Source organism: Chlorocebus sabaeus, chromosome 25 (assembly GCF_047675955.1).
Source record: "Chlorocebus sabaeus isolate Y175 chromosome 25, mChlSab1.0.hap1, whole genome shotgun sequence".
Classification (NCBI taxonomy): domain Eukaryota; kingdom Metazoa; phylum Chordata; class Mammalia; order Primates; family Cercopithecidae; genus Chlorocebus; species Chlorocebus sabaeus.
Genome location: NC_132928.1, coordinates 28,235,818 through 28,306,348, shown reverse-complemented (window position 1 = coordinate 28,306,348; position 70,531 = coordinate 28,235,818). Strand labels below are relative to the sequence as shown.

The window sequence follows — 70,531 nt, the reverse complement described above, 5'->3', positions numbered from 1 at the left end:
CTTACCCAGGAAGCTCAGCCCTGACCCTCTGTTCCCATCCTCTTCTCAATCCATGAGTGTTTCACAGCCCCAGGGACCTGTTCCCCAGTCTTGAGGTCTCCAGGGCACCCTCATAGCTCATGACTGGGCTGTGGAGGAGACAGATCCTAAGGCAGAAGCCCACCCTCCTTGGCTACTTCCCTGTTCTGAGGGCCACTTGTATATTGGCTGAGGAGCAGTTCTACCATCCACAGTGCAGTGGACTTTGGGCGCCTCCACCTGGGGCTGAGTACCCACCACCACTCTGCTGTCCCATTTGTCTCTGATGTTGGCTTCAGCTGGTGCAGTCCACTCGTAGCCCAAAAGCTGGAAAAACGTGTGTGTTGGCCTGGGAGCAGTGGGCACTGGGCAAGATGTGGAGGCAGAGCTGGAGGGAGGCAGGACTGCAGTGGGGGGCAGTGGCGGTGGCAGGGCACTGCACAGCACAAAGATGGCCCTAAGCTCCGGGCCAACCCTCTCCTCTTTCTAGACTTGCCACTCCCTGACACTGGGAAGAGGAAAGGCCCCTAGTTCTGCTGAGCTTACAGTTTTCAAACTCCTTCCTGACAATCGGAGGAGGGGTTTTTTGGTTTTTTTTAATGATTAAAAAAAAAATCAGTGAGTTGGTCTGTGTTGGCTCGACCTGGCAGCATCACAGGCACTGCCGAATCCTGAGCAGCCGCAGGAGCTGGGTACTGCCTTGGGTCACTCTGCTCCTTCTCTGGTGGCTTTCCCCATAGAGGTCAACAGCGTGAGCCTCCCTCCTGCAGCTGGGGGAGGCTGGGCTTGGGAACGTTACCAGGACAGCTCAGCAGGGGAAGATGGCAGGGGCCAGTCATGCCTCCTCGTGGCAGTTACAAGGTTAGAGAGGGGAGAAGGCGAGTTTGGCCAGGGAGGCCTGGGTGGGGGAGCTCTCACCTGTTATAGTAAGAGGGGTGTGGCCTGGTTGTTTGGGGGCTGCGGTGGCGGATCCGCCCCTCCCCCAGGCCTGGCCTCGCCCAGAGAGTCGCCCTCTTCCGGGAACCTCCTGCTCCGGAGCCAGGAAGGGCTGCCCCTTCCCCACCAGGAGGCCAGATACGGGCTCCACCAGGGTGTAGACCCCCAGGGAAAATGCGCCAGGTGCGTGGGATGCTTAATGGGGGACTTGCTGCCGTACTGAAAGACTGGCGGAGTGGGGGCTGCTGTTTCCCTGGAGCAGCACCTGCCCCCCACCCCCACCTCCCGCGTCAGGGGAGCTGTTGGCGCTTGCACCCGGCTTCCCAAGCGATGAGACACGGCTCCCAGTCAGCCACCCCAAGCCGCTGGCGGCTCACACCCTGTCATCTGGGGCAGCTCCGCAGAGTGCTCCCAGAGCCCCTCTGCAAATGGCCTGTGCCTGCCCCAATTTCCCTCTGCAAGAGGGAGGTCCATTGGTGGACTGGAGGGAAATGAAGCTGCAGGCTGACAGATCCTCCTCCTCCAAGTCAGGGGCGAATTCTCCCGGGCTCTTCCCCAAACCCTGAGGGTGTGGCTGAGGACGGGAAAGGGACCAAGAGCTAACTGGCCTGCGCCCAGCCTGGGGGCAGGTCTTGGTGTGTACTCCACACTGAAGAGAGGCCTGTGCGGAGGGAGGGTTCTGGTAAAAATGTGCACACGCAGATGGGCGCGTCTGACCTGGGCTTCCTGACACAGAACCCATCCGGGCACTCCAGGGGCCCCCTGCTGGGGCGCGCAGCCACACCCATCTCTGGGCGGTGTGATGGAGTCCTTTCTTCTCTGGCTTTTGTGCAGGAGGCACATACCTACCTGGTGGCCCCACTCAAATTTTCCTCCTTCCTAGTGTCTCCCTCAGGTGATTTTTTAAGTCATTGACGTACATTTTACATACAATAAAATGCTCAGACTGTAAGTGTATGTCTTGATGAATTTTGATGAATGTATAAAAATCAAAATACAGCACACTCCCCTACCCTGAAAGCCCTTCTCTGTAAATAGTGACTTGTGTTGTGATCACCTTTGCCTCCCGCCAGCACCTGGCACCGGGCACCAGTCTGTGCATGGAGACTTTTTTCTTGATTGGAGGCCAAGAGCCCAAAGAGCAGCTCACACTCTCTTCCTATTAGAGGGGATCTCTGGGTCCCCAGGCTTGTGTCCAGAGACTTCCGTGAGCGTAGGACAACTCCACTACACTTGGAGAGTCCAGGCTGAATCCACTCCCCGTGATCTTGGCGCTCCCTGCCTCTGAGCTCTATACGTACTCACCCTTGACCGAGATGCCTCCCTGTGCCCACAGAATCCGAGAAGGTAAGGAGCCGGGAGCTGAGTGCCCTGCCTGAGCCAGGGGTGTTGATAGCTGAGTCTGAACTCTGCCCAGGGAAGCTGTTGGGCAGTAGTTAGCAGCCCCCTTCCCCCAGCACTGGAGTGAACCTGCTCGTAGCCACAGAGCTCTGGCTCCATTGCTAGGCTCTGCACCTCCTTCTCTCCATGATCTTAGGCAAGGCTTCCATTTCTCCAATCTATAAAATGATGAAGTTAGAAAGAAGTGACCTCAAACTCTCAAGGCATCAGAAATTTCAAACAACGCTATTTGGAACCTGAATACATAAAGCAGACAAAAGTGAAGCCACTCCGAATTAGGCAAGAAGGGTCCAGAACCCCATCCACCAGGAGCAACCTTCTCTCTCTTCCACCAGTAGCTCCAGTGAGATCCTTGGGTTCTACGATGCATACTCTGAAGTTCCTGGTAGTGGAGCCTTGGATGGATCCCAGGCTCTGCCAGGCACCCCAAAAGACCTGTCCCTGTGAGCAAGGGGGTGATGGCGGGTAGGCTCTCCCCAGCATGGAGCGTTCACCGTGTGCCATGAGTCTTTATGACCTAAGTTCATTCTCACAACCATCCCAAAAGCAGGAGTTACTACCCCATTTTACAGATGAGGATGTACACTGAGAGAGGAGAGAGGAACGCACCTGGGATTATGCAACTGGCTAGTAGCAGAAACCCCGCGCCCTCTAAGAATATCAGGTTGTGGTGAGGAGACCAGGAGAGTGGGTGAATCCTGGTCTGGATGGGCGTCTGTGTTGAGTTGGGAGGTTTACATCACCCAACAGTCACTCAGCAAGCATGCCAGGCATGAGGTGAGGAGTCCGTGTCATGGCAGGAAGGGGTAGTCTTTGTCCAGCAGCTGTTGTCACCAGGAAGCCTGACTGTTGTGCTTTGCCACCCTCAGGACAGCAGGAGGGAGCTTATCATCTTTCAGGAACGCTGTGACCAGGCAGGCCAGCTTTCCTGGTGGGGCCTGAGAGTGACCGGGAGAGGGGATAGCGGAGGGGGAGTGGGGATGATGGGCTGTGGTGAAAATCAGGGCATCAGTGGACTGAGGACACCCGGAGTGGCAGGTGGGGAGCAGAGGACTGGGCCCTGAGCAGCTGGGAGCTGCTCTTTGGGCAAGGAGGAGCTCTCCAGGCCTCCCTGAAGGTCTCCAGGTCTCAGGCTCTTTCTAGATGAGTGTGGCGCCTCATGAGCACCAAGGAAGCTTGCTCCACTTTGAAATGGAAGCTCCGTGAGGGCAGGGGCCTGCCTGGTCCACTTGCCACCCCTCCCAAGGCCTGTTGCTGGGCTGCCATCATAAACATGTGTTGAATGAAGTTGTGGGGAGACTTGAAGCTAGATCCCCTGTCCCCAAATCCCCCAGGGCCGGGGACCCAGAGGGACGTTTTCTATTCTATTCTCTGTCCTCTTCCCTCCCTTCCCCTCCCCTGCCCTTCCCTTTCCTTCTTTTTTCCCAAGTAGGGAACCTGCTAAGAGCAGAGTTGGGAATGAAACCCAATTGGGTAGGGGAGTCACACAGCAAGGGGGGGGGGGGGCTCCTGCAAAGGGCCTGGTAGGGGAAGTGGGAGGAGCTCGTGACTGCTGGCTCGATGGATGAATATTTCACCATGCTTCCTTTGTCCACGCCATTCTCCTCGTCATCATACCCTTGGTTTCTGTCTTGAAAATCTTTGCTGTCTAGTATCACATGTGCCTGCAGAGCACAGGTTTCAAACACTTCATAGGAGAAGGATGCAAAATAGCTCAATTTTTATATTAATTACATGTTGAAATGATAATATGTTGGGGTAAATAAAACATTAAAATTCACCACTTCTTTTTACTTTTTAAAATGCAGCTACTAGAAAATTTTAAATTGCACAGGTGGCTCATGTCATGTTTCTATTGGAGAGCTGTGGTTGACAGGTGTCTCTTTCCATTCTCCTTCAGCCCTGGAATCTGAAGGCTCTGTCCAGCATGCAGCCCAGCCGTGCCCTCCTGACTGGCAGAAATCTGACCCAAGGCCAGGACCTATGAACAGGGTCAGGTGATCAGAGGCCAACTAGACCCACAGCCCATCAGCTGGTGGGGAAACTGGTCCCAGAGAGGAAGCCTGACTGTCCAAGGCCACCAGCCAGCACCCAGTTCTAACAGGTCAGGAGCCACCAACCGCACCTAGCTCTAACAGAGATCAGGAGCCACCAGCCAGCACCCAGCTCTAACAGAGGTCAGGAGCCACCAGCCAGCACCCAGCTCTAACAGAGGTCAGGAGTGTGAAGGAAATCCACGACTATGACAGTAAGGAATGGGTTCAGCAGAAAGGAGTCGCCCTCGTTGGGCATCTCCCATTTCTCAGCCACCTTATCTGTGTTGTCCCATTTAAGCTCCATGACAGATAGATGGGGTAGATAATATCTCCATTTTATGTCTGAGGAAACTGGGGCCTGAGAGGTTAACAAATTCAGCCTGGGTCACACACCTAGCAAGTGGCAGAGCCATGATTCAAATAAAATTTATTGGATTTACGAGCTCATACTCTTTGCCTCTAGCTTGTCCTGTGAGATGGTTTCAGTCTCGGGGGTGGGAGTGGGGCTTGGGAAAATTCCATCCATGGAGAGGGAAGGAATGAGCTTCAAAGGGCAAAGCAAGGATGGAGGCAGGACTGATGTTCTCTGAAAACATTCTGGGCCCTTCTATGCATCTGCATTAGAATCATTCCCTGCCATTTATGGTAGGAAGGGCTGAGGGGCTTCACTGAGGTTGCCCAGTGGGTAGGTCATAGGCGTGGACTTCAAGGCCAAGACTGCTGTACCATGACAGTTCTGCCATCCAGGCAATGACCAGTTTCAAGTGGAATATTGAAGCTCAGATACAGCAAGGCAGCTGGCTCAGAACAGAACCCTTGGGTCATGAGTCCCAAGGCTCTGAACTCTGGGGAAGATGAGGAAGACCGAGACTATTTTATTGTCACTTGCTATATAATTAATGACTTAATGACCTTTTGGGAGGCAAAAGGAGCAGGAGAGTCATTTATGATCTCTGAGAGTGTGACCCCATTTGAGATCTGAGTCTCTGTGCCCTGTAGGTTCGGTTGGGTACAGTCACCACCATGACCTTTGCCTGCTGCTTCGGCTTCAGTCTTCCTCTACATCCCCTCTCTTGGGCATGGCATCCCCATGGAGGACCTGCAACCTTAGCCAGTTGCTGCTCACCACTGCTGGGAGCTGGTCTCCAGTGCCCAGGATCCTGTCTGTTGTGGCATGGGGGATGGACACCCATCGCTGCTCCCTCCCCTGTCTGATCTCCTTGCCATCTAGTTCTGAAGACAAGCCTTATTGTTTTCAAACACACAGCTACAAGGTCCCACCTCAGAGCCTTTGTACAGAACCTCCCTCACTCAAACTGGGATATTCTCCTCCCCAGAGTTCTGCTCAACTGCCCTGGGAGGCCAGGTCTGAGCCCTGCCAGTCAGAGTTCCCACTACACTTTCAGTTCCCAGAAGTGCCTGTGCTTTGTGCTTCTGTCTAGCATGTTCTTCCTTACTGTCGCTCTCTGGCCTCAGTTTCCTTATCTTTGAAATGGACTACATACTTCCTACTCTACAGATCTAGGAAGATTAAGTAAGATAATTCACGAAATGCCTGGCAAAGCAGACATTCTCCAGCACTCAGCTCCAACTCCATCTCCTCCAAGCAGCTGTCTTCTATATCTGGCCATCCCTGTCGGAGAGGGTCAACAAGTCTCACAGAGGGAGGCCAAAGCCTTCGCCACATACCAGCTGGTGGTGCCCACCCCTTCTGCTCTAGAACTGATTTTGGACTGCTTTCACTTTAACCTTTCCTTTAATGTTTCTAAGTAGAGATTTTGGTGATTTTTGTTAAGATGATACATACTTATAAAATTCAAGCAGCACAAAAATTTGCAATCTCCCCAAATCCCACCATCCAGAAAAAAAAAACATAAATATTTGCTAAATATCAGTCCTGACATATTTCAAAATATAAATACAGATACAATGGTCAGCAAATAAATGATAGATAAATCATTTTATAAGAATGGGGTCATGTGTTACATTCTCTTATTTATTTTTTATAGAGACAAGAGTCTCACTCTGTCACCCAGGCTGAAGTGCAGTGGTGCAATCATAGCTTATCGCAGACTCAACCTCCTGGGCTCAAGTGATCCTCCTGCCTCAGCCTCCTGAGTAGCTGGGACTAGAGGCGCATGCCACCACATACCACGCGTTTCTAAAATTTTTTTAGAGATGCGTGTCTCGCTAGGTTGCCCAGGCTGATCTCGAACTCCTGGGCTCAAGTAATCTTCCCACCTTGGCCTCCTAAAATGTTTAAATCACAGGAGTAAGCCACCATGCCTGGACCGTACTTTTAAAATATGAAAACATTAAATGTATTTGTCCTTACATATAATAGAAAAAAATGGAAATTAAGCTGAAGGCATTATTCAATCTTGGATAAATGTTTCATAGCTACATGAGACACTTGTACCTATCAGATCCCTCTATGGATAAGAAAAACCATTTTTCAAAATTATTTTAAGAAGCTTTAGTCATTAACTTTTAAAATTATGCTTTCATTTCAGTCTGGCTGACTCCCTGCTATGAAAGATGAAATGGCTAGCACTCTGTACTTCATCTCATCTCCCCTTCCCATCTCCCGATTTTTGTTGTTTACATAATTTTCATTTTGTTGGGAGTTTTACATGTTTTTATTCTGCTCTGCAACAATTCCATATTTAAATGAATACAGTGCTTACCACCAGCCTTTTATTCTCTGGGTTCTCTATTCCCAAGTTGGTTAGCTCAAATAATTCACAGTTTTCTGGCTTGTGTGTCGGATTGCGTGTTCAAGACAGGCTTATCATGTCTGAGATGCCTCTACTGCCTTTAGACCTGATGCAACTTACCTGTTATAGCATTTGTGGGGCATACATTTTCCCACTCAGTATTTTGTGGACATTGCTTTATTTACTTCTGGCGTCCAATGTGATGTCTGAGTCGAACGTGAATTTTCTCTTTTATGATGACTTTTTTTTTCTGCCTGCACTCCAGAAAAATTATGCTTTTAAGTTCAATAACTTAAACAGGATATGTTGGTGTGGACCATTTTCTACTTTTTTTCTGGAATGTCAGGTACCTTTTTTTTTTTGCAAATTCAGTCCCTTATTGAAGAAAATTTTTTTATTATATCCCTGAATATCTTTTCTGTTTCATTTATATGGTTTTCTACTTAGGGATATTAATTATTCTTACTTTGGCTAATCTTCCTTCCCTCCCTCTCTCCCTTCTTTCCTTCTTTCCCTCCTTTCTTCCTTCTTTCTTTCTTTCCTTCCTTCCTCCTTTCTTTCTTTCCTTCCTTCCTTCTTTCCTTCCTTCCTTCCTTGCTTCCTTCCCCCCTTCCTTTCTCTCTTCCTCCCTTCCTTCCTCCCTTCCTTTCTTTTATCCTCCTAACCTCCCATCTTCTAATTGCTTGAATCTCTGCCTCTTTTTTTCTCTGCATTGATTATGATGGTTTCAAACCTTTCCTTTAACCATTCTATTTTTGGACTTGTATGTTGTTGTTTCTAACTAGTTTATTAGCTATGTAATTGTATTTAGTTGCCAATTGTTTTCCTAACCCTGCAATCTCTTCATCTCATTCAGTTTTAGAATTATCTAGTCTTTGGATTTATGTTATTTTATCATACTCTGAAACATGAAACACTGGTGAGGAACTTGTTTCTGTTTTCAGCTCGGGGTTTTCTTCCAGCCTGGACTCTTTGACCTGTTTTCAGGCTATATTCCTTCCTTCCTGTCCCCCTGCCTCCATAGTATATTTTCATAGTTGCTGTGCTATTTCTTTTCATAATGCTTATGCTAACATGAACAGCTCTGTCCACACCCTCTACTTGCTTTGATATAAAGTGGATGAGTCACAGGTGTCTGGTATTGTTCCCTGCATTGCCTCATGCATGTATGTCTTGCCTGAATGCCTGTGGCCTCCTCAGAAACAAGAAGGCTGCTTCATTCTCCTCTAGCCTCGGTGCTATTCCCTGGTACATGGCTGGCTACAGGCACACAGACTTGGGTGCCTGGGTTTTGACTCTAATTGTCAGAGATTGGGGATATATCAGGTTCTTAAATCCTAGAAGGCATTTAGAAAAATAATGACAGGATTCGAAGCAGCAGCTCTAGGAGCTTACTGAGGATAAAACAAGATAAAATATATTTAAATTACTGCAAGAGAAATAGAAATTACTCAGAAAACATCACTTACTGAATTCCAAGAGTTTACCTGCTGCTAACTTATACTAATTTACAGTGGCAGAAACCTTAGGGTTATTTCCGTGAGGAGAGGGGATTTTATTTGTCTCATCTTCTGTGAGTGCGGAGTTTGCTTTGCAAAGTGCTACATCTCATATCTACCCTGTCAGGAAAAGCTTTCTGGAAAAATTCCAACAACCACTACCATTTATTAAATACCTGCTCTGTGCCAGAAGCTTTATACGGACCTTCCCACTGAATCCTCTCAAATGATCTTACAAGCGTGTTTTCATGTCTCCTTTTACAGATAGGAAAACTGAAGTTAGAGCAGTTAGGTACGTAGTCCGAGGACACAGACGGGTAAGTCTCTGAGACAGGTGCACAAACCCACCGGTCCAGCCCCAGAGCCTGTGCCCTTCCACTGTGCTGCCTCCCAAGCTGGCATTAAGGAGGTGAGATTTAGATAGGTTTCAACAAGACAAGGGAAACAGAATGGGGCTTGAAAGATAGAAATCAAGAAGGTATTTTAGGTCACAGGTGTAAAAGGGGTAAAATGGCAGAGGGAGACATGAGAGAAGGGTCTGGGTATATGCCCCGAAAATTGAAAACAGGGACTTGAACAGAGATTTGTCCACCCATGTTCATCTCAGCATTACTCACCATAGCCAAAAGGTGGAAACCACCCACCGTCCATTGACAGGTGAATGGGTGAACAATATGTGGTCTATCCACACAGTAAAAAAGGAAGGAAACTCTGACACGTGCTACAATATGGATGAATCTTGATGGCATTATGCTAAGAGAAATATGCCAGTCACCAGAAGACAAACATTGTATGATTCCACTTATATGAGTTGCCTACAGTGGTCAAATTCATAAAGGATGATGCATCAGGCGCTAGTGGGAGAAGGAAATGAGAGTTCTTTTTTAATGGCTGCAGAGTTTCAGTCTATGATGAGGAAACAATTCTGGAGAAGGATGACGGTGATGGCAACCCAACAACATGAATGTACTAATGCCATTCAATTGTGCACTTAAAAATAGTTAAAATGGTGAATTTCATGTTTTGCATATTTTACCACAATAAAAACATGTATAACTATTTAGCTCGACCTGAGTGGTCCTTAAAAGTTCGTATTCCTGTGCCCCAGCCTAGACCTGGGTGGCTTCCTGAAATGTCCCTTTTAGAAGAAGTACTGCCAGATGATTCTCACGCTCTGTAGTTTGAGAATCATTGACTGGAATGAAGAGGGCTGACTAGTGACAAGAAACTGGTCTGGAGGAGTATGTGGACATGGCCAGTCTTCTCACAGCAGGGGACTGTGTCCAGCAGGCTGCAGGGATCCTGCACCACTCCGCTCTGTCTGCTGGCCTTGGACCCTCGACGTGGCAGCGTGCCCTGTCTGGGATAAGCTCGTCCTTGTCGCAGAATCCTGATCCAGCTGCCTCAGCAGCTGCTGCTGCAGGGAAGGAGGGTGGTGGAGAGCTAATCTCCTCTGCTTTGACCCGACGCCAAGGCAGAGCCATCCCCCAGAACCAGATCCTACGATGGGAAGAGGCTGACAGGCCATCTGGCTCTTCTTCCCATCACTGCCAGACTCCCTCGTACCATGGCACTCCCACATCTGGGTCCAGGATGAGTCATTATTCACAGATGCTTTGTCCATAGGGAAGTGTCCACAGGCAGCATCTGGGAGAGGGTGGACATTGGCTGGCAGCCAGGAGGCCATGTCTGATCTTGAGAGCCAGGCTGCGTGGAATTACCTGGTAAACGGGGTGCTGTCATTGTTTTTACTCCCCAGGGACTAGGCCCCTCCCTTGCTCAAAAAGTCTACTATTAGTTATCATGGGCCCAAACACCAGGATGCTGCAAGGCCACCCGAGTGAGAATCAGGGGCTGGACATCTGCCAAGACTCACTTGTCTCTTCCTTTCTCTCTGTGACTCTGCTTCATTCTCTCTTTCTGAAGCAGGGTTCCCTGTATGCCAGACAACATGGTAGACAAATAGGCTGCCCGCTACCCAGAGAGGCTCATTCCCACACAGTCTCGATTCCGTATTCATGGTTACTGTTCGGAGCAGTTTAGGTGAGCTGGACCCCTAAAGGTCCATGTCACTGTCATGGCTCCTGAATACCAGGGTACACGCTTTCTGAAAAGGTGGAGCTAGGAAAGGAGCAGTGCTGGGAAAGAAACCAGTCCTTCTGGCTCCAAGTCCCAGCTCGTTCCTCTACCCCAGGTTGCTGGGTTTTCTGTACAATGTAGTTGATGATTTTCAAATCTCTCCTGTTGTAATCCAGATTTTTTTCTTCCTTTCCCTGAAGTTTTCTGTGATTAGGCTAAGCCAGGAGGCTTATTGTTAAGAAAGGATATAGAAGAGGGGAAAGAAGCTTCCACCCAGCAGGAAGAAGGAGAAAACCCTTTTGTAACCTGGGAGAGGGGACAGGAGAGGCTGTGGGGTGAGGATAAAGGGATCGGACATGAGTTTCTTGACCTCCTCCCCTACTACCAGGTTCACGGCAAGAGGAGGAAAGTATTGTTAGGGGTAGAAACACCAAAAGAGGTTTGGTGGGAGACTCAGGTGCAGGGACCTTGCTCCTAGGTTCTAAGGATATAGACCTAGAAAATTGCTAGGCTCTCAGAAAAGTCTAGTGGTCCCCATGAAGCCACTAGACTCCAAAAAGGGACAGGGCAACTGATTACAAATGACCAATAGTGGTGCCTAGGGAGATGGTCCTGAGCTCTTGTCCCCTGCTGCCTGTGGCCTTCAGGAGGCATGCAGGACATCTAGAAGGTCCAGCGTGCCCCTGAGGAAGCTGCACAAGAGACTAAAAGTGCTGACTGGCAGATTTGCCAGGGATTCAGTGATGGGGCAGGAAACAACCAGGAGGCTGCAGGGTGGCACACCCAGGCCGGGATGGAGTTCTTGTCACAACAAGGACTCGGGGCATCTTCAGGACCAGCGAGCATGGAGATGGGGTGGGGTCTGGCCCAGACTTCAGACATAGCAGAAGGCTCTGAAAACGGAGGGCAGAGGGCAGTGGGCAGACCCCACTCTCCCAAAACTGTGAGTGTGCATTTGGGGCAGGAGGCATGGGGGTGGATGAGTGGAGAAGCCCCTTTAGATGGGCAAGGACAATCCTATAGGCAGTTCTGAATTGACTATATACCCAAATCACTGTGAATGAATCCAAGAGGTTCCTATAAATAATCCCAGTTTCCTACAGTGGGCAAGTTCGGTTTGCTTTCTACTATCGATTCACCACCATCATCAGAAAGGGGGCCTGTGAGTTCAGTAGAGTTGGGTATAGACAAGAAAGTAATTTCCTTTTTTTTATTTTTGCACACTTAAGTATATTATGTAAACTTTGTGCATCCATAAACCTATACGATAACTAGAAACCGAGAGATCTTCTAGTCATGGTCAGAGACCCTTAAAGCCTGGAGAATGGTGCATGGTAGACTTAGGCTCAAACAGAACTTGGCTGGCATCCAAGGGCCATCTGAGCTGCATTCTGGGTCCTCCCTCTCCAGTGGCTTGGGATCTGGCCTGCAGCAGGCTGCTGTTCCTTGGCCAGGTGGGGTGAGTAATGCCTATCCTATCCTCGGACCAATGATGACAGTATAATTAGCACAAACAGCAATTAGGGTAATTGTTCTGTTTAGACATAACCAGACTTCACTGCCACGGGTTGGGAGAGAGTCTACACTTGAAATTTTCTCCAGAAGGCTGCACACTGCTGCTTCTGGTGTCACAGTGTTCACCCTGCAAGTGGCTCATGCTAGGAGAAAGGGTGGGATGCTGAGACAGGGGTGGGAAAAGGAAAAGCCAGTGCTTGGAGGAGTCCCCATTGTTGCCAAGGCCTGGAATGGGGGTGGGAGGCTGCGCCCACAAGCTTACTTCATTGGAGACTGACTGCTCTGCCAAACCCCAAGCACATTCAAGCGGCAAGCAGTTTCCCAAGAAAAAGGAAATGCACATTGCCCCTGACAGGTAGCCTCCCTCCTCACCCAGTCAGGGCATCTTCAGGAGCAGTGAGGGTGGAGATGGGGTGGGAAGATGGCTATGCTCCCTTGGAGCTGTGTTCACAGATTCTGCAGCAGCTCCAAGTGGAGGACCCAGGCACAATCAGGGTACTTGGGCAGAACGAGCTGCTGGTCCAGCCTATAGGACAGTAGGAAAGTGGAGGAGCTTGAGGGGGACCTTGAGGGATCTTGGAGACCAAGTGGCCATTATGTCACAACCCAGCAGGTGAACTCCAGTATGGGAGGGACAAAAGCAGGTAAGGGTAAAGGCATCCTCTTCCTGCTGATGGGTTCCTATCCTGCACGTGGGACCTTTGTTAAGAGGAAGAATGACCACTGAGTGTCTTCGTGTATAAGATCTGCTGTTCCGTTATGGCTCTCAATGATCCTGCTTTATTTAGTCCTCATAAACAAGCCCATGAGGTCGGTTTTATTACCCCCACGTCACAGGCTCACCAAGACCACGCTCCAGAACCAAGTCGTTTGCCACCAAATATCAGGTCTTAATCATATATTGGTGATCTTTTTAAAAAACATATTTGTAAGGACTTTATAGCTTATAAAGTGCTCTTACCCATATTAGCCCGTTTATTTTCCAAACAGCACCCCTGAGGAAGTGGAGATGATGAGACGATGGCATTTTACAGCTCATGGTCGAGTCCTGAGACTTGTTCTAAGTGTGGTCAGAGGACCTGCAGCATCAACAGCGCCTGGGAGCTTGCTGGAAATGCAGAGTCTTAGGCCCCGCCCCAGACCTGCTGAATCAGAAGTTGCATTTTAACAAGATTCCTAGGTGATTCGATGAACATTAAGATTTGAGAAGTACTGACTTAGAGCGTCCAATCCCCTCATTTTACAAGCAAGGAAACTGAAACCAGAGAGGGCAACTTACTTGTCCAAAGCCATACAGCAAGTTGGTAGCCAACTCAGGCCCATAACTCTGCTTGGTCCCAGCTAGAGTAAGGTACGAAGGACTCCTAGTGCAATGCTTTTTCTGCCTCAATACCCACCTTCTGCCCCATCAATCCTCCACCCCCATCAGGCTGGGCAGGCTCTCTGAGCCCCATTCTGACCATCTCTAAGAAGACACCACAAATATTGAGAACTTTCTGAAGAAAAAAAAAAAAAAGCTAAGCTTCCTGTTGAAGCCTAGTGGCCCTGACCATCAAGGGAGCTAGATGGACTCTCAGAATTAAGCTCTTGGTCAGTAGCAGTGATTAATAACTTGAACAGAGCCCCGTTCTGGCACTCTTCCTGTGCAGTACCTCAGTTTACGCTTCTGTAAAGGGAGTAACAGGGGGCCTCCCAAGGCTCATAAAACTACCTGAGCTCTCAGAATGAAAGGCCCCATAGAAAGACAAAGTCCCATTATGTTTTCTTGTTATGTTTAATTGTGGCTGTGTTGCCTTTGACTACCTCAAGACATCCCATTAAGTGGGGAAGTATGAAGATGACAGCCGCCAGGGCTGAGAGTCTGGCAGTTGTTAGAGGCTGCCCCCCCACCAACTTCCTGGCAGAGGCGTAACTGGCTTCATAAATTCCTCCTGGAGGAACAGTGACGTCGTCCATGGCCGCTTCACTTTTCCCAGGGCCATTGGGGCATCATTCTTTTCTTGGTGTGGAGTGAAACTAGACGTAAAGATGGGTGCTGTAGGGAGCAGGGCAGAGGAGCAAGATATTGGCCATTCAGGCTGAGCAGGAGCCAGCTGGTCCTCACATGGACCATTGCTGAGGGACGATGTCACTCTGGTACTGCCCCCCAAGCCATTCACGAATCTCACACACACATCAGGCCACATGCTGAGAGGGTTTGCTGAGAGACTGACAGCTCATGCTCCATGACTGGGAGAGTTTCAGGATTACTGTCACTATTAATTTCCTAGGACTGCTGCAGAAATTAGCACCAACTTAGTGTCTTAAAACAACAGAAATGTATTCGCTCGCAGTGCTGGAAGCCAGTAGTCCAAAATCAAGGTATCTGCCTGGTTAGTTTCTTCTGGAGGCTCTGGGCATTCCTTGGCTGTGGCAGCATAACCCCATAAGACTGCCTCTATCTTCACGTGGCCTTCTTCTCAGTGTCTCCAGTCTGCTTCTACCTTTCTCTTGGAAGGACTCCTGCCATTGGATTGGGGGCCTGCTCTAAATCCAGGATAATCTCAACTCAAGATCCTTCCCTTAATGACATCTGCAAAGACCCTTTTCCCAGTACGGTCATGGTCACAGGTTTTAGGAGTTAGGACATGGACATATCTTTTTTGGTTAGCAGCATTCATAAGAATCAAGTGTCCCTGAAGACTGCATTTCACAGCAGCTGTCTCCAGCCCGGAAATGTTTTGTGGCACATACGGTGCCGCATGGAGGAAAAGCAGTGGGTTTGGAGACTAGGAAGCACCTTTGAGGCCCAGCTTTGCCACTAAACAGCGGTGACTTTGGACAAGCCACACACCCTCTCTGAGCCTCAGTCCCCTCATCCTTACAATGGGAAGATAACAGAATGACCACAGTTCTCAAGGAATAGATGGGTAGGTTCCAGGAGATAAAGGACCAGAAACCACTTGGTAGACTAAAGGACCAGATATATTTGAAGCATTATCAAAGTCCTGTGTCCAAAAAGTTGAAAGTAAAGGCAAAATCATCGAAACCAGCAAGGAACCCTCAAAGTCCTGACTGTTTTTGGGAGTCAGCATATGATTTTCCTTTGCAGCAGTAAAAACAGAACTATTTTCCATGGACTACAAACTCACCTTCCCAGTTTCAGTGGTCTCCAGTATTCAAAGCCTCCTAGAAGGCCCCCAAATTCTGTCTCAACTATTACATTGCCCACTCTTCCCAACCCCTGGCCCCTGATACTCCCAGCCTGAGTTCTGGAGCTGAGAGCGGTGAGGCAGGCATCTTTGGCCTAAGTTGGGGGTCAGATTCATCAGGAGAGCCCTGAGCTGATGAGCTGACCTCTCTTATCAATCCAATCTCAGTGATCCCTGTTTGACTGATCAGCTTCTAAGACAGTAGAGTGGAGTGGGGTACAGAACAGTGCATGATAGAAGTCACCCAGGGTCTTTCTTGGACAAAAGGGACTCTCAGAGCAGGCCAGTCAAGGGCTAGGAATGGCCAACACAAAGCGCTATCACAAGACCTCTTTGGAAACCAGGAGAGGGGCTCTTGCCAGCTCTCCCAGGCTCTGCCCAGGCTGCTGTGCCCCCTACCATGCTCCCTTCCCAGCTGCGGTGAACCGTGGAGTGCTGAAACTGGAGATGACTGGGAGGTCAGAGTGTCATGGAACCCCCCAATTCCTTGAGGGCTCTTCGTCAAAATGGGTCCAAGCCCAGCCCCAACCCTAGCAGGGCCTAAAGTCAAGGCCTGGGAGACAGCCTCCAGTAGGATGATACAGCCTGGAAAGAGTGAGGGGGGAACGGGAAGAGAAAGGTGCCGAGAGAGGCATCTGGTCCCAGTCATGTTAGAATAGAATATGTAAGTGGAACGTGGATCAACTGCATAGACATTTGTTGAGCCATTCTGATATTCAGAGCACTGTGGCGGGTCTGCTGCTGAAGCCAAGAACCCACAGTGCACCTAATCACTTAGCATGATGCGTTAAGTGGCAAAGGAGGCACAGTTCCCTCTAAGAGCTCAAGGAAGGAGGGGCCACCCCCAGCTGGGGACTTCTGGGAGGGTTGTGGGGGAGATGAGGGCATTTGATTTGGGCTTCAAAGGGCAGAGCTGTGATGGGATTCAAAGGGGCAGCGATGAAGTCACAGCTGTGTCTGGCAGAGAGGGCCGCAAGTGACCCATGGCTCCTGACTCAGGCCCGGTCAGAGGGAGACTCCAACCCTTTGGTAGCAGCCTGAAGCCCAGGGCCTTACTGAACACAGATGGGGCAGGTGCCAGGTCCGTTGCTTGTTATTGGCAATGCTAATAAGAAGGCACCTGGCAGAGGCTTTCCGCAGGAGGCCCTGGCCATAGCAATGGGGCAATGCAGACGGGAGGATCTGCCACTTAGCAGGTTCCTGGCCTGGCCCGAGGCACTGGAGCATCTTGTCTCCCCATCAGTGGCCGTCCGTGGCCTGGCAGGCTGCCTGCCCAGCAGCTCACAGCAGAAACCCTCGCTAGGGTGCCAGCTGCCCTGGGTGTGGCTGCCCTGTCTGCAGGCAAGGGTGGGTGACTCATGAAATTATCATCGAGGCTGTACAGGGCTGGGGTTGGGGCTGGGCCCGTGACTATGAGACTGAAAGAAAGAGTGAGCACAGGGGCTGCTCAGCGCTCTGCCACACACCCCATGCTGATGCCAGCTCTGTGGCTCCCACGGCCTTTCCCTGTGCTGCTGCTCCACCTCCCAAATACCAGCGATGCCTCCAGCACAGGGCAGCGGGAGCAGCACTTACAAGAACTGCCTCTGGGATGCCTCTCCGGCCTTGACTTCCCTTTTAAAGCTCAAACTTGTCACCAAGCTCCCTCCCCCATCCACCTGCCAAGGAAGGAGGAGGGAACCCGGGTCCCCGTGTGGGGGAAGTAGGACCCAGACAACCAGGACTTTGCAAGACCACATCACTATGCCTCTCTGTACTCAGCTGCCTCTTCTGACAAATGCAGGGGCTCAAAGGGATGGGCTCTGAGGCCCCTTCCACCTCTGCAGTTCTGAAGTCTCCAAGTGTACTAATGGCAGAGCCACAGTTGCAACTGGATGGGGAGAGAATGGGAGGCAGGGGCTGTAGGAGAGAGGCTGTGAGTGGAACCCGGAGAGGGGTATGGCCCCGCTCCCAGGGGAAGGAGGAATGCTTGAAGACCCTGAGACTAGGAAGGAAGGGCATGAGCTGGGAATTTGGCCCTGGAAAATATGTCAAAAGGGGAGAGTGTGGGAGAGAGGGCAGTTAGATAGGAGGCTAGGCGGTGCTGCCAGAGGAAGGAAGAAGTCCTGCATCTTTATTAGGCACCTACAGTATATCAAACACTGTGTTAGGCATTTTATGTATAATACCCATTGATGGTCATAACGCTTCTGTGAGGTGGGTGTTACTAATCTAATGTTACAGTGGAGGAAACTGAGATACAGAGAGGCTAGAGCATTTCAGGTCACCCAGCTAGCAGCGGCAAAGCTGGGGTGCCCGGCTTGGTCTATTGACCCCAAAGCCCCTGTTGTTTTTTGTTTTGTTTTGTTTTGTTTTGTTTTGTTTTGTTTTGTTTTGTTTTGAGACAGAGTCTTGCTCTGTCGCCAAGCTGGAGTGCAGTGGCGCGATCTTGGCTCACTGCAACCTCCGCCTCCCAGATTCAAGCCATTCTCCTGCCTTGGCCTCCCGAGTAGCTGGGATTACAGGCATGCGCCACCATGCCCAGCTAATTTTTGTACATTTTTTTAGTAGAGACAGGGTTTCACCATGTTGGCCAGGATGGTTTCGATCTCCTGACCTCGTGATCCACCTGCCTCAGCCTCCCAAAGTGCTGGGACTACAGGCGTGAGCCACCAAACCCGGCCCAAAGTCTCTGTTCTTATTTTCCTGGTCTGTGCCATTGGGCACACTTTGGAGTCTATGTGAAATGGCTTTTGGTCCCAGAGAGAGCTGGGGACTGAGCAGGATCCTGAGGCTGTGGCCAAGGCCTGGGGCTCTCATCCTTTCAGGGGGCCACAAAACAGCATTGCTGGCCAAGGGGACAGGGTGGATAGAGAGGCAGGCCCCCAGCAAGCCAGTGTTGGGAGACAGAACTAGAATTTGGGTTGGCAGAGGGGCGGGATCCAGGGCAAATCTAGTGCTGACAGCAGCCAGTCAGCACGGGGCTGGGTCCTTGCTGTTATTCATCACCTCCACCCCACCCACCCCACCCAGAGAGACCAGAAGGGCAGCTCTGAGAGAGTTGTGGTGTGTGGAGGAGCCCTAGGTACACACCCTGGCCTCGCCCCTTAGCTGGCCTAGCCCAGCACGCCTTAGACTCATCCAAACCCTCCTTTCTGGGCCTCTGTAACCAGCCTTTCTGCTGTCTCTCTCCTCCCACTGCCAGCACGTACCCCTCAGCTCCTTCCAGAGCAGAGCTGGGTTAGTGTGAATGGGCACAGGCCAGCCTTTTCGCCCCTGTCCTCATGGATAGGAGACTCATGGTCACATGCCCAGATCCTCTCATTGGGGTGCTTGCCAAAGGGCTGGGAGAGAGGCCTCTACTGTTCCCGCCCCTGCCCCAGTAGCCCCCATTTCCCTGTCCATGGCTGGAAGCCTCTCTGTGCACTTCCAAGCATAATGCCTTGCAGTCTGGTACCTGCAGTGGCATATATCACACCAGGAGTCAGGCAGGGAGTCTGGTCCATTCTTGCCCTGGTACTCTGAGGGCCGCGAGGGTCTGGGATTCCAGAAGGAGTCATCACAGGGTTTCTATGAGGCATTGTTTGTCCAGATCCTTGTGAAGATGATTTCCTGGATTGATTTTTTCTGAGATGCCCAGGACAGGGCAGGGGGTTGAATGAATTCTTACATCCTGATGTAAATTTCCCTTGAGAAGTGAGAAGGTCAGGTTTTCTGTGCTCTCATGGAAGCCCAGTGGGATTGTTCCTGAAGGCATCCCTACTGGCAGGAGTTGAAGACAGCAGTCTTAATGGAAACTGGCCTTAAGAACAGCAAAAGCTTGGCCAGGGTGCCCTGAGCCCAGATCACTCCAGAGACCTGGGAAAGTTCTGCAACATGGGCTTGCTCCAGAGCAAGATGGTGGCTTTAGTTTAACAAAAACATTTATTGAGCACCTGATGTGTACCAGTGTGAACAGAGGAAACAGAAATGAAAAGCACACATCCCCTCCCTCAGCCTGCTCCAGGTCTTATGGACATGTGAGTGCGACAAAGTGGCCGAGGGCTATAACACAATTGGCACCAGGCACAACGGTCCCCAGGAGGGGGTTCTTGAATTTGGTTTGGAGATTCCTCCACACGGATAGATAGGATTGACAAGTGGCAAGAAGGCAGGAGGTGGGAGGGGCTTGTCACCCCCTTGTTTAAGACTTATCAGTGGCCTGTCATTACTCTTAGAATAAAATTCAACCCCCAGACAGAAGTTTCCAAGCTCCAGCATGATCCTGCACTGGCCAATATAGTGACCACTAGCAACATGTAGCTATCAAGCTCTTAAAATGAGGCTGGTATATTTAAGGAACTGAATGTTTCCTTTACACCATTTGAACTGATTTAAATAATGGGCACAGAGATGGAACATTTTCATAATTGAAGAAAGCTTTACAGGACAGCGCTGCCTGCCTGCCCATCTTGCGCCCACCTGCCCGGTCTCCCTGGTTTGTCTGTTCTGAAGACATGCCAGGTTCATGGATTGTACACTCACCATTCCCTCTGCTCAGAGCCCCTTCCCCCACTTCTGAGATGGGCAGCTACCTCTCATTCTTCAAGTCTCAGCCTGTCACACTCTGGCCACCGTGGCTAAAGCTGTCCGTCTCTGCAGTCCCTAAACCGCTCATTGTTTGTTTCATAGCATTTAATATAATTTGCAATTATTTACAAATCAACTCTTTATCTACTTCTTTAGAACATACACCCCATGAGAGCAAGATCTGGTCTTTTTCATCATTGTATCCCCAGGATTGACATGGTGTCTAGCCCCTTTCAGCACTCAATACATATTTAAGTGACTGACTGACAGTGCTCCACACAGAGGGAACGGCAAAGATGCAAAGGTAAGGGGCAGGTGACTCCATGGGGTGAGTGCTAGGATGAAAACAAAATAATGCAGGAGAAAAGACAGAGGCGATTTAGACACTAGGGAGGGGGGCAGTATGAGTTCATCAGGGAATGTTATAAGATTCCTGAGTTGAGCAGCCATTGAGGAGTCTGCTAACTGGCCAAAGGATGTCATCCAGAAAAACTTTCACAACAGGGAGCTGGTCCCATGGCCACTGTCCAGGAAGTCCCGTTGCAGAGGCACTGGGCTGAAGAAGATGGGTTCACCCGGCAAGCCCAGGGATCCAGGAAGAAAGCCTACCTCTTCCACACCCCTGGGGTGTTTGCATCAGTGAGGGGCTCAGCTAGAGGTGGTCCCCTCACCTGGAGGGCTGGAAACTGAGGAGGGAGAAGATTCAGCCCAGACACTCTTAGAGGCCGCAGGAGCCCCAGAGACCTCCTCTCAGCCTTCCTTGGGCCAGCCCCCACCCACCCCTGGCCCAACCTTCTCCTTCTCTCCTGTAGAAAATAAGCTCTAGGCCAGGCACAGTGGCTCACGCCTGCAATTCCAGCACTCTGGGAGGCCGAGGTGGGTGGATCACCTGAGGTCAAGAGTTGGAGACCAGCCTGATCAACACGGTGAAAGCCTGTCTCTACTAAAAATACAAAAATTAGCCTGGCATGGTGGTACACACCTGTAATCCCAGCTACTTGGGAGACTGAGGCAGGAGAATTGCTTGAACCAGGGAGGCGGAGGTTGCAGTGAGTCAAGATCGTACCACTGCACAGAGCGAGAGTGACAGAGTGAGCCTCTGTCTCAAAAAAAAGTAAGTTCTATAAGAGCAGGAACTTTGCCCTCCTCACCATTGTATCCTTGGTACCTGGGACAGGGTCTGCCACATAGCAGATACTTGTTGAATAAATGAACTCATATTTCACTTTTTAATGAACATAGAGATGACAGGATGTGACGTCTGGGAGCCAGAATGTTGAAAGTGAAATCTGGGTCACACTTAAATGCTCTAGGGCAGGCAGCAAAGAGAATTAGAAGCCCATTCATACTCACTCCTTTGAGGATAAAAATATACTCATCTTATTTCAGAATCAAGTCAAAATTAACTTCTTTCAGGAAGCTTCCCCCTGATTACCCCCAACACCTTCCAAGCCGAAATTAACCCATATCCATTAGAATTTTACCATCTAAATATATGTTCTGACAGTCAACTGAAAGCATGCCATTTCAGAGCTGGGATCATGCGACTGTGCCTCCTTGCCATCTTTTCTTCACTTTTCACTTTAGGAGTGTTAGTGTCCTTGCTGGTTGATTTCTGAGACAGGCCCCACATAGGGTGGGGCTCAGGCAGGCAGAAGAGAGAGAGTGATGATGGAAATAGCGTTGGCCTGCTGACTCAAAACCATACACCCGAGCCCCAAACCAATCCTCCCAGCCTGAGTATGTCTCCCTCACCGTGGCCCAGAATGCATAACCTGACTGCCCTTTCCTCTCCTCTTCTGTCCGAAGGGCCTGATTCAAGATGTCCTGCCCTACAAATTCCCACATTTGACATCAGAATTATAGAGTGTTAAGGCTAGAGTGGAGTTTAGGAGCCATTAAGTTTACCCCCTCTTTGCAGATTGCTGCGAGGGACAGAGGAAGGCACTTGTCTAACATGAAGCTAGTTAGTGACACAACTAGATCGGGAACCCAGTTGGCCTGACTTTCATGCCCTGTGATGGGAATAGATGCTGTTAAAAGACCCATTCAGAGAAGGATCTGCTTGTCACAGGGAAATCTCAAGGAGGCAGCCTGGCACTACCACTGAGTGTCCAGCTCTGGATTGCGGTTGCCTTGTCTCTTCCCATTACCAGCTGGGTGGCCTCATGGAGCCTCAGTTTCCTCATCTGAAAAAGAAGGGTGATGATGCCCACCTCATAAGGTCATTGTAAGGATTCAAATGATGTGGTTCATGTACAGGGCTCAGAATCATGCCTGGTTGGTAGGCATGGTATTTGGAGGAGCATAGTAAATGTTGGCTATTGCTATCAATATGTCAAAATAATGTCTATTAACATAGTAGAGAAGTAGCTAGAAAAACTGAACTTCATACCTGAAAATGATTTTAAAGATAATCAGTTCAGCTTCCACAGACTTGCCTTTTATAGGAAGATGAGCTACTCTAATCCCCTCCTTCAGGGCCCTTCTGTATCCTAGAATAGGAAAATTATCATTATTTAAAGATGTAATTAACATTTATTATGGCTAGCATATTAGGTTTTAGATAGGCCAAATGTGTGATACAATGGAATTGTATTTTTATATGCTGCCGTGTATACTTTATAGTACATTGGGGCCCTTATATAATCGGTATGCACTGTGTTTTAATGTCCATTTTATAGGACTTTTATAAGGGAAGCTGGATGATGTGGTGGAACGAACACTGTGCCAGGAGTCACAAGGCCTGGTTAGGATGCAGGCTTTGCCACAAATTAACTGGGGCATTGCAAGCAAACTGTCTCCTCTCCTCATCACTGAAATGCGGTGCTTGGCTGGATGAAGTCCAAGGCTCTATCCAGTCATGGTGGTCTATGGCTGGAAGCAGAATCTTACAATATCAAATGATAATAGAGGTCTACAGCTGTTTTGTACACATCTATGACATATTTTTGGTCACATCTCTGGTTTACTTGAGGATAAGTTCTTAGGAACAGAGCCCTCAATAATAAAATTGTTTCTATTAGAAACTACAGTCTGTTTTACAACACTCTGCTCTGGAAATTGCTACTAGGAATACCTTCCTTGGGAAAGTTGCTCCCAGCATGTAACACCCACATCTCAGGAAGTGCGTGAGTGACCTTCATGTGGTCCCTGAGACAGTCATTCAGTCTTCTTGATCCTTCCTCGACATAAAATTCCCAAAAAGAATAGATTTCTGATTGCCCTTTCCTCTGTAGATTAGAAGAGCAAACTAAAAGTAAAGCATGTGAGCTGTGAACAGCAACCTGAAATGACAGCAAGAGTGACGGCTGTGATAGTGTCACACAGCTGGTGGAGGCCCCAAAACTAAGAAGCTGACTGGACTGCACAACTACACAGTTCAGTAATGGATGTCCAGAATGTGAAACTCAGGGCATCAAGAAGTACAGCAAATATGTTCAGTGTTGTTTGCTTTAGGAGGCAAAGCAGAATGCGATACCTTTCAGAAAGATTTCCATCAAAGTAAATACTTAAAAAAAAGAAAAAAAAAGCACTCGGTTCCTGTTACACACCAGATTCACTGATGTGGGCTCCCTCCATGCCTGAAGAGGATGCTACATGAATGAAGCTTCACTGCACATGTGTCCCCAGCGGTGTGAGTGTGCATGGGGAATGCACACAGTGGTCCCAAAATAGTAAGTCCAGAGTGGAGTTTCAGGATAAAGCAGCTTTTCAATTTTTCAGTGAGGATCTGGTTAGGATCCAAGTTAGATTTAATTTACCTTAAATTAACTAGCATTCATGTATTCACCTATTTAAAAATATCTTTTATTGAGTACCTAATATTACTTGTGCCAGGCATTGTTTCAGAGGCTATAGTGGAGTCTCAGAGAGGATCCGCTGTTCACGCGGTGTTTTACTGGGGTATGCTCATGAACAACAAATACCCACCAGTTTCACCAAGGCACACCCACTGTGTGGTCTGATATCTCAAGTCTGCTCCTTGGTGTGGCCTTCCTGCCCCTACCCCACTTGCTTCAGAGGAAACTGCTTTAGAGTAGACTGGGTTGCCCCCATAAGATGGAGCACTCCTTTGGAGCAAGAGCTATGGTTCTGCCATCAGCCCGGGACCCTCCACCGCCAGGGCTGGTCTCTGCCATGACCGCAGTACAGAGGGAGATGGACGCCTGGCTCTCCCGGGCAGCCTGGTCAAGAAAGTCTCGTTTTTTCCTAGAGAGAGGTCTCCCTCGGTTCCTGAGCTGAACACATGCTTTCTCAGTGAGCCGGCAGAACAGGACAGAGGGGCGTCTCCCTGGGGCCTCAAGGCTTGCGACGTTTCTTGCTCATGGGGAGAGGAAAGGGAGAGAAAAAAAGAGCGAGCAGGAAGGCGCCCAGTGTCCCACACGGGGGACTCGTAGCCCTGCCCCCAAGAGCGCTGGCTCCGCAGCAGCAGTGCCCTGCAGCTCCGCGTCTGAGCGGCAGCAGCGCGCGGCCAGGTGGAGTGGGTGGTGCAGGGCAGGGGTGGTATATCCTGTCTGACGGAGGGCGGGCCTCGCCACTGCCAAAGAGGGACGAACCAGGGTGGAAGCGCCAGGAGCAGCTGCTGGGAGCCCTCACGCGGACCACGCACTCTATGGCCGTAGGGAGCTGCTGAGAGCGAGAAGAGCACGTTACCGCCCGCCCGCTGCACCGCACCTCGCCTCGCCTCTCTGCTCTCCCAGGCCCCGGCCGCGCGCCTCCCGCCTCCCGCCACCATGAACCACTCGCCGCTCAAGACCGCCTTGGCGTACGAATGCTTCCAGGACCAGGACAACTCCACTTTGGCTTTGCCGTCGGACCAAAAGATGAAAACAGGCACGTCTGGCAGGCAGCGCGTGCAGGAGCAGGTGATGATGACCGTCAAGCGGCAGAAGTCCAAGTCTTCCCAGTCGTCCACCCTGAGCCACTCCAATCGAGGTAAAGCTCGGCCCCCACGTGGTCCGTGCGCCCCTTTTCAGAGCGCCCTGGCCCAGCGGCGGAGACCAAGGGACGCAAGCATCCCAGGGGGTGCGGGGAGGCGAGGGGCTGCTGGCCCCATGCAGGGTCTACGCGCCGAATGCGAGCTGCCGAGCTCCTAGCCGGTTCCGAGCAGGTGGAACAGCGACCCGAGGCTGGCTCGACAGCTCCACGAGCTCGATGGCGCGCTAGTGGGCAAGGATGGGTGGTTCAGCCGGACACAGCCGGGAGTATCTCCCAGCGTGCCAGGAGGCTGAGGATCCCCCGCGAGCGGTTCTCCTGTCCCTGAGCCCTGGGTCTGGACGGCTTTCTCTTTCGGGTGCTGCTCTAGGGATCAGCCCTGCATAATGTCTCACCCTGGCTGTCCTGGGGGCCATGGTCCCCGCGCTCGCAAACAGTTGTGGGCCACCCTTCAACCTTCCTGGGCTTGATCTCCTGGCCTTCAGCTGGCAGCCGATGCCCAGCGTTCAGGCCAAGGGGAACCCCAGTCCCTGTGTGAGTGTGTATCCGCGAGCGGGGTGAGGGAGTCGCTGAGACAAGAGTGCAGCTCAGGAGAGGCGCTGCGGGACGGGGAAGTGGCACAGGGAGCAGGGAGGAGGCCCTGGAACTCCAGGGCACTTTATTGGGAGCCTCCTGAAAGAGGCTAGCCTAGTTGGAAGGCCGCCTCAGGGCCAGTGGGTCCCTTGGCAACAGGGAAGGGGGTCAGGTTGCCTTCTTTCCCGAATAGCCAGTGCAGAACTCCTCTTTCCCACTGAATTCTTTCTACCCCACCCAGCTTAGGTAGACAAGTGTCTCATGGGGAGAGTAAGGAATGAGCATGGCCGGTTGGAAATCCCCCTAGGCCCCAGGGAGACCTCCAGCTGAGCCCTCACGGGAACTTTTCCAAGCTGGATCCCGGGCCTGGCACCCCCTCCTCCAGCCTCTGAGAGGCCAGATCCCATGACTGGGGAAGCCGGGAAGAAAGGGGCAGCACCCGCAAAACTCAAGGAGGAAGGGGCAGTACCTGACAGGGGAGAGCTTATAGACCACATAGATGCTTTAATACAAAGGATGCCTGGTAAGAATTACACACAAGTGAGCAAAGATTCCACTTGTTTATTTATTTACTTATTTTATTTAGCTAAGTTTAGTAAAATGCTAATAAAGACTTTACCCACCACTAACCAGTACAGGTAAACCAAGACTTATTTATTAAGACAGGCCTTAGGAGAGAGTGAGGGGCAGGGGGTAATAAGGTGGAAGGAGACGAAAGAAACCAACTTTGGCCATTCTCCCACCACACACACACATACACACACATACACACCCCTACCTCACACTTTCTACCTCTGGCTTCTGTCCCCCCACCCACTCCCTAGCCCCCATTCCTGAGTGGCCCCATGTAGAGCGGAGGGAAGGAAAATGGCGGGCAGAGGACTTCCTGAGCCCCAGACCTAAAGGCCTTTGCTGCTCTGTGTGTTCTTTGCCTTTGTCTGGGCCCTGAGCTCCTCTCCTCACATTTCCACTCAAGGTCATGCCGCCTCCAGAGCACAGGCCTCCTTCCCTTTTATTTGGTGCATTGGTAGGTGCCTCCTAGCCTCTTTAGAAGTAGGTTTGGAAGAACAAAGTGCCCCCATTTCTGGCTATAGCCCAGGGCACTGCTTAACCTACTCTCCTCTCTGCCCAAGACTTGGCTGTCCCCTTCCCACTTCCACTCCATCCCAGCCTAAGCTCTTGGCTCACAACTCCAGAAAACTCAAATGGCCCTGGGTGCCCCAAGGACCCCTTCTTCCTCCCACCTATCAGGATATCGGCTGAGTGTCTGTCAGCATGAAGTGCACTTTCTGGGCTTGGTCTTTGTGGGGAACCTCTATCTGATAAGGTCTCCTTTGTTCCCTCTTTGTTTTTCCTCCCAAGGTCCTTCAGGGGGCTTCATTCAGGGGAGGGTTGATGCTGATGGCCAGTTCTCCAGAAACTCCAAGGTCTGGCCCTGTGGGCGTGTCCCCTGTACCCTAAGACTCTGCAGAGGTTCCTAAAGGAGGCTGGTTTCCCCAGAGGCATCCTTGCTGGAAGAGGCGGTTTGGTCACTTGGAGCTGGTGTTTCTGGTTTAGCTGGCTTAGTTTTCATCAGATTTCCTTGTCCTCTCCATCAGAAACGCCCAAGCGTCCCCTATTTGCTCTGCAACCACCTCTACTCACTCCGCTCCCTCTTTCTCATGCTGGTTTACCTGTCAGGAGCCTGCCTTGGTTCCTGGAATGGAATGAGCTGGTGGCTGTGGAAGGACCATGCCCAGACATTTTCCCTCACCCCCTGGACAGATTCAAATTCTCCTTTAGTCTCTTCCAAGAGCAGAGTCAGTTCGCCTAGGGTCTTCTTGAGCCCCTTGAATCCCATCCAAAGTTCCCCAAGTTAAGAAGGGCCAGCCACACCCTACAGGTTGCTTGGAAGAGTAGCCACTGCTCCTTGTACCCCAGGAAGGACAGTCAGGACCAGCCATCCTTGGTCCTGTGATAGAAGTGGCTTCTCAGTTCCTTTCCACTAGGGCTCTTTTCTCTCTTGTCACTGAGGGAGTATTGAGCCACTGAGGGCTGGACGAAGGGCCCCTGGAGCCTGTCACCAAATGCCTGTCGCACTCGTGCCCTCCCTGAAGTGCTGCAGATCAGACAGGCACCTCGCCCTGGTCATGAAGGTCCCAGGCAGGAAGAAGGTGGCCTCTGTGGCCTGGAGACCTTACAGAAGGAGGTTGCCCTTAACCTGCCTACCCATCTTGAACTGCCCCTGAAGTATTGCTCCCCTGTGTTTTCAGGCTGTCCCTGTGTACCTCAGGGTGTCTGGTATCCTTTTCTTCCCAGACTGTGTGGGAGGCAAGGGGAAACTGAGGGGGATGTCACCACCCAGCAAAAGATGTTTGCTAGGGAAACGACCTCCCTGAGGATGGGGAAGGAAACACTTACCCACCTTCCAGATCTTTATAACTTCACTTGGAATCTCTTCCTAGAGCTGAACCTGAATCTCATTTGCCCTAACCCAAGTGCTCCCCCACCACTGCGAACACAGATCATACCCAGTTCAGTGAAAGGAACTTCCTTTCACCTGTCACGTCTCCCTCCAGGGAAGTCCTAGCAATACCAGCACCATTGCCTGCTTTGTCTCACTGCCTGCTTAGCCATCCATGATTTTTTATTTCAGCCTTTGGTCTGAAATTCTCTTTCTCCCTTCTTCACGGAAGTACTGTTTCCCATCTAAAATTGCTAAGCCTCTATTTCTCTCTGATCAGAGATAGGGGCCGGAGGCGATGTTGGGCCAGGGGAGGTGTCTGCTCCCTTTCTGTGGTTCCTGTGTCTATTCAGCCCTCGTCAGGGGAGAGGGGGGCACACTTGCACCAACTCCATAGCCTGTACAGTGAAGGAGCTTGCCTCAGGAGCCCCCACTTTGATGGCTTTTTGTATTTGTGTTTGACCGTGTCTCAGCATGAGCCTCTGCCTGAGTGAATGTTCTGCTCATTAGAGTCTCTTGAAAGTTTCTTTTCTTGACCATAGACATCACTTCTGGGGTTGTTTTCTTGGGATCGAAGCTGAGATTGCAGATGGTAATGGCTATGTGTGCTTTAGCTTGTTCCATTGGCGAAACATACTAATTAAACTTCAAATGAACCAATTCTTGTTTCTTTACAATGCACCTTGGCTTGAAGTTGGAGTTTTAGCCAGAATTTCCGTTGGCCTGTTACAACACATGCAAAAATGCTGGGTATTCTAGGGTGTTTTGCAGCAAATGCTGTTTCTCTGGATCCTGCTCCTTGGCAGAGATTTTTTAAAAGTACAAATTCCTCCCCCTACCTCATATCATTGTAAGTATCAATGTGCCAATTGTTCTAGGTTTAGAAATCTGGGAATCGCTTCTGCGATGGGGTGTGACCCTTAGAAGATGTGTAATGTTTGAACAAAATAAAATGGAGGAATGTTAAATATCTTCATGTGAAGTCCCTTCTAGGCATACGCTGGACACGTGCACACACATGTGTACACACATACATCACACATGCATATACGCATGTATACACAATACACCCCACGCATGAATCCACACACCCACACATGCACACACGTACTCACACGTAACATGCACACACATACGTTACGTGTGTGTGTACACGTGTGTCCTTGCAGCTGTGCTGTGTCAGGAGCCCAGCCTGGTATCTACCACTGCCTGGTGTGCGATCTTGGACAAGTCGCTGCCTCTCTTTGGATCTCTGCAGCTGTCAGAGGTTGGATTAGATCATCTCCAAAGTGCTTTGCAATGGTAACAGTCCTTGGAAATAGATTTTATAACTCTCTAGCTCTGCAAACCATTTGCCCAGACCGCCAGCAGCTGTACTGCCAAAAAGCTCTTCCCCTCAAGGCATGCCACTCATCGTGTCTCTCTTGTAAACATCCTAACATATTAAAAAGTCTTCTCATCCACTCTTCTCAAACTTGGCTACATATTGGAATCACCTGGAAGTTTAAAACAATGCAAATGCCTGAGTCCCATCCCCAGAGATTCTGACTTAGTGAGTATGAAGATGACACGGGCATCAGGGCTTCAGAAACTCCCAGGTGATTCTGATGTGTAGCCAAGTTGGAGAACCACTGTTCCAGTCCCTGTCCTTCACTCACATAGATCCAGCATGGACGATCACCCCTATACAGTGACATACACCCATGTCTGTCTCTCATACACGCACGCGCACACACACACGCACTCACACACACGCACACACACGCACGCACACACACACGCACGCACACACACTCACACGCACGCACACCTAAAGTAGTAGTTGCTGGCAAGAGCCTTTTACTCTGAACCCCATCTGAACCCATTGACTCTTGCCCACTCTAACCCACCACCCGGCCCCCTTGCACCCGTCCTGTCCCCACAGGATGTTCCCACGTTCTGCCCAGTCCTCAGGCTTGGTGGTGGCCATTGAACAGATCTGCCGAAAGAGCAGCAGGATTGTGGCAGAGCCAGGTCTGAATGCGCCCCAGCAGAGCCTGAGGGAGTCACATGGGCTGCAGAGGGAGAAGAGAGAACACAGGCCACAGCAACCCAGTTTGTTTCAGCATTTCTGTTCAGTACGTACACCCAGGAAAAGGTCAAGAGCCACACAAAAGTGCCTGGTGAGGCTGTGCTGAACTCCTTGCCCTCCCCATCTCCTAGAAGCTGCCGAGCTGGGGAGGCCTGGTCATGGTGCTCCCAGCAGCCGAGCAGAGAGGGCAGGAGGCCGGCTGGCCAGTCCTCCCTCCAGGAGCTAGAACCATCCTGCAGACACAGTCCACTCCTGCCCACTCCGAAACACCTCTGAGGATATTGTCTCAGCAGTAGCTTCCTGGCAGTTCTTGTTATCTCATTTAAATTCCTGCTGCTGTGGGCCTAGTTTTTCTGGGCACCACAGGTGAAAGAGATTTCAGAGGGTGAAGTAAAGGCATTTTCAAGACTAAAAGAAAATGAGCTTCCTTTCTCAAGCTTTTCGTGCTGAAGGACAGGTGGGCTTTATTCAAATGTAAAATATGCTAGAAGAAGCATCAGCCTTAAGGGAGACAGAGTCAGCAAGGATCTGTTCCAAGCAGCTTGCCCTGTGACAAAGAAGAAGGATTTGAGGAGAAAGAGTATGGAGAAAGCGGGTTTCCTGATGACCTCTGTTTGCAGGGCAGCCTCTTGGTCAGGAAGGTTGATGTTCTGGGATTAGGGGTGTGGAGTGTGGATCTACCAAAGGTGAAGATTCCTTGCTTCAGGGAGCTCCCAGCTTGGCTGGGGAGACCCAGGCCCTACCTTCTGGGAGGAGTGCACACACACACACACACACACACACACAGTGTACAGAAGCCACACTCCAAGGAACCCACAAGCCAGTGCAGAGTCAGCCACTGGATTGAGCGCTGACGTGGTTATGCTGGCAGGTTTGGAGTGCTCAGAGCTGGGTGGGGTCATCTTTAGGGGAAGGTGATTTTTGTGCAAGGTTTTGAATGCAGGGGGAGGGTTGGAGAGGAAAAGAAAGAATGTTTCAGGTGCAGTAAGTGTGACCTATTTGAAAGCTTGGAGGTGGAAGAGGATGAGTCATCCCTGCAAAGGCATGCCTGTCCCTACTGGAGAGAGATTTCCACTCATCCTAAAGAGTAAGCCGCCTCCATTTTCAAAGGTTTTGTAGGTGAGAGAGCTTGAGTTGCACCGATGACACAAGAGGGAATCAGCCCGTCATTGTCTAAGGCACCAAAGGGAAGCAGTGTGCCAGGACATTGGTGGCCTGAGCGGTAGATTTTCTGAGATGGTTTCACACCCTAAAACACGGACATAAAATCGGACAAGCTATGTGGACAGAGCAGGTTGTGTTGTTTGTATACCTGGGAAAATGGCAGATGCTGAGGCACTTGCTCCTTGACCCTGGGGTTCTGTGGGTGGGCAGATGCTTCCTGAGGATGACACGCAGGTTGGGCACACTGTCAGTGTCACCGAGAAGCCACCACATCCCTGCTCATGGTGCATGCGCCCATCTGGGGAAAAGAGGGGGAAAGCAGATGCTTATCTGGAGGGTAGGAGTGGTTCTGTGGGGTGAGCTGGGAACTAGCCCCTCCCCCATTCCCCAGGAACTAAGAATCCTCCTCAAGGAGGTGGCCTTGGGTATTTGAGAGCTACAGCAGCCCTCCTCTCTTCCTAGTTTACCCCACTCACTAGGAACCTCTTTGAGTGGGAGGAGAGCCTGACCCCATTCTGAGCCTCTAAGCACCAGGCATCAGAACACGTTCACCACAAGGGTTGGGCAAGGGAGAAGAGGTCATTGACACAAAGAGCCAGTTCAGGCCAGTCAGGCCTGGACCCAGCTCTGGCAGTGCCCTGAGCTCAAGGTCCCAAAGAAAGAAGAGACATGGTTCGCACTTCAGAGAGCATCCGAAGTACATGGTGGTGGAGACTGGTATGGACGTGAGATGGAGATGGGAGTAGGTGTCATTCATCAGGAAAGGCTTCCTAGAAGTGCGTTCTAGAGACATTGGGGACCAAGTGGAAGAGTGAGCTAGCACCATTACATTCATTAGAAGCCCATGCTCTTGCTGTTGAACTTGACTTTTAGGAGGCATTGCTTACCAGCCAGACACCCCAGGGTCAAGAGCACGGAAAATCACTTTTGTTGTGGGAACAGCGCTCCTGCAGACAGAGCACACCTGCCCCCAGTACTCCTTGGTTATCTGGCACACTGCAAGCTGTGATTTCAGGTGTGTGACAACTATGGACTCCTCCCCTCTCTCACCACCTCCGCCCCAAATACTGTCACCTTCTGCCAGATTAGCAGTGTAGGCAGGTGTGATGTTACCCTCATTCTCACCAGAGCCAAGCAGACCCCAACTACAGAAAGGTCTTAGGAGACATCTTCAGGAACTGCCTGGAAGGGTCTGCAGGCCTTGGCCCAACCACAAGTGAGTGACAGTCACACCTGCCTTTACCAGCTTTCACACTGGACATGAGGACTGGCTTTGGGAACTGTAGGGCATTCTGGCCTCTCCCTCCATGTGTCTGTGTGTCCACTGCCACCTCCATGGCAGCGAGGCCTCTACCTTCACACAGAGAGGAGTGTATGAGACGGAAGCAGGCAGGTGCAGGGCATGGTGGGAGAAGATGGTTCATCTGATGACCCAGGAGGACAGCAGCGTTATGCTGACAGGTTCTCTCCCAGAAGACGGGCAAGGAGGCCCTGGTGCAAGACCCCTGGGGCTCCTTCTCATAGCAGGAGGCCTCCTCAGTGCTCCATAGAGTTCTGTCTGTCACCACCCCAAATTTTCCATCCAGAAGCAGCTGGCTGACCCACACCTGACCTTTAGTGAGAAATACCTGCTCACAGGGCCAGAGCCAAGTGAACTCTATCGTATCAAGCCTTGGAAGAATGATTGAAGCAGGCTGGGTGGAAGGAAGGCAGACAAGACCTGGCAGTTGGCCACCTAGGGTCCTGATTGTGAGTGTGCCTGGCTGCAGCTCCCTTCCCTGGGAGCACCAGTCCTGAGTGACTGAGCTCATGAGATTACCTCCAGCCTCTTCCTGATAAGGACAGTCTTGCCAGAGGACCAGTTGCTGGGGGAAGGTGGAGGAAGAGCTGTGTGCACTCCACCAGAGCCTGGAGGAAGCCAGAGGTTCAATGTGCCACACGGCAGAGTCCTAGGATGTCACTCAAAGGCAGATGGCCCTTCCGGAGTCAGGGCTGGGCCTGGGGTATAGGGGAGGCCTCTCAGAGGACTCTGAGGCAGGTGGCAAATGAGGCGGTAGTGTGGCCTTTGATGTCTGCCCTTCTTCCTCATAAGCTAAGCTGTATCTCTGGAGAGGAGGAGTTGGCTCCTCTGAATGCAGTCAGGCATATGTCACTGTCGTCACACAACCACAGAACACTGGAACTGTACGGGGCCTATGGGATGTAAGAGGCCAACCCTCTCTTTTGACAGAAGAGGACACTGAGGCTCAGAGAGAGCAGATGACTTGCCCAGCACCAGAACCAGGACCAATATCAATACCGCTAGGCCCCAGGGCAAGCTGTGTCTGCCACAGCTCGAGACCCCTAATGTTCATGATGGAGGGGTCATGGGAATCGGGCAGCACCCTCTGCTGTGGGCTATGGATGGTTACCTGGCCCTGGACAGGGGAGGTGGTACCGGGTGGGGATCCCTGCCTCATTCCAAAGCTGCCCCGTGGCTATTCCCTCTACTCCCAGCTCAGATATTCCAGCCCTGCTCCCCCAGGCAATGGCTGGGGAGCCTAAGTGGGTGTGGCAGATGGGGAGTAGCTAACTTGGCCAGGTGAGATCACTGCCCAACTCTGTTACCCCTAGACAGGGTTTCTGATGGGGGAATCTGACCATCGCTTTAGAGAAAAGGAATGCATATCCCTGTTAGGAAGCTCTCACTGGATCCCACTCGCCTTCATCCCCCAAGGCCATCACTTAACAAGAGTGTGGGGCAGGCCACGGAGCCATGGCTTACTCCTCGTAGAGCTCCCAGTATAGTTGAGGGAATGAGACGCAGGGCAGAATGAGACCTGGGCTATCAAGAGCAGGACAGTATGTGTTTAGAGGCAGGAGAGATTGCCTTGTGCAGAGCTGGTCAGAAAGGGCTTCCTGGAGTGGGTGAGGTCTTGAGCTTGGCTTCAAGAGACAAGCAAGATTAGAAGGTAGTGGCCGAGGAGGGAAGGCAGGTTCAGCATGGAGGGAGATGTGAGTAAAGTGGTGAGCCTGTCACCATTGGCCGTATTTCAAGGACAGCAGGACAGTGAACAGACCAGCTTGTGCAGAGTTGAGGCTGTCCCATAGGGTCTCCCTGCTGGCCAGTGAAAGGGAGAAGACGGGGTGGCCCCACTAGGAGCCCCAAATTCAGTTCTGTTTTCTGTGATGCAAAGCCACTTTGCCACTAATAACTCTAATGACACTCTGTCCTCCTGCAGAGCCTGTCATTTGTGGGTCTCCAAGCACTCCGAAAACATTAATTAATCCTCACTGGACCTTTGAGGTTGATCGCCGCTCCCCCTTCACCAACCAGAGTATGTTGGAGGTGAAAGAAGGGGAGGAAGTTTGTCTGGTCACTGGTAGGGGCTGGGCTGAGATTTGAATCCAGAGTCCTCCCCTGAATCAGTCTTTAATCAGCTGTTGCTGCTGGACTGGGCATGTTGGGATCCTGCCTGTCTCCCCCGAGTGGGAACCTTATCCTTGTGGAACATGGAGTGATGATTCCCTGGACTGGAATGGCCATGCTCCAAGGCCCTCCAGACCAAGTCCTGACCTGTAGGTGTTAACCTACCCAAGCAGCAGCAGAGCCACTGGGCTCCCAGGAAGGGGACAGATGAGAGTTTTAGAGCTGTCCCTGCGGGAGTCTGTGGTAGCCCTTCTCTTGGTCCTGGCTGCGGAGGATGTGGAGATAGATGGAGATGACACTCTCCACCTTCTGCCCCAGGAGCTCAGACCTGGTCTCCTCCATGGGCATAGTGGACCTGGATGCAGAAATGATGCCCTGAGGAAGAGGGGTGGATGAAGATCATGGCCATCCCTGTCCTAATCCCCTTCTTTCTCCTCTAGGTTCCATGTATGATGGCTTGGCTGACAATTACAACTATGGGACCACCAGCAGGAGCAGCTACTACTCCAAGTTCCAGGCAGGGAATGGCTCATGGGGATATCCGGTAAGGAACTGCTTCCATCCTAAAAGACCTGGAGTACTTGTGGGGACGGTTTGGGGTTTATAGTGGAGAAAACCTGCACCAGTTGCTAAAAAGAGTGATGTAGGCTTTGGTCCGTGAGTTGAGGCTCATCAGCTCTGACTAGGTCTGTTGACTTGGCCATTGTTTCATAGGTGGTTCTCGTTTGGGCTGACTGGACATTTTTGAATGTCTCAAATGAGAACATTTTGGGAAAGGCATTTTAAAAAGACATTTTTAAAAATGTCCATTTCCCAGTAGGTCTGATTTGATCATGGATTTGGGAAATGTTTGCATTCTTGAGGTCTATTAATGGACCAGTTTAGATGTTTCTAGGAAAATCCTGAAGGGTCATCTCTCTTCATTCTATCCTTATGGTCAAAAATCCAAGAGAACATGTCCACTGCATTGACTCCTGCATATGACGCTGCATGCTAGAGTGGAGCCTGCCTGACAACCCAGACACATTTGGGTTCAGATTTTAACTCTGCTACTCACTGAGCATGTGGCTTTGGGCAAGTTACTTCAAACTTTGGGGCTCAGCTTCTTCACATGGAAAGTGGATATAACAAAGTACTTCAAGCGGTTATTTTCAGGATTAAATGAACTAATGTACATGAAAAAAGATTACAATAATTCTTAAGATTATTTGTTAAATTAACATAGATAGAGGTTATTTTAGATCCTGTAATCCTGACTCTGTCTGCTTTCTAAGTGATCTCAACCCATTATACTTCATCTATCCATTTACTGAACAAATATTTATTAAGACCTAATTCTGTGACAAGCACTACAGTAGATGCTCAGGATACAACCATACCAGCCAGTGCAGGAATTTTCTGCTGCTCTAAAATCAGGAGTAGTGGGCTAGATAGCACCCAAAGTTTCTCCTAGCCTCCAAATTCTATGACTTTCATTTACTTTCGCTAATGCAACATTAGCCTGCATTATTCTTGGGAATTCTTTTGTAAGGCCCTCAAGACATTGTCAGATGGGGAATAAAGGCTGTTTTTCTGTGGGAATCTAGGGCTCTGTCTTGGTGGGGCCTTAGGATTCAGCAGCATTTGCTTTAAGACACAGACATCTCACAGATATCACTCCTGATTGATTGTCAAAGGTCCTGGGTCCTAGGGAGAGGAGAGGGTGGGGAGTTTATGAGTTTGGTGTTCTTTTGTCATGTGCCTGATTCTTTCATTCCTGAGTTCTTTTTGAGGCTAATCTTGGAGGCTATGTCTTTCTTACATATTACAGCTTGAGGACGAAAGGGGACAATTAACTAGGTTTGCTGCGAATTTACTTCCCTCACTTTTTTCGTGATTCTTGATGGCAAATGACACTCTTAGTGCAAAATAAACCCAGCAGACTGAACCCAGTAAGCTGACAGATCAAGCATAGATGTGAATAAAATGGCTTTGACACAAAGGGTGATGGCCAAATTGAGAAAATGGCTTAGGAATGCAGCATAAAGGAATTAGATGAAACCCAAGGAAGGCCAATCACTGCACCAGTAGCCAGAATGGATGATTATGCTGACAGTACAGATGGTACATGTCTTTACTTAAATGACGTTACCCGATCAGAGCTTAGGAGGCTTAGGTTCTAGTCCTAGTTCTGCCCCTCTCTGGCTCTATGACTTTAGATAGTTTAATTTTTTCTGGACCTTAGTTTTCTCATACATAAAAAGGGAATGATGATATTCATGTGTCTGCTTCACTCATGGGTTGATATCAGATGACGTTAACTGTGAAGTATTATCAAATGGGTAATGTAACCATGGAAATGTGTAATCCGGAAAGGTATTTCTAAAAAAAAAAAAAAAGAAGAAGAAAGAAAGAAAGAAACAAAGAAAGAAAGAAAAAGAAAGAAAGAAAGAAAGAAAGAAAGAAAGAAAGAAAGAAAGAAAGAAAGAAAGAAAGAAAGAAAGAAAGAAAGAAAGAAAGAAAGAAAATCTTCATTTGGCCCATGTTGAACATTTCACTTCTGGTTAATTAACTCAGTCCTCAGTCATCTCACTAGCTTTTAATGCTCCCAAACTGTCCCCACCCCACCCTGTGCCCATTTTCTGACAACCAGTGAAAATCTCTTTCCTTCTCCGCACCCTAAGACCCAACCCTCCTTGCTCCTTCGCTGGCAGGACTGCAGACATGACTCATGGCAGGGTAGCTGCTGAGGCACGTCCCATCTCCTCTCAGTTCAGGAGAGGCTATGGGAAGAGGGAAGAGCTGAGCATACATGAAGATTTGGCAGAGGAAGGAGGCCAAGTAGGGAGGAAGTGGAATAATTGATACTGGAGCCAGACATATAATCAGATGAAACCTGGGCAAAACCGAACGGGGTCCAGACATAGGGAGAAGGAGAGCAGGCAAAAAGGCAATAGAGATCTGCGGCATGAGATAATCCTATATCTGTGGGATTTTCCCATGGATGGTACAACTGGTACAGGACAATGTTATTCCTCCCCTCTGGTGAAACCAATATGGAGGCAGAAGGCACGGAGGGTGGGGAGGAAGGGTAGTTTGTCTGCACAAGCGTCATCAGCATATTTTCAGGAGCTTCTGAGAGCTGATGAAGGATCATTTGCTGCAGATACTTTATATTCACTTGGTCAGCCAACTTGTATTGAGCAATTGCTGAGGCACAGCAGTGAGTGAGGCACGCTACAGAAACACAGTTGAAAAGAATCTGACTTTGCCCTCAATGAACTTGCAGTCAAGTTAGAAGCACAGAGGTCAACAGACAAATAGGATAAAGGCATTAGTTTCTGTACTGGAGCATGACACCAATACTGCCATTTCTCAGAATGTTTCTAGAACCCCTAAAATTTCAGAAATGTCTTCAGCATCATTTCAGGAGCCAGATAAGAAAACCAGTCTCATTTCTTGATTGTCATGACATGGGTTTGTCCAGAAACAATATTATTCACTTGGAGCACCTCACTCCTCAGATCTGACTCTAGTTGTAAATATCAAACCATCCTCAAATAGCAAAGCTTTGTCACCTCCGGTACATATCTCATTTAAATATGTAAAGGATCTGTAGGCAATTCCAAAAAGAAGGCTCTAAAAATGTTTAAAAAGCAATGGTCCTACCTTATAGTTTTACCTTATAGTCTGTATCAATAATAGCCTTGTAATTAAAAAACAATCATCATACTATTTTTAATTCATGATTATTCACTTCACAAATGGAATGTAGAGAGGATTTCTTATAATAAAATAAAACTTGGAACAAAGATAGTGTGACACACAAAAAGCATCTAGGGGCTTAAGGAAAATAAAAGACTGCTCAAAAGAAAGTCATTGGCCCAGTCCATGTCCTGCTCTCTGCTGGCCACGCCAGCCTCCTCCTCCTTAAGGCAGAAGGATCTGCTGAAGGACAATGTTGGAACCTCAGAGTCCCACAGACCTCAGGGAGAGGAAGCAGATGGTGAGATGGAGCAAAAGATGGGGCAGGTTTTAGCCTTGCTGCCTGATTTCTCAGCTGCATACTCAGTTATGCTGTTCTGATTCTCAGCACCAGACCTGTGAAATATTAGAGTCCAACACTGTTTGCATTTTACAGTTGAGGAAATGCAGGCCCAGAGAGGAGAAATTACTCCTTGAAGGCAACACAGCTGGTTACTGGTACAGCAGACTAGATCTGACCTCCTAACTCCTAACCTAGTAGAGTTTGTTTTCATTACCCCAGACATTTGCACTTCTTATGACTGCCACTCTGCGAGTTTCCACAATCTCAATATTTGAACAACTAAACACTAAATACTAAAATTTAGGGATCTGCAAGACACTCATGAGCCTGAGTCCCTTCATTTCCTCCCTTCCCATCCCCTCCAACCAGGCCTACTCTCCCCATGGGGAGTCAGCCTAGCTCAAAAGAGGCAGGAGAGAGGCTCTGTTTTTCCCTTCCTAGACTCAAGCTGGGTTCACTTGGCTATAAGCATTAATGGGTTTCCGGGCCGGGTTACCAGATAAAATACAACAAAATACAATAATTGGGACATGCCTTAACTTAGAAATTATTTGTTGTTTATGTAAAATTCAAATATAACTAAGTGCCCTGTCTATCTATTTGTTAAATCTGGCAACCCTCCATCACGATGTCTCCCTACTCATTCCTGTAATAAAAACAATACTCCTTTACGTGCTCCTCTCCTAGGCTAGGGACCCAGCAGAAGCAGAATTACTTTAGGCTGCAGCATTTCTGGTGGGAAAAGGAGGATTTTTGTCCCATCTTAGTTGTCCTTGTAATATGTCCCTTGAATATCTTCCTCTGGGTCAGCGAAGACCAGGATGCAGGGAATAGAGAGCTGGAGCCATGGAAAGGCACAGCCCTTCTACTCCAAAGCTGAAAATAGACCTTGATCACATGGGTTTGTTTTCAATGAAGCTGAGGCGTGTGGACAATTTTGATTTCCAGGGAATGGTTCTGGATTAAGATGACAATCCTTTTGTCTATCATCTTCAGCTCCAAAGGGTTTACTTATTTTCAAATCAAGAAGTGCACCCTGAGCATTCAGTTCTTCTGGGAGTCCTACCAAGTAAAAAGTTCTTAGGTAGTGGATTGCACTGTACCACCCTGCTCAGGATCTAATCAGTAGAGAGGAAAACCATTCAGGCATCACCAGCGGGAGGTCCGGAACAGGGTGACCACGGTGACTGCCACATTGAATCACTCCGTTAAATCCAGCCTGGCATGCCTGAAAGTGAGAATTCCCAGAATATAACAAGGGAGAATTCTGCCTTTGTCTTGGCATTGTCCTATTCATTGACCCCATTTCTCCACTTTAACCCAGGACTTACTAGCAAATCTTTCTCCCAGCTTCTTCTCAGTTGTACTTGCCTAACTGATACATCTATGTTTGACAATCCCATTGTGACAGAATCTTGTGGACAATGTACTAGGGACCCTTACCCTAAGGAGAACTGATCTTGGCCACCCTAGACCTGAAGAAATGTGGATGAAGCCTCTGTTACAGATGGGAGGACTGGGGTTGCATCACACTCCAGTAGGGGATGGGGAAGCCAAGCACAGTGCTCCCCAGGTTGGTGGTTCACCCTCAGTCACAGTCATGCTAATCCAGTGTCCACAAGGGCAGAGCCATGGGCCAGGTACTGCAGAGGGGCTGCCAGGGAGAAATACGGCAGGACTCCTACCCTAGCAGCAGCAGAAACAGACTGTCTTTACCAATCCACAGGCAACAGAGGCCATGCCCAGAGACAGCCTAGTGTGGAGGAGCACCTGACCCTGGACTTTGGCCAGGAACTTCACTAGCTGTGTGACTCTTAGTGAAGTCTGCTACTTAACTAGCTGTGTGACTCTAGTCAAGTTCTTAATCTAGCTGAACCCCAGCTTGCTTATCTCGGAAATGGGTGAAAATTCCTATCTCAAAGAGCAGTATGAGGTTTAGGGATGTGATGTACCACATCAGCAGTGGGAGGCATGGATTCCAGTCTCAGCTGGGCTGCTACAAACTGAGGGATCTGGAGTGGCCTTCACCTCTCTAGACCTTGGCTTTCTCAACTATGGAGCAAGGCAATTGGACTAAATCATAACCAAGGACTCACTTAGGGATGCATGTGGCTTGAGAGCTGACTCTGAGTAGCTACCAGGCCCCATAGCTAAAACCTGTGTGGTGGTCCCTCCAGGGTCAGAGGCAGTGTTAATTCCTCCAGCCCAGATTTTTGCTTCAAGCCTACAGATGCATAAAAGCTTCTTAATTTCCTCCTTGCTTTCATCTGAGCATTCCAGGCACCAGGAAAACAGCAGTTAATTAGCCCTTGCAACAGAATGGAGAGATGGTAGGACTTCATTTACTTTAGCTTCACAGACAGGGAAACTGAGGCACAACAAGTCGCTCTGCTGAGTAACTACCCTGACTTAGACCCAACTCCCTCTTTCCAAACCATGTGTCTCAGCTCCAAATGCCACTTTCCAGGTGTGTGAGCTGGGTTCCCTCGGCAGTGCCTGCCGGGCCTCTCGTCTTTTCTTGAAAAGTACAGGTGAGGGACTGAGAGTAGAACACAGCCTCCTACTCCCAGGCAGGTACGGATCCTGTTCCAAGAGGGAGTAATTGATGTGTTTGCCAACTCGGTGTCCCCGCCGCCAGCTTGTGACTCACCCCCACCCAGCCCTGGGAGATAGAGGGTCCTAGAAGGGCCCCAGGCTCTCACCCCAACAAGAAGAGACAGTGATCCTACTTGCCAAGGGACAGAATGTGCCTCTGAGAGAAAATGGAGGTGAGTGAGCAGGAGCGGGCGGGCCGGCTCTAGGGCCACCTCTCCGTGTGGAAAGAGCACGCCGTGTGCTTTCACAGACAAACTGCTGCCACTGGGACACTCCTTGTATTAAACTGAAAGAGAAGCCTATGGCAAACGTTGGTGTCTGGGTACTCCTTGGGAGGGACCCTCCTTTCCAAGCCACAGTCCATCAGAGTGGCTCTGCTTCCCGTAAGAAGCTTCTGTTGCCTTTAGGGTTGGGCTGAGCTCGGGGAGCTTCCTTTCTGGGCTTGCTCTCCCCTCCATGGCAGGTGAGTTGAGGCTCTGCCTCCTGACCTAGGACTGGGCAAGCCAGCGAGGTTCCTTTAGAGTCCAGAGAGAATGTGGAGAAAAGGAAGAAACACTGGTCTGAGGGCTGGTTCCCTGTGACTGTGTCGGGGACTCCTCTTCTGCTGGACCTCAGGCTTATCATCAGCAAGACTAGATGGTGGCTCAGACCACCTCCTTGTAACTCTGATGTCTGGCTTCTGTGTCGCTCTTTTGGGGAGAGAAGTCAGAGAATGGCCCCATGTCAGCAGCATGGGCTTGCAAAGGGAGGAGGACACGGTTCCAGTGAACAAATGCAAGTGGTGTCCTCCAAGGGCAAGCTCCAGGTGCAGGAAGTCGGGATTGGCTCCTAGAGGAGCTGAGCTTTGAACTGAGTGTGAAAGGAGAGAGGGCTGCCCTTAGCACACAGGATGGAGGGCAGAGCAGGAATGCCCCTAGGTCTGGGCTGCGGTCTGAGAGTAGCTTGCTGACTGTTCACAAAGAATAGGCATCCCCCCAAGGAGGGCAACTGGTTTCACGTTGCCAGCTCCCAAGGTCTCGTAAGCCTCCCAGGCCTTCATCACAACCTCACAACAATGTTCCTAGGGGCTGAGTGAGCATGCTGGCCCCTCCAGCCTCCGGCCCCAGGGAGGAGCACCTGACCCAGGAGAGGGCAGACTCCCAACAGTCACTGTCCTGACAGTGTGGATCCTTGTAGGGGGATGGAGAGGGCAGGCCAGGGCATTTTGGTCAGGATGTGCAGGGAGACTCATCACTGCCAAGGGACTCAGTGTGGCAGCTGCTTAGCAAGTGGGGAGCACCAAGCTTTGGCAGCCCAGGATGCGGTCAGCAGTGGGTCCTTCTCAGGGTATCTGCAAGAAGGAATTCCACTCTCCCCAGAGACAACAGAAGCCAGTTCTTCTTCCTTTAGCTTCACTAATCAACAAGTCTTCCTCAATCATTTCCATTCAGGTTGTGTAGAGCTCTGAGTTGATGGCTAGGCTGGGAACACTTATGCTTGGATGGACCTGGGGCTCGATTTCCTCCATTCTGATGAGATATTGTGAGGCAGGCAATTCCCTGGCCACAGAGGATGGAATTCTGTCTTCTCCAGAGAAGGAAGCTTCTGGATAAGTTGGCTGTTGCTCTCTCTCCTTCTCCCCTAATATGAAACTTTAGAGAGAAGATTTGAAGAATCAAGGATAATTCTAAACTTTTTTATTTTGCTCCAGCAGAAATTGGTGGAGTTTCATTCTGGGCTTTTTTTTTTTTTTTTTTTTTTTTTTTTTTTTTTTTTTTTTTGGCCCTGACGAAAACTAATCTACTCAACCAACAAGTCTTTAAAGTCCTTACATTATAGTGGAAAACAAATGACAGACAAAACAACAGCATAAGAAGATATAATTAAAAGCTAAATTTTGCAGCACACACTAACTTAAACCTCTCCAGGCCTCAGTTTCTTCATCTGTCATTGAAGGCGTGGGACCAGGTGACCTCCAAGCCTTGCTTCCCCAGCTTCAGTTCTGAGTCTTGGACATCTGGCGGTGGGGGGGGTGGTCTTGGGTTCCGGATGAGCCACAGGTGGTGGCTTTCAAGGCTGTTTCAGCTGTGCTGTGTTCTCAGTCAGCTCTCAAGGGGGAAGTGCTCCAACCCGCGGCACCCTGGTTATTTAATAATCCCTTGAATTATTGAAGCATTTTGAACTTGTACAAACTGCTTGTGTTTTCACCTACTGACTTGATCCTTCAGTCTTTGTGAGCTCAGTAGGTGGACCAGGCTTTGTTATTCTCATTTTCTTTGCAGGGAAATCAAACCACAGAAAAGTGCAGGGGCTTGCCTGTGACCTCACAGATAAATCTGGCAGAACTGAGTCTGGACCCCAGTGGACTTTGAGGGGGGGATGAAGAGCAAGAGGAGGGAGGGACCTAGAAGGGCAGGGGGAGAAGTGGGCCAAGCCTCTCCTGCTGGCCAAGTTTCAAAGCCAGCAAGCAGGGCATGGGACTAAGTCATCAAAATACAGTCCTGGGGGGATCTTCTGGTGCCTTTTTTCTGGTTCGAGAGTTTTCCTTTTGTCACTAGGCTCAGCGAGACAAATGCAGCAGAATTTCCCAAGCGGGTGGAAGAGCCGTCCCTACCCTTTGCAAGGGTGAGGTTCTGCTTTCTCCCCCAGGGCCCTGGCATGTCTCTGCGGAGGCCTGCCTGCCCCAGGAGAGCAAACTCAGCTGAAAACAAAATCAGCTCAGGCACGAGGAGGGGACAGGGGATCTGTAGAGACACAGGTGGGGAGAAAAGCAGCTCTAGACCCGGAGCCCCTCCCCTCCCACCCCCACAGGGCGCCCAAGGGCGAGGCCTGGAAAGGGATGAAGACAGGCTAGGAAGGAGGCTGCTTGTGACTTCAGCAAGGGGTGAATCGCAGACTGCCGAACTGCCTTCCTTCAGAAGAAGCCTTACAGGGCATGCTGTAGTTGGGAAAACTGAGGTTCAGAGAGGTAAGGCGATGGCCTGAGGCTGCACAGCTAGGCAGGGGAGACCAAGGCCAGAGCATGGTCTCCTGACTCCTGACTCAGGGCTTCTGGTTACACTGTCACATCACGGTATTTTTGCCACTACAAGCAATCATGTTTCCCAGACCTCTGTCATTTGCGTTCTGCTGTCACAATTTTTGCAAAATCATACCAACTATTATTTACTTAAAGTAATTACTTAAAATTTAAAGAATTACTTATCAGTTCCAGTGCATTTGTTTATTTATTCATGCATTTATTTTAGAGATGGGGTCTCACTATGTTGCCCAGCCTGGTCTTGACTCCTGGGTTCAAGCAATCCTCCTGCCTCAGACTTCCAAGTAGCTGGAACTACAGGCATGTGCCAATTTTAGAGATGGGGTCTTACTATGTTGCCCAGCCTGGTCTTGAACTCCTGGGTTCAAGCAATCCTCCCGCCTCAGACTTCCAAGTAGCTGAAACTACAGGCATGTGCCACCATACCCAGCTATCCCAATGTATTTATTTTGAAAGGAAACTTTATATCACTCACCCAAATGACAGAAACCGGTATCTTTTGCCACAAATGAAGACTGACCACAACTTTGGTAATCATTTATAATAAATAGAATAAAAACATAACATTATTTAATTCTAGCTAGTTACTTTTACCTGGCAGAAAAGTTTTTGTTTGTTTGTTTGTTTGTTTTTGTTTGTTTGGTTTGGTTTTTGCTTAAAAAGGGAGGTTGGCAAATATTAAAGAAACATATTGACACCCAGCTAGACTTTCTCCTTGTGGTAATCAAAATGGCAAGAAGAAGTCCTTTCTATGAGTTTCAATGTTAGTTATTGCTGTGTCCTTGACTTCCCTGGAGTCACCCCACAGCCACCAGTAGTGCGTGGCCCCCACTTGGGGGAGATTCCGGGTCATACGCTAATGGCTCAGGATAATTTTCCCAAAGCAGGCAAGGTAGGAGAGCTGAGGCCCGAAGAGAAGAGCCATGAAGTAAAGCCTTCCCTCACCGAGGTGACCAGCCCCACGCCTGGCTGAACACTTTTTTAACTGGCACATTTAAGGTGGATGTTTCTGACTGAGCACTGGACTCACCAGGGCCTGCTGGGTACTGAGCCCTGTGGGAGGATTGCCTTCTGTGGCCAACCTGGAGAGGGCCCCCAGGAAGTCCCCAAACTTCTTTCATATCTACCTGGGGTCCTAATCAGCTCTCAGGAGGTCCCACAGTGCTGGTAGCAGAGTTGGGGTGCTCAGGGGTAGCCAGGGACCCTTCCCTCCTTCTTCCTCCTTCCTGACCACACCAGAAGCTCAGCAAGACTGGACAAGTTCCAGAAGATACAGGGCTCAGCTTCAGGTACCAGCTTTAACACAAGTCCCTGTTTTCTCAGCCCCAATTGTGTGTACTCAGTGGTGCGTTTAGAGCAAAGGGTGGCTGGAGAGGAACCAAACAGTCACATTCCCATTACTCACTGCACCTTCATTCTCACTGTCCCGGCCAGGACAGAACAGTTGTCATGACCACAAGATCTCCTTGCCACAGGCATGGCATCCCTTGGCACAGATGGTCTTCCAGCCTAGGTCTTTGGGCATTAGAATTGTGACACATGGCTAAGTAACTACACACTTCTTAAATGTCTTCAAGAACCTCCCACAGTTGGCTCAAAGGAGAAGGGCTGGCACCTCCTGTGTCTAGAACCACTGGGGATGGGGTCTTCCAGGAGTCGGGGCCAGCAACTGGCCAGAGATGCTAGAATTTCTGTAGAGGGCCCCTTAGCTACAGAAACTTTTTGCCCTGTAGACTTTGTGTCACCAGACTCTGGTAGCAGAGTGGCTGGAGGATAATCACTGTAAGAGACACCAAAGACCTGAGTCCTGGCTTAGGGTCTGCCCCATCTTAGCTGTGTGGCCTTGGACCAGCCTAAAGTTTTCTGAGCTTAATATGCTCACAAACAGAACAAAGCTACTGCTCTCTGCCCTGCCACCTCACTGCACAGTGCATGTTACCCCCACACCAGGCTTAGGAACTGCCATGGACCTGACCTTTGCAGTCAGGTGTAGAGCCTGGAGCCCAAGAGGCTAAGATGCCTTCTTTATCCCAGAATTGGGGCCTCACTGGAGAAAGTAGCATCTTCCCAAAAGACCCACAAACTACAAAGTTTTATAGGATATTTTCTGCTTAGAAAAGTTGTCCTCAGTTATCCGTAGACATTTGTTAATACTGGCGTGATTGAAGTATGCTCACCGTTTCTGCTTTTCAAAGCTTGTAAGGGACTCTGACCATTGTTAGCCAGATCTCTGGGGAAGTCTCTACTCTGAGGACAGGCACCAAAACCTTTACATTTTTTTACATTTAAAAACTTCAGGTGGCAACATGTGCCTGCACTGGGCATCAGGGTGTTTATGGCTTCTGCTGTGCCTTCTCTCAGTGGACACTTAGCGACTTCAGTTCAGTAGCACTTAGCAAGTGCCTTCTGGAGTTCTCACCTGTGTGGGCACTGCTGGTCTCGGGGTGCTGGCGAAGGCATTGTGGGTGCAGCTCCCTCTGCCTTTGAGGACCCACAGTGAGGCACACCCACCACGCCTCCTCGAAGGCCAAATGGTATTGTTCTGTGTCCAGACGTCAGGGCTTCTGAGCAGTGGGGCTGCTCTGCCCAAAGCAGTGTGCCAGGAAAAGAAAGGAGGGCCAGCCCAGGGTGGAACCCACTGCTTCTCAGAGAAGGAGCCATGCCCAGAGGAGTCAGGAGGCAGAGATCAACACTTCCCCTGCTGAAGTCCCATCTGTTGTGACTCAGGCCCCAGTGGTTCCCATGCTGACTCAGACTGCTGAATAAGCAGCCACCCCTACCCCTTTGGGAAGATTCTCGACCTCCTGGAGCCCTGTGTGCCCCATTCTCGGCAGCCTTGCTGGGAGATCACCTGCACTCTCCAAACCCCTAGAGAGGGTGAGAGCAGAGCCACTAAGCCACATGCGAGGTGCTCCTTGTGACAGGTCAGCTCTACCCAATCCCCCAGTCCTGACTGAAATCCCAGCAAGATGAACAAGGGTCACTACATGCCTAGTACATGAGGCCCCTTACCTGGGCACTGAGTGGGGAGTGGCAGGTACTAGGCAAGTGGCAAATGGAACCTGTCCTTGAAAGGCATCTAATCAAGGTTCTTTCTCCAGCAAGCCCTCACCAGGCCTGAGAGGCACGAGGACTCCATGAAACTGTGCATACACTCCCTTTCATGGAAAGGGCCTTGGGAGATCACGCTGCTGAAGATGGCCCTGTTGGACACTGCTGGGTGTGTGACTCGGCAGGCAGACCAGGGTGTGTCTCACTGGAGAACAGGTTTGGCCGGCCCCACCCTGCTGGCAGAAGCTTGGTTTCAAAATGGGCTAATAGCTGGGGACACAGACACTTTTCATCTTGTCCTGCCAGGCACATACCCAGCTCCCAAGGAGTTCGGCAGCTTCTGTCTGTCCAGCTAGAGATGGATAAAATTCTCTGGGTTCAACCACCCAGTTGCTTTGCTCAGGTCAAGGGGTAAAGGGAAGAATTCTGGACATCACATGTGGACCCCATGCCATGCACCAGCACAGGCTGCCTCACCCTGCCTAGAACGGCCCTACCTCCTGCCAGCCCACTTTACTCATGGTGCCTCCTCTCTCTTCTGTGCCCTGGAGGCTGTGGGAATTCCAGTGCCATCAGCATCCTGAATCTCCATCCCTAGCACAAATTCTCACAGTCAGTCCACCTTTCACTGAGCTCTTGCTGTGAGCTCAGCCCTGTTTTAGGACAATTAAGGGCATCTTTACCCTGGAGAGCTCAGGGAAAGGACAGAAACCTACATTAGCAACTAGAAAACAAACAAGACCTGAGGACCCTGGCTGTAAGGGCAAATAATTCCAATTCTGGTTGTTATGGAGACAGGGCTGGGTTAGAACAGGCCTTTTAGAGATGACAGGTTGAGAAAAGGCCTTAGAGAAATATAGCATTTGGGAGGTGGCAGGTGAGGAAAAGCTGTTCAGGGTGGAGGAGCATCTGAACAGAAGCAGGGAGCCTGGGATGTGGCTGAGGTCATGGGGCAGCTTAGTGTGCTGGGGAGGGGAAGAGATGGCTGGACAGGCAGGGTGGGGCTGGGCTGAGGAGTTTGGTAAGGAGCAGACACTGTAGGTTCTCCAGGGTGGCAATGGCTGATGAAAGCTTTCCCTGAGGAAGGTGGAGTGATGGCATCACAAGGCAGGGACCAGAGCCCTGGGGGCTGGGCAGGGGCCGTGCCGGGGCACTGGAGTGGCCTGGTGGTAAGCTGATGGGAGCCAGAGCCAGGGCCTGGGCAGCAGGGGTGTAAAAGTGGAGAGTCAGTAAGGACTCTGTAATGGAAGGACAGGAGGATGTCATCTCTTTTTGAATGGTTACTACCCTATCTGATGATTTGGGCAATCAGGAGCTTTTCCAGCTTTGGGGGCCACTCCACACTGAATGGCTCTCTCAAGGGGCAACTGGTCATATTCAGTTCTTTGAGGCCCTGGATCTGGGGCTTGTATTGCTTCACTGGGACTGTCTCCTTGCCTATAAAGGAGGGGTTGGCCTCTGAGAGCTTCCTGACTTAATGAGAGACAGGAATAGTGGGGAGCTTTCAGTGTGGGGTTAAAACATCCCACTTCTCCAAGAAGGAAGGGGAGAAGGGGAATTACACAAGCAGGTGGCAGAGCAGGGACCGGCTGGGGGGCTCCTAGCTAAAAGCAGCTTTTCCTGGCTCACCTCGGACGGTGAGAACCCTCGAAAGCCCCACTGGTCTCCAGTGAAGAAACATGTCTCTCGGAACGCTCTGGATTTCTGTCTGGCTGTCCAGTCTAGCCTGCTGTCTGGCAGAGTAATCAACTCTGCTCCCAGGAAATTGAGTTTCCAGCCTCTGGAATGTTCTGATCCATGGGATAACCAGACAAGAGGTTGTGTGTGTGTCACTGTCCTTTGTATTCAAAGAGCCAGGCACTGCCAGCAGATTGCCATCTGAATGTGGGGGTGTGGTTGGGAGAGCCGGCCTTGGCAGTGAAGCTCTCCCACCTGCAACAGGCACACGTGCACTGTCCGTGCATCCTCTTCTGGCTGCAGCTGCTCACCCGGGACCTGGAAGATAGTGTTTGGAAATGTGTGGAGGCATTTTGCAATGCACATTTTGAAATGTTTGGGGGCATTTTGCAATGACTGTGAGGCATTACTGGCATTTAGAGCCTGGAGGCTGGGGCACTAAACATCCTGGGATGCTTGGGACAGCCTATACAAAGAACTGTTCTGCCTCAGGTGCCGACAGCACCCACGTAAAGAAACACTGCATCATTTGTGATAAAGCCTGGCTTCACTCGAGGTGCTCCATCTGGGCAGACCATGCTCCTCCACTTTTCTGAGACATATTTAGAACTGTTCTGTGTCTGTGGGGTGAGACTAGCATGGGGTGATACTGGTGCACACACCTTTCCTGGACTGCCTTGGCTTCCTGGGTTCATCCTCCCTCTTTTGACACCTGGTAGCTCCTTTAGGTATGTCACGGGTGACATACAATCTCTCTTTTAGGAACCAAGTCCTAAGGCATCCAACCTGTGCCCAATCTAAGAGTCAGAGGGATACGATGTCCCTACTGAGCAAACACTCATGTCATGGACCGTCTTGAGTGCTTTTCTAACATTAGTTCATTGGATTCTCCCAACAATCCTCTATGTTGGGTATAATTATACTAGTTTTACAGATGGAAAAACTGAGGCACTGGGCAACTGACAAGGCCAGGACAGGCTGGCTCCAGAGTCTGTGTTCTTGACCCTGGGTCTTGCTCCACTTTGTAGGTCTCAGCCCAGTGAACTGGAGGAAGCACCTCGATTCCCAGGCAGTTGCTGCCATTTCAGTCTCCATTTCAGGCCATTTGTGCAGGGAGAGCTGGTAGCAGTTCACCTCCTCGTGCCTTGGAGGGAATCCAGCCCCCTCATGGTACTTGGGGAGGATGGGGTCTAACTGAGAGGAGACTTTACTCCTGCTTGTCAAAGTGACAGCAAAAGGCCATGATGATTGGAGAGAGTCATACCCAGCTGTCCTCGGGCAGCACAGCCCACCAGCACCATGACACTAGGAGCTGGGGTGGAATTCCCAGGAATGCATGATGCCACTGGGGTGTGGCTGACGGTGGGAGGCTGGGAAATGCAGTCCTACGGGGACATCCCTGCCTTCCCTACCTTGCCCGCTCCCCTGTGGGTGCAGCCAGTGCGCATTCCCTGTGGGCAGCCCACCCTGGCTGAGACTTGGCAAGGCTGCTAGCTGCTCCTTTTCCCAGCACAGGAAAGCAAAGCCCAAAGCCTCTGAGAGGCTCAATCAGCATGATCACATCTTTGCTGGGTTTGGGCCAGGATGAGCGTTTGGGCTTCTCATCAGGTGTCTGAGATGACGTCCAGGCGTGTCATTTACGGAGAACAAGGGTGCTCCTTGTTGTGTTTCCATTTAAGGCTTAGCTGGCTCTTCGCCCTTTGGCAATGCTGGGCTTCCCCCTCCATGTTGTCATCTGCCACCTTCCTTCCCCTGAGAGGAGAATGGAGGGTGTGGCCATTTATAAAGGCTTTCATGGCATATTTTGCCTGTAATCTGCAGGACACGCATTCCATACCCAGATGCTCAGAAAATTGCCCAGCTCCTCTCCCCGTGCCTTGTGATTGTCCATCTATGCCTCTCCCAACAACCAGACACCAGTTCTCTTTGGGGTAGGTTGGTTTGACCCAGTTTGGGGAAGAAAATTGTGCCTGCCTGAGTGCACAGCTGTGTGTGTGGGTGAAGGAGATGAGCAGGCCATTGCCAAGGTTAACAGTCTGTGGCTTCTGAGTTTTGGATGCAACTTCTGACTGGTGGTTTGACACCCAGTCTTTCTGGGAGCTCAAACCATGGGAGTTTCCTGCTGTCTGTGACTCCCTGCAGAGATGAAAAAGGACCAAGTTGAGTGCCAGCCCCTCCCCAGCCTTGTGTGGCTAGATCTGGCGTGGAAGGGAATTACCCAGTTGCCTAACGACCTCCTCTACACACACATATACTCTCTCTCTCTCTCTCTCTCTCTCTCTCTCTCTCTCAGGGAGGGGCAGGGGTGGGCAGGCAGGCCCTGGGTTGCTGGGTTTGGCCCTGGCCCATCCCAGCAAAGGTGAGTCCCAAGTCAGCACCTGTGTGAAGACATTTTTTATCAGACTTGATGTTGATCCTCTACTCTGAGAACAAGTTGGAGCAGGTCAGACCCACCAGCTTGTGAGCTCCTGGGAAAGTCCTCCTCGGAGAGTTCTGTTCCAGAGCTAATTCCCACCAAGTCTCCAACCTCACAGGCTCGTCCCAAGGAGGCCAACTCCCCACTTGGGCTCACACAGAGCCCCTGGGGCACCTCATTGTCTGTTGTATGTTTTCATGCTGGATTGAGCCTCTGCCCGGCTTCTCCCCATTGCCAACCTGACAACAAAGCCCAGGAGGCCCTCCCTGTACCCACCCTGCAGCCCCAGGCCTGCCTCCATGTGTGCAAGCAGGCCCCTAGCTCACAGTCCCTTGTGAAAGGGCCCAGGGAGCAGGAATATTGTTCCTGTTTGGCCTTTGAGGTGATCTGTTACCCTTTGCTTCTTGCCCTGGAAGAGGGGAGGCAAGATGAAGAGTCTAGCAGAAAAGAACAGTAGAAAACAGTCCTGGCCAGAATAGAAGTTTCTGTGTGCTGAGTATAAGGGGCCAAAGAAGGCTGGCTATGTGAGAAGCTGCTGGTGTCTGGGAATGGTATAGGGCTTGGAGACCCAGGCTCAAGTCTGGGTTTTATCCTTTCCTCGCTGAGTGACTACTAGAAGGTCACTTTTCTCTGGGCCTCCAACTCCCCATCCTGGGCTGTACCATGTGGGATTAGATCAGAGGTTGTCAAACTTTTTTGACAGCAATTCACAGTAATAAATGCATTGTATGTTGCAATCCAGTACCCATACACTGTTTCACAAAACAATGTGTGACTTTACTACCTGCACTGCACTCTGATATTTCATATTCCAGGATATATTATTCTATTCCATCTTTTTAAAAATGATGGTCACAGTCTTCTAAATTGACTTTATAATCCATAATGCATCATGGTCTGCAGTCAGAAAAGTAATATATCAGATGATGGCTCAGGTTCCTTCCACACCAAACATTCTGGGATTCTCTGAGTGTTATTATGGGGGCTAGGGAGGGCTGTATCTCATGCCCTGCTGGATCTAGGACCACCATTTAGGAACCTTGACTGAACTATTCCTCCCTTTCCCTGGCCAGATCTACAATGGAACCCTCAAGCGGGAGCCTGACAACAGGCGCTTCAGCTCCTACAGCCAGATGGAGAACTGGAGCCGACACTATCCCCGGGGCAGCTGTAACACCACCGGAGCAGGCAGCGACATCTGCTTCATGCAGAAAATCAAGGCGAGCCGCAGTGAGCCCGACCTCTACTGTGACCCACGGGGCACCCTGCGCAAGGGTACGCTGGGCAGCAAGGGCCACAAGACCACCCAGAACCGCTACAGCTTTTACAGCACCTGCAGTGGTCAGAAGGCCATGAAGAAGTGCCCTGTGCGCCCACCCTCCTGTGCCTCCAAGCAGGACCCCGTGTATGTCCCGCCCATCTCCTGCAACAAGGACCTGTCTTTCAGCCACTCTAGGGCCAGCTCCAAGTGAGTGCTGCTCGACTGGGTTGGGGACCCAGGAGGGCCAGTGGGGAGACACACCCTTAGCCTGACTGCACCCTGCAAAGAGCTCCTGGGATGACAGGAGAGACATAGCTTCTGTCCCTGGGGAGTTCATTGTCCCTGATGTGATGGACTCCCTGATGGGGAGAACCTGGCCCGATGGGCCCTTGACCTCAAGAAGTTCTTAGAGTGAAGCTGAAACAGACATCAACTGTGTAGGTTTTAAAGGTCACAGTTTATGAACAGAGGGAGGTTAATGGTTCTCAAAGTGTGTTCCTCCAACCAGCAACATCAGCATCACCCAGGAATTTGTTAGAAATGCTCATTTGGAGACCCACCCTAACACTGGGAAAGGGGCCCGGCAATGCATATTTTAACAAGCCCTTCAATGATTCTGATTTACACTAGAGTTTGAGAACCTCTGATCTTAGGCATGTAAATCTCTATCCATGTTCTGAAAGAGCAAAGGAATATGCCCCTGCACAGACGATGGGAAAAGAATGGGTAACCTGTAAACCTGTAAATTTACAGGATAACCTGTAAATCCAAAAGACAAATAGGATGAATAGACATAAAAACTGAGGGACATGGCCTGGGTGTGGTGGCTCACACCTGTAATCCCAGCACTTGGGATTACAGTACTTTGGGAGGCTGAGGCAGGAGTGGGTAGAGGGTGCTTGAGCTCAGGAGTTTGAGACCAGCCTGAACAACATGATGAAACCCTATGTCTACAAACAAATACAAAAATTAGCCAAGCATGGGGGTGGGCACCTGCAGTCCCAGCTACTCAGAAGGCTGAGGCAAGAGAATCACTTAAGCCTAGGAGGTGGAGGTGGCAGTGAGCTGAGATAGTGCCACTGCACTCCAGCCCAGGCAACAGAGTGAGACTGTCTCAACCAAACAAACAAACAACAACAACAACAAAAACCCTGAGGGACTTCATGGGGCTTCATGATCTAGTGCTACAGAACAGAGCACAACTCCTGTGCATAGATGTTGACGGCCATCACCCAGAGGGAATAAAGGACACCAAATGGGGTGCGCCGTTAGGAACCATAGACGCAGAGGTGTTGTGAGTGGCATTGAGCCTGCCCTTCAGTGCTGGGGGCTCCCTGAACCTTTGAACTGTCCTTCATCATCACCTACTGCTCATTGTTATTTGTTTGGCAAACGTTTGCCGAGCATCTACTACATGCCAGAGTCTTTGGCGAGTGCAGGGGACAGCAACCATGATAGGGACAACCCAGAGCTGTTCTGTAGTTACACAATTAACTCCTTTTCAGAGAGCCTCAGGAGCTTTGCATTCTTTATCTTTAATCCTCACACCCCTCGCCAGGCAGGCATGAATATTCCTGAGGAGAAAACAAGGCACAGAGATGTTAAGCAGCTTGTCCAAGGCCACACAGCTGGCTCTCCATCCTGTGCTCTTCCCTACCAATACCACACTGTTCTGAAAATAAGCAGGACCCCATTGTAGAGCTAGACTTTTCCTAATTACTTGAAGGCTGTAAGGCGTATTTAGGATGATCTGGAGAAGAACTTAGAAACCGCTCTCTCCTAGAGGCTGATCAGGGCAGCCTCTGGCTTCAGCTCATTGCCCGAACCAGAGACCCTGAGTGGAGGTTCTAGGTGAGATATGGAAGGGATGAGTGTCAAGTCATTTTACTGATGAATGCAGTGACCTTCTCTCAATGCAGGCAACAGTTCTACTAACTCAGTGCCAGAGAGCTCTGCTCCTCAGGTGGTTTTCTTAGAAATGAAGTTAGGTTGCTGTAGCTAAAACCATGATTATTTATTGACCACCAGGTATGTCAAAGCATGAGGAGAGGGCTCCCTCTCTGAATGCTGGACACAACCAGTCACCACCCTGTAACTCTACACCAGGGGAGCTGGAGAGGTTCTTAGAAGAGAGGTTTCCCTTCCCTAGGAACGCTTCACAGAGGTGGGGCTTCAGCAGGGCCAGTGGCGTGCCTTGAGGCATGCCTAAGACCTGGCCAGGGTCCAGTGAAGGGGACAATCTTGCTGGAGCAGACCCTGGATAGGGGCTGGGGAATATTCATAGTGCAGCCAGGTTATTAGGTTAAAACATATGAAATGTCTGGTTTTATGGCTCAAAGAAGGTTGACTACAGACATTTCCTATGATTCAACCTAATACCTGCCCCTGGATATCAGGCTAAGCTGTTTAAACTTGAACCTGAAGTATGGAGAAGCCACTGATGGTTTCTGAGCTAGAGAACAACACAGTGAACAGGGTTTTAGGACCACTTATCTAGTAAAAAGGGTATGAATTTTAGATGGGGGAGCTTGAGGAAGAAAGCCAAATATGGCAGTCCCTTGCTGTCATTAAAGTGATCAAGATCAGGAAATTGGTGGCTGTAAGAATGGGAAGAAAGGGTAGATGTGAAAATTTTTGTGTAAGCCCAGCTGGACTTGGGGATAGATAGATGGACGGATGGATGGATGTATGGATGTATGGATGGTTGGATGGATGGATGAGTGGATGGATGTATGGACAGATGGGTGGATAGATGGATGCATGGACGGATGGATGGATAGATGGATGGATAGAAAAATGAATGGATGGATAGATGGATGGATGGATGGATGGATGGATGGATGGATGGATGGATGGGTCATGGCCATTGTCTTCCGTTTTCCTAATACCAGGCACAAACAAGAGAGATGGCAAGGTGGGTGGGAAGCTTCCCCTCAGGGAATAGGGAGGAGTTTTTCCTCAGTGCAGAGATAACATACCTGCTTGGACATTAACTGTGACCAGGGGTTCACTATTCTCACATGGGGCAAATCCAGTGGGTGTAGCTTTCCCTTCTCTGGAGGAGAGGAACCGTTCCCAGGGGTATTCGCCAGGTGGGCCCAGACTGCCTTGTTCTGGCTCTCCAGAGGCAGATTAGGCTGTGGCAGCTTAGTGTACCAGGAGGAATTCTGAGCCTCCTCAACAGGGCTCCCAGCCCACCCTGTAACCACCCCCACTGCCCATTCTTCACAGGATCTGCAGTGAGGACATCGAGTGCAGTGGGCTGACCATCCCCAAGGCTGTGCAGTACCTGAGCTCCCAGGATGAGAAGTACCAGGCCATTGGGGCCTATTACATCCAGCATACCTGCTTCCAGGATGAATCTGCCAAGCAACAGGTAGCTTGTTGCATACCTTCCTCCTTGGTGGGCCTGCGCAGGGCCTGCGCAGGGTATATCAGACTGACTCTGCTCTTAGAGATGGGTGGAGGCATCTGCAGTTGGCGTCTTCTTGCCCTGCCCAGCTGCCAGGGGCCTTCACATTGCCCAAGGTTAGAGCTGGGCATCTTAACTTTCTGCAGAGCAAAGCCCTCTGTTTAAGTGGACCATTAGGCATGTACACTTCCTCCACTGGTCGTGGAAGAGATACTTCAATGCCAGCCATGGGTTCAACAGAAATCCCACTAAAGAACATGACTGCTCCCCACCTCTCGACTCCTGCCCTCCTACCCGCTTCCTCTCTCCCACTCCCCTTCTCTCTCCAGGCATTTTACGGTAGAAAACAGGGCCTGTTGATGCCTCCAAAGCTTTGCTGGCGGGAAGGACACTACAGGGCTCTTCAGTTCAGCCCAAGGATATAGTGTCAGAAATGTGTTTCCCAGAGTACCGGATAAGTTCGTATCCGTTTCTATGTCTGTGTTCTGCTTTAGGGTTTTGAAATATATTTACATCCACTTTCTTGTCAGGTCCTCACCATCATTCTCCAGAGGAAGAAAGCAGGACTCAGGAAAGAGGAGGGACCCTAGCTGAGGGTCTCCCAGCTAGGATATGGGAGCTAGGATATGGGAGCTAGGATCTGCATCCAGGTCCTTCGCCTCTTGGTCTGGGTCAGTTATCATGACCTCACACTGCTTATTTATTTTGGTAGACTTGAATATTTCTGAACTGATAGATTTTTGGGTCTGAAAAAAAAAATCAGCTTTGAGTAGACAATAACTAGATCAGCCTCATCTCCCTTGACCAGGCAGTGTGGCGACTCTCTCCTGGCAGGTCTATCAGCTGGGAGGCATCTGCAAGTTGGTGGACCTCCTCCGCAGCCCCAACCAGAACGTCCAGCAGGCCGCGGCAGGGGCCCTGCGCAACCTGGTGTTCAGGAGCACCACCAACAAGCTGGAGACCCGGAGGCAGAATGGGATCCGCGAGGCAGTCACCCTCCTGAGGAGAACCGGGAACGCCGAGATCCAGAAGCAGCTGACCGGTAGGACGCCACGGCCATGGAGAGCCAGCGTGAGGGCTGTGCAAGGTCACTGACTATGGCCCCAGACTGGGGTGCAAGTCAATCTCTCCAGGCTGGGCCAAGACACAGCTGTGCAGATTTGACCCGGGGCCAATATGCTGAGAGTTTAGTGACACTGGCCTTGGCCCAGTTAGGGGTGTCCAGAGGGTGACCTTGGGTGGTGTGCACACACACAAGGGGTCACCATCTTTTTGAGGTTAAAGAGCAAAAGGAGGAAGGCTGATGTCCAGGCAAGATCTATATTCCACAAGCCCTGGGATTCCCAGGTGATGGAAAGAGAGTAAGACTGAGGGGGGAAGGGGTTAACAGGTCTTAAGCACCTACGCTGTGTTCAAGAAATATGGTAAGCACTCAAGGTGGGGGGCACAAGAGGAAGAGGTCACCATGAAGACCTAGAATTGGACTGGGAAGATCAGACCATGTACAGAGTAACAATTGATAAGTATTTCTGGAGTAACTTTTAGATGGAAAAGAGACTGCATTAGAAGATTCCAAGTGCTAAAATTTACACTAAAAACCACTGATCAATCAAACGTTTTTTGATCACTTTCCACATGCATAATTTTGGCCTTGACAGAGAACTCTGAGATGTTCCCTGCCCTCAAGGAACCTTCAGTCTGGTTGGGACATTGAGAAATGGTCTCATGAAACAGTCAGACAATAGGTTTTATAGACCAGGGCTACCTGGAAGGTGACATTTCAGTAGGGTCCATTCACTAGAGTCCAGGCTGGGGCTGTTACCTTGGTCCCTAGGGCATCCTGAGCCTGGCACAAATTGGGTTATGGTCTCTGCCCCCCAGGGCTGCTCTGGAACCTGTCTTCCACTGATGAGCTGAAGGAGGAGCTCATTGCCGATGCGCTGCCTGTTCTGGCCGACCGCGTCATCATTCCCTTCTCTGGCTGGTGCGATGGCAATAGCAACATGTCCCGGGAAGTGGTGGACCCTGAGGTCTTCTTCAATGCCACAGGCTGCTTGAGGTGAGAGAAGAAGATACATGGGGTCTTTTTGTGCCAGCCTTGGGCCCTTCCCCAGACAGCCCCGTCTCAGCCAACATTCAGCCAGTGCATAGAACATAACAGACAACCTGGCACTCGCTCTTATGGGCAGGCTCCAAGACACAGGGACTCAGACCTTCCTAACTTCCCTGGATCTGAATAAGGCCCAGGACCCTACCACCCGCTTTGAGAGAATGCAGCGGACGTTAATCAGGAATCTGAGCGTGAAATGCCTGGATCTGAATATCCAAACTGGTTCAACCATTTCCCTCCTCCACCCCACGAAAAAATGCATTTCTTGTGCTATCTTGAAGAGTGTTCTTTTAGACAAAAGTCTACCGATGGGTTGCTAATGAGTCACTTCCCAGCTGTGGTGTTAAAAGTGTTTGCCATGTTCATTGGCATGAAGATAGCACTGCTTCGCCCAAAGTTGCCTAAGTTCCGTACCAGGGTGTGGCAAAGCCCCTGTGGGGCTGCTGGGAGGGCTTGTTCTAGAAGCAGAGGTTTACAAGTTGGCGAGAGGGGTGAGTGTGGAGGGGCGGCTTGTACAGGACTTGGAACCCTGGAGCAGGATCCCTTTTAGGGTCCCAGCTTGCTTTAATGGGAGTTGTCTTTCCCACCTCCTGAGAACCACCCCCCCTCAGAGTGGTGGGTGCAGCTGGCATGTGCCTCTGTGTCTCAACTTGTGTTTCTCCCTGCCAGCCTCCAGTAGCAGCCTCCAGGAAGCAGAGAGGCTGGGGAGATGAAAAGTGAGGGTAATTAAGAGTTTTATGGGGTTGATGTGCTATTGGTAGCAACAGCAGCCACACCCCACCTGCACCAGGCTGATGAGCCCAGATTGCTTGGGAATGAGCCTACTGCTAGGGGCAGAACACGGCTTGGGTGGAGAAGGAGCTTCTGGTGCCCAGTCTGGCCACCCCCAGCTCCACTTCTGATCCAGCATCAACAGGGCTTCTTCCTGCCCCACAGAAAGAGACTGGGCATGTGGGAGCTTCTGGCTCTTGTTCCACAAAGGGCCGCTAGTAGCAGGGTGTGGGCCTTGGGCTGCAGCTACAGAGGGACCATTGCCACATGGAGCCATTGCCAGTTATAAAGTTACTGGGCAGAGTGAAGGAGGAGAAGAACTGAGTGCAAATGAGACCTCATTTCAGCCTCGGCCAGGGCCAGGCGGAATTGGCTAAATGGTTTCTCTTTCCTTCTTTTTTCATCTTTTCCTCCCTTCATTCCTTTCCTCCCTTTCCTCTTCTCCTTCCTTTCTCCTACTACAACTTCCAATCTCCACCCCGTCGTCTCCTCTCGGCACTCCCCCCCCACCTGTTCTCTCTCCTTCCGGTCCCACACCACACTTTCTTGTCTCTACCTTCCCTGTTCTCTCTTCCCCCTTTCTCTGCCCTCTCCCACTCTCTGTTTTCTTCACCAGGAACCTGAGCTCGGCCGATGCAGGCCGCCAGACCATGCGTAACTACTCAGGGCTCATTGATTCCCTCATGGCCTACGTCCAGAACTGTGTAGCGGCCAGCCGCTGTGATGACAAGGTGAGTGCATCCCCTGGTGGCACCCTGACCCCTAGGCCCAGCCCCCTACGTTTTCTGGGTGCCTTTGAGGCCTGGCCCAGTGACAAGACAGTAGCACAGAGTCAGGGGTGGTAGAAGGAGCATCTGGATGCAGGGCCCAGTGTGGCTACAGGGGTGAGCCCTGAGGACAGCGTGCCCATGCAAATCCACTCTCCCTCACTTAGAAGTGTAGTCGATGCAGCTGCTTCCTCATCTCTCTGTTCCCCAGTTCACTCTTCACTCTAATGGAAATGGTCATAATCATATCAACTCATGGGTTGTCTGAAAGGCTCGATTAGTTAATAAGCAAAACACGAAGAGGGCCTGGCACAGAGGAAGCTCCCAGCGAGTATCTGCTGGCTGCACTTCACTGGCGGTGCCAACCCCTGTTCCGTGGCCCCAAGCCCTGCCCTACAGCCCTGAGGAATCCATACTGGTGCCCCCAGGGCTTAGTGTCCCCCCTGAGATGAGATTCTTTCTGCCACTGCTATCTTCCCACTGCCTCCCAGAAAAGCCATTGGCAGGGTCACCTTCCTGCCCTCTCTGGACTTCCGGACACACAGCACAAACAGAGAGAAAACAAAATCATGGAGGGCAGATAAACAGAAGGCTGAGATGTCCCCACCATGGCAGGACAGTGGCTCAGGAGATAGTGAGGTCCAGCAGGCCCCAGATCGCCAGGGGACTGGCTGGCATCACAGCATCTGGGTTCTCAGCACAGTTTCCGTGAGGAGGGATTTTATCTCCTGCTCCCTCCGCTGGAAACAACAGCAGGGTCGCAGAGGAGAGCAGTGACGCTGGGCTGCTCAGCCTGGTTCCAACTGGCAAGATGCTCTTCTGCTCTGGGCACAACATCCCCAACACCAATGTAACCCCAAGCCCTGGAGGTCAGATTCCCTTAGGCCCCGGCAAGGGCCAAACATCATTAGAAGGGTAAATCTGCTGCCCCCAAACCCTAGTCCTGGAGGTTTGCCAAAGGAGATTGACAAAGATCTGGGCCCATGCCAGGATGAAGCCCTGGGTTCCAGGTGTTGCTCTTTGTTGACTTAGCACCGGTGACATTGACAGCTAAGGACTGGCCATAGGAAGAAGGAATGATGGGGGCACTAGATGGCTTTGGAATCTAGAGGCATGGGGCTTCTTCTGGAGGAGTTTGTTCTGGGAAAAAAGACACATTCTTCAGCATCCCAGTCTGCCCATTGGCATGTTGTCCATAGCAGTCCTACTACACGCTAGGCCCTGTGATAAGTGCTTTCTCTGTATCATCTTCCCAATACCCTAGTGAAGTGGATGGTTGTAGTCCCATTTTACAGTTGAGATAGCTGAGGCCCAGAGAAGTGAGGCCAGTCAAGTTCATGCAGCGAGGAAATGACAGATTCAAACTCAGGTCCCAGAGGTGGCCCTGGAAGACTTTCCAGGCTGAGAGTGTGGTGGTGCCTGCGCTCATCTTTCCCGATGCAGCCCAGGTGCCTCTGTTTTCTTATTAGTTAGGGTAGGTGGTAGGCCAGGAGCCTGTCTGGCTGGGCAGAGGCTCAGGCCCATGCCCTTCCTTGGTCCCCAGTCCGTGGAAAACTGTATGTGTGTCCTGCACAACCTCTCCTACCGCCTGGATGCTGAGGTGCCCACCCGCTACCGCCAGCTGGAGTATAACGCCCGCAACACCTACACTGAGAAGTCCTCCACTGGCTGCTTCAGCAACAAGAGCGACAAGATGATGGTGAGTACAGCATCGGCAGGGCCAGGGCCCGCCCCATCGAGCATCCCACCAGGAGCCACTGCCTCATCTGCCCTTTCCTCTGGGCCCTCCTGGAGCCTGAAACCAGCCCTAAGGGATAGGCCTGTGCTGAGACCTTGGTCTGGGGCTCATGCAGTATGCCAGGAGCTGAGTAGAGGCCATTCGTCTTGCACAAGGGGGAATCTTCCAGCCCTTCTTGGAAGTGTAAGGGCTCAGACCACCTTAGAGGTCAAAAACTCCAGCCCTCTGTTTGCAGGCCTTGGTCTTTCTTACTGCATAATGGGTCAAGTCTCCCCCATCTTTTCGCTTGCCCTTGAGAATCTGAGGAAAGCCAGAACTCTCACCTTTTCTGGCCTTGGTTCCCACCATCTCCTGAGCTCTCCCAGGCTTCCCCAGAAGCAGAAGCCTGCCGGGGATGGGCAGTCAGGCCTCCTTCACTGGGCCCAGCTGTGGAATCCAGGTCCCAGACCACCCCTGTTGGCCCAGGCTGGGTCAAACCTACTGTCTGAGTCTGGAAGAGGAGGAAGCATCATGATGGGAGAGCCCAAAGCAGCCCCACATATCTGGAAGGTTTGGGCCAAGGCTGCCCTGGAGCATAGCTCCCAAGATGCCAGGATGCTCTCTTCTCCCACATCCTGGGATGGTCTGGAGGATAATGGCCCATTCCTGCATCCCATGGAGCTGCTGCAGTGCGTAGAGGAAAGGGGTGCAGCGGGGTTGTCCTAGGCTCCCTGCCTCCGCAGGCGCTTCCTCAGCTCGCCCTATCTGGAACCACGACCCTGAGGCTGGGGGGACGGGGACAGAATGCCCGGGTTGTGTCCTCTCATGAGGCTCTCACTGAACCCCCGACCTGCTCTTTATCTTCAGAACAACAACTACGACTGCCCCCTGCCTGAGGAAGAGACCAACCCCAAGGGCAGCGGCTGGCTGTACCATTCAGATGCCATCCGCACCTACCTGAACCTCATGGGCAAAAGCAAGAAAGATGCCACCCTGGAGGCCTGTGCGGGTGCCCTGCAGAACCTGACGGCCAGCAAGGGGCTGGTGAGTGGGGCTGTACCTTCTCTCCCGCAGCAGCTCCATCCTCCAGCCACCGTCCAGGCTCCGCTCCCTCCTTTTCCCCCCAGCCTGTCCCCTGGCTTTGGAGCCTCCCATGAGCAGAGTGCCTGGCATATGCTGGGCTCTGGGCTGAGCACTGGGGAAACACCTCTGCCCTTTAGGAGCTGCTGGGGGGTGCAGTGTCGGTGGGCCCACTAATGCTGGATTCTGTCCATGCCCACACAATCCTCTTGGACACATGGTTCCTGGTCCCTGGATGGCCTCCTGGGCTCTGCTTGAGGTTAGGGAATGGGGTGGAGAGGGTGTTTGGCAAAAGGAGTTTCCCATTTGTTGAACTGACAAAGGTGGAAAAAGAGGGTTTGGGGTCCAAGCAGGTCCAGAGAAGACTGGACAGAATTCGTGCAGATATTAAGGCCAAATGTATTTAGCTTGGAGGGCACAGTGATATAGGGCAAAGCCAGAGGAAACCTGTTTGCAATCAAGAAGAGTTGAGATGGGCCAGATGGCCAACTGTTCTCCAGCTTTACTTAGGACAAGGGAACCGAGCAGCAGCAGCACTAGAGTGGACAGAGGGCAGAGAACTTCTGTGGCTGTGAGGAGTGAGGCTGGGCAGCTCTGAGAACGCCAAATCCACCTAGACCTGTTACACCCGGGGTGGCTCTGTTGCTTAGAGGTCTGGGTGAACTGGCCTACCTCTAGGGGACCCCAGTTCTGTCTCCATGTGGGCCCAGACCCTCTCTTAGCCCTCTTTTCTCAAGCAAGCCCTCAACAAATATGTGTTGGATTCTAAAGAGGTAAGAAAGTTGGAAGAAGAAGGCCAGCTGTATAACTGACAAATATCCTTGACTGTATAGTTTCACATGGGCAGATAGTGTGGGGAGACATAATGGGGGCAGCGCTGGGACAGTGGGGTGAGAGAGCAGCATTGGACACTTGGGTTAGTCTAGAAGCTGACTCTGGGTTACTATGAGTAGGGGAAAAGAAACTTCCCTCTCTCCACCCATTTGGTCTGCAGGCTGACCCGGGAGACAGGATTAGGGCTGGGAAAGGGGAGGTGCGTGTTAGCCTAGGCTTCTGTTGTTACCCACATGTGAGCAGATTTCTGTGTCTGCTAGTGCTTCCAACGTGAAAGAGAAAGAGTTCTGAGATGTCTGCCTTTGGGATTCCTTGCCCCTTTCTGCCTGCCATGGTGCCTGGGAAGCCACAGGCTAGCTCCTTACCTGTTCCTTCTCTCTTAGATGTCCAGTGGCATGAGCCAGTTGATTGGGCTGAAGGAAAAGGGCCTGCCACAAATTGCCCGCCTCCTGCAATCTGGCAACTCTGATGTGGTGCGGTCCGGAGCCTCCCTCCTGAGCAACATGTCCCGCCACCCTGTGCTGCACAGAGTGATGGGTAAGGTCCCTCTCTCTCCTCCCCCTCTAGCTAAGACATGGCAGGCTCCCTGCAATTCAAAGCCTGCTTGAAGGTCGTCTTTTAAGCCATTCCCTGGGATGAGCTTTCCAGGAAAGGAAGCTGGCCAGACAGGTGTGGAGACAGGAGTGGGGAGCCTGTCACCTGAGGGCTGGGAGCAGATCTGCAAAAGTCCTATCTGGCTCTCTGAGCCCTGAGCTTGAGCTGCCAGGAAGTCCTGAGGGCCCCCTGGCTCAGAGCCTGGCAGAAGGCTTTCCAAGAGTGTGGCACCAGAGGGAACCCCTCAGCCCGTCCTTCCCTAGTCATCCTGACCCTGTGCCCCAACTCCTTCCTCTCCCAGGGAACCAGGTGTTCCCAGAGGTGACCAGGCTCCTCACCAGCCACACTGGCAATACCAACAACTCTGAAGACATCTTATCCTCGGCCTGCTACACCGTGAGGAACCTGATGGCCTCGCAGCCACAGCTGGCCAAGCAGTACTTCTCCAGCAGCATGCTCAACAACATCATCAACCTGTGCCGCAGCAGGTGGGCGGGGGGTGCTCCCACGGGCTGCGCCCCAGTCAGAGCCCCTCTTCACCTTGCACAGCAGGAGGCAGTCCCGCAGCTCTCCATGGAGCAGGGAAAGCACCCAGGGCAGGGGGAGCCAGGGACGGGGGAGGCTTGAATGGAGGAGAAGTTCCAGAAGCCGAGAGTGCATGGAGCAAAGGGTCCAGCATCCAGGCCCCAGGGCTGCACGGATGGAAGAAGCAACACACTGGGCCAGCAGGAGGCATGGGGCAGCAGGTCCAACTGAATAGGGACTTTATCGTGTTCTGTGGGGCTGCCTCTTCCCAGGACAAGGCTGGGGACTGGAATGGAAGAGCACTGCCCCCCTCATGGCCCCTGAGGAGAGTCCTGGGGTGCTCTAGGTGGGCAGGGTCATGGGGTTGTGCCCACTGTGTAGGGTGACCAGGCTCACCACACCCCAATGGGGCTCCTCTCTTTTGTACACCTGAGGCCTCCTCTGAGGCCTCCCCTGTGTCCAGTCCCTGGCAGTGGGGGTGGGAGGGAAGAGGGTGTTCCTTCTCACGCCTCCTGGAATCTCATCTCACAAATGTACTTTTCACTTGCCCAGTGCCTCACCCAAGGCCGCAGAAGCTGCTCGGCTTCTCCTGTCTGACATGTGGTCCAGCAAGGAACTGCAGGGTGTCCTCAGACAGGTAAGAGCCCAGGACATCATCCTCTTCTGAGGTTCTTCCTGCTCATGAGCAGAGGACCTGGTATATGCTGGGCTCCAGGCACTGGAGAAACGCCCCTGCCCTTCGGGACAGTCTGAGAAACAAAGACAGCTTCTACATGAAAATGAATGTGGTGAACATTCTGATCAAGTCTCTGGGCTCTGGGATCTGCGAGGGGTGCTGAGAACATGGAGGGCAGAGGAAATCAAGGAAATGTGTGACAGGCCTGGGGTGGGATCCTTTAGCAGCAAACTGAAAAGCAGAGTGGACAAAAAGCACACAAGTCTTTTGAGGACATGGGGTGCACTCCAGCTAGAAATGTAGGTTTGGGCTAGATTACAAAGCCCTTTTAATTTCAGACTGAAGAGCTTGGATTTGCACTTTTGGCACCGGGGAGCCATTCAAAGTTTTGAATAGAGGTTTTCATGATCAAAGCAGCACTAGAAAGACTAATCCCATACGTGTGAGCCAGGCAGGGTGGGCTGAGAAGCCTGGAGCCTGCTGTCCTTGTCCTGTGGTGACCTTGGCCTCCTCAACCCCTCCCCACCTAGCCAGAGGCAGAGTCCTCTAGGGTATAAGGTCTTGTTGTAGAACATCTTCACATGGCCCCTTCTTTCCCATTCCTCAGTGATGAGCATGGACATAAAGGACAGGAGGCGGAAGAAACGGAGCAGTGGGGCTGATTAGGCTGGAGCTTTTAGCTTGAAGACTATGGTTACATTCACAAAGACAGATCAGATGTGGAGAGGCTGAGAAGGCTTTGAGATGGGAGGAAGAGGGATCCCAATTTGGAGAGGTTGAGTTTGGAAGACTTGGATGGGAGACCAGGCTGGAGGTGGTGTGGGCTCTGGCAGAGGGGCCAGAGCTACCATACAGAGTGGAGCTTTGTTCAGGCAGGCGAAGCCATGAGAACAGGCAAGACCACCATGGGATGCATGTGTATGGAAAAGTCTTGAGGGACAGGGCAGAAATATGAAGACCATCCGCTGGGGACAAGAAGGAAAGGGCAGGGAAAGGGGGAACTGTGTAGGGTGCCAGAAGGGGCTGAAGACCTGGTGAGAGAAGAGGAAGCTCTAAGGAAGGCAGGGCATCAGTTCCCAGCACTACCTAGAGGACCAGGGGCTGGACACTGGGAAAGGCCCTGGATCTGGTGCTTCGGAAGTCTCTGGAGCCCTTCAGGAGCACTGCTGGCCTAGCAAAGGGAGCCCCATGGGGCCTGCTGCAGGGGGCAAGGCAGTGGGTGGGGATGGACGTGGAGTTGCTGAGAAGAGATGTTGCTCACTGCAATTTAGCCTGGAGAAGAAGAAGCCAAAGAGTGGGTAAAAAGAGATCTGGTTAAAGACAGAGGGGACTCAAGCATCTCTGTCATGGGAAGAAAGGGAGTAGGCAAAGAAGGGAGAAAGATGGGGATGGAGGACAGGGAAGCCTGGGGATCGGTTGAGCAGCCTGGGGCAGAAGGAAGCACAGCTCTTCCTCCAGCACGGCAGGGGACAATAGGGAGACCCGTGAACCCATGGTGTCCAAAGATGATTGGGGAAATCTGAAGGTCACAGCAAAGAGTGGCCCTTGTTCTCCATGCGACATTCCAGAGCTCCTTTCCAACAGCACTGCAGTGGGGGTGGGCTTGGCAAATGGCAGCTGCCAGATAGACAAAGGGAGACGGGGAGGCAGGTAAGGAGGACTGGTGAGAGCTTCCTCCCACTGTGTAATGGTGGTCCAAAGCATTCAGCTTACCCCAAAACACAAATGGAGTCCACCCCTGGCCTAAGACACACAGAGAATCCACTGACATCGCTCTTGGTGGGAATTCCCTTCTACACATGCCTTTGGGAACCAGCATCCCCATTCAGTCTCCACTCCTCCCTCTAGCTGTGCTTGACAACCATCCTGGGCACGATCTAGTTGGTGCTTCTGTTCCCAAAGGGCCTTCACATCCATCATGCATTGAGTTGTCACAAGCACAGGTGAGACAGGCCACATGGCTTGTATCCATTTTGCTGAATAGGGAATCAGGGTCCAAGGACTTTGTCTTGATTCAGTGAGTCAGGACATGAGCCAAGTTCAACAGGAATGAGCATGCAAATCTGCAGAAGAAAAATGGCATCATGTAATACATGCCTAAAGACAGGAGGAGCAGGGCTTCGAACCAGCTGCTGTTTCGGATCGCCTATGCCATCTCCCCTCCTGTTCCCATAGGTTGGTGATGGCTGGCTTGGCACTCAGAGCTCAGAGCTGGCAGCAGGACCCTCTTTTCAAGGGCACCTGGGACTATTGCTGCATTCAAATCATGCTTTCCACGTTCACTCGGAAGCATGTATTGAGCACCTGCTGTATGCTGGGAGAAATAACAGGAACAAGACTCACTCTCCATCCAGCAGGCACTTAGGGGCTAGCGGGGCTGGAGGTGGAGAACAGACAAGTAAACAGAACCTCCTAGCACAGCAGCTTCTTACCAGTGCCAGCCCCCTGCTCCTTTGTTTGAGAAACACTGGGCATGTCCTCTCTGCCCAAGAGCTCTTGTCAGAATTGTTAAAAAAAAAAAAAAAAAAAAAATAGAGATGGTCAGAGGGAAGAACAACTGACAATGTCTCTAATCTGATTTTGATGGTTGCTCTGTTTTAAAAATAATACTAACCTAAATCCTCATGCCTTGACTCAGGGTTCTGCAAATGCAAGTAGGAAATTCAAATGTGTCAGTGGAAGTTCAAGCACATTTCACCAACTCGTGGAGAGTTATGATGTTTGGTTGCACATTAACTGAGGCTGGTTTTGGCCCTGATACATGTACTTAGCAATAAGAGCAGAGGCTATGTGAGCCGAGGATGCTCTGGGAGGGCAGTGGGCAGTGTCTGACCTCACAGCAAGCCCCAAACAGTTTTGTGTCATTTGGTTGCTGTTTCTCCCTTTGCAGCAAGGTTTTGATAGGAACATGCTGGGGACCTTAGCTGGGGCCAACAGCCTCAGGAACTTCACCTCCCGATTCTAAGAAGAGGCTGTCCAAGCAAGTTAGGCTTGCAGGTAAGAATCAATCGCCCCACCCTCAGGGCAAAGGATGCCTCCGGGACTACTGCAACAGCCTCAGCCAGTCTCAGAGACAGAGGCTAGGCCTGTGCTCCCAGGGACACAGAAGCATCCTTTCGCCCGGCTCTGGACAACACAAGCAGTTGTGTAGACTGCTTGGCTGGGAGTGTGGGTTGTCCCACCTTCAGGACGTTAGGGGTGTATCATGTCCTGGGAGTGTCAGAGGGGTCAGAGGGTCTGGGCAGGACTGCTAGGTACGAATGTGTAGGTTGCACACTGAACAACACAGGTGGTGCCATTCACAAGGACTACAGTGAATTCTACAATATAGATAACTGGAGTTCTAGAATATGTCATTCTGGGCTTGGTCATCCACAGCTCACTTTTTTATCCTTTTATAATTCACTTTCCAGTCTCCGCACATGCCCAGTATGGACAAGTTTATTTCCAGCTGATGATTCTAGGCCTCCAAAACTCAGAACCAATCCTATGAGAAAGGCTTGCAGACCTTAGTGTTCACTGGAATCATCTGGATTGCTTGCTAAAATGCACACATTTGGCCCAACCCCAGCTATTCTGACTCAATAGCCCCAGAGTGGGATCCAGGAAAGTCTATTTTTAAACGAGTATCTAAAGTGTTTCTTATGCAGGTAAACTGAGAATCACAAATAGATTTTCCAGCCAGATGTCGTCACCCCTAGAGAGGGGCCTCAGAGGCAGCCCCACATGGAGCCATCTGCAAATAGCCTGGGATCAAGACAGGGTCTCCTGAGCTGAGGGGGACCTCTTAGCCAGGTTGTCTGCCAGCACCCCCACCCCAACCCCTGGTGGGGAGAGAGGACTGTAACTTTGGTCTGGATGAAGGTTAAATAAGACTTCAGATATCCTCTCCTGGTAAACAAGCTGCAACAACTTGAAGGCAGAAAAGGGGAAAGAGATTTGGTTCAGCAGATCCTTAAGGAACACCAGCTTCTTGCTTAGTGAGGAACACAGTGGACAGGGGACAGTGGGGCAGGGTGGCAGACAAAGCTGGCAAGCTTCTGAATCCACAGGGCAACCTATAAATGTGTCTAGGGCAGCCCTGAATCCAGTCTCAGGCCAGGGCACACCTGAGGGCTGATGTGAGAAGAGGGTGGCAGTACAGGCTGGGCTTGTGGTATGGAAACATCTCACTGTAAACACTAACTGGAAGACTTTCTCCTTTTCCAGGAAGATATGACCCAGCTGAGAAGCCCTCAGGCCTCGCTGGATGGGGTTTTCTGTCCATCCTGTGCAGTATTTGGAAAAGTTCACAAAAAACTGAGAAGAAACCTAAAAACTGTGGATAACGGAAATATTTTTAGATTTTTTTTCCTTGGGGGAACTGGCAGGCAATGGGAGTTAGGGAGGTTGGGGGGGGGCTTTCTTGAGTTAAAGGGGCTTATATGTGATGTCAATATTTCTTCCTCTGAGAAATGGTATATATATGTGTATAATGTAAGTGTGTGCATACATGTGCATGTGCATGTGTGTATGTGTGAGTGTCTTAAAGCATAACCACAAACTGCAAAAAGCTGGGTAAGCTATTTTGTTGCAGCTCGCAAGGTGACGAAAAGGACTCTCCTGTGTTTCTTACTCATAGGCAAGGACAACATGTGCTTTTTGGTGAGCGGCTCATAGTTCCTGAAATGTACGGTGCCAGGGCAAGGGGGCCATCACTGCAGTCAGGCCCTCAGAGGAGTCCTGCAGGCTTCCTACCAGCGGTCTCCGAGGGTGCAGGAGTAACTGGGGCTGGGCCAGCCTCCCCGTTTATGAGACTGCTTTCCAGGAAGGGAGGTCTGGTGTATCTCATGGGCAAATCTGGTGTGTCTGATGATGCCACCCCTCCTACAGCACCACAAAGACTGAGATTGGGCAGGTGTGGGGCTCCAGAGGACAGCAGGACACTCTCGCATACTTTGCCAAGTGAGGCCTGCTCAGGCGAGTAGGAGCTGAAAGATGGTGCCTGCCACCCTCTTGGGCTGTGTGCCCATCAGAGCAGGCTCAGCCTGCAAAGGCCCCGCATTCAGAGGTCTTGTAATCTACTTGTTGCAGGAGAAAGAAGGTAAAAAATGATTTTTTAACAAGGCTATTTTATTGCAGATCTTTCCCAAGAGCTGTTCTGGGAATGGCTGTTTGGTTTTCATATTCCCAGTGGAGAGGGGAACAGGCGGGGCTGGGTATATACCTATTCCAGCTTCTAGTGGGATGGAGTTGGGGTATATAAATTAACCAGGAAGATATTTCCACCAAGCCTGCTGTGAGTCAAGTGAGGGAGTGTTTGGGGTCCCAGGAGACTTGGAGGGGGGGAATTTGGATAGACTAGGAAAGGAAAGTGCCATATCAGGGTACCTGCAAGCTCACATCCCAGCCAGGGGCCATCCTCCACTTCCCCTGACCCCAGCTGTCCTGTCTCCACTCTGTGAAACCCACAGGGGATGTG

General features: G+C 50.8%; 1 protein-coding gene across 2 annotated transcripts; it reads left to right on the top strand.

Moving 5' to 3' along the window:
• The first annotated feature begins 24,502 nt into the window (after positions 1-24,502).
• Positions 24,503-68,141, top strand: PKP1 (plakophilin 1). Of its 2 annotated transcripts, XM_073011423.1 has the most exons (14): positions 24,503-24,878; positions 34,979-35,082; positions 52,397-52,791; positions 55,816-55,960; positions 56,831-57,038; positions 57,878-58,055; positions 59,043-59,105; positions 59,494-59,608; positions 61,188-61,343; positions 62,229-62,405; positions 63,659-63,812; positions 64,171-64,357; positions 64,947-65,031; positions 67,961-68,141. In XM_073011423.1, exons 1-14 carry the CDS (start codon positions 24,677-24,679, stop codon positions 68,033-68,035), a joined length of 2,244 nt encoding a protein of 747 aa, XP_072867524.1. In that variant the 5' UTR covers positions 24,503-24,676; the 3' UTR covers positions 68,036-68,141. The 2 variants fall into 2 exon arrangements, with proteins under 2 accessions (XP_072867524.1, XP_007987179.2); XM_007988988.3 differs by lacking the exon at positions 59,043-59,105.
• Positions 68,142-70,531: the final 2,390 nt, after the last annotated feature.

What these genes read in the sequence shown, in the direction of transcription:
- PKP1 (XM_073011423.1), top strand. Translation starts at nt 24,677, where the DNA reads ATGAACCACTCGCCGCTCAAGACCGCCTTGGCGTACGAATGCTTCCAG. An exon ending in TGACGGCCAGCAAGGGGCTG is followed by an intron (nt 62,406 to 63,658) that starts GTGAGTGGGGCT and finishes CTTCTCTCTTAG; the next exon opens with ATGTCCAGTGGCATGAGCCA. An exon ending in ATCAACCTGTGCCGCAGCAG is followed by an intron (nt 64,358 to 64,946) that starts GTGGGCGGGGGG and finishes TCACTTGCCCAG; the next exon opens with TGCCTCACCCAAGGCCGCAG.